Source organism: Miscanthus floridulus, chromosome 15, assembly GCF_019320115.1.
Source record: "Miscanthus floridulus cultivar M001 chromosome 15, ASM1932011v1, whole genome shotgun sequence".
NCBI lineage: Eukaryota > Viridiplantae > Streptophyta > Magnoliopsida > Poales > Poaceae > Miscanthus > Miscanthus floridulus.
In genome coordinates this window covers 74,267,851-74,334,299 of record NC_089594.1, presented here as the reverse complement: position 1 = coordinate 74,334,299, position 66,449 = coordinate 74,267,851, and the positions used below count along the sequence as shown (strand labels likewise).

At 45.8% G+C, this 66,449-nt stretch overlaps 4 protein-coding genes across 15 annotated transcripts; all 4 read left to right on the top strand.

The window, feature by feature from the left end:
• Nucleotides 1–13,705: 13,705 nt before the first annotated feature.
• LOC136509102 (putative wall-associated receptor kinase-like 16) lies at nt 13,706–29,072 on the top strand. 9 transcript variants are annotated; one of them, XM_066503908.1, is made up of 6 exons: nt 13,706–13,747; nt 13,884–13,960; nt 14,166–14,242; nt 14,336–14,407; nt 26,642–28,147; nt 28,382–29,072. In XM_066503908.1, exons 5-6 carry the CDS (start codon nt 26,716–26,718, stop codon nt 28,870–28,872), a joined length of 1,923 nt encoding a protein of 640 aa, XP_066360005.1. In that variant the 5' UTR covers nt 13,706–13,747; nt 13,884–13,960; nt 14,166–14,242; nt 14,336–14,407; nt 26,642–26,715; the 3' UTR covers nt 28,873–29,072. The 9 variants fall into 9 exon arrangements, with proteins under 9 accessions (XP_066360005.1, XP_066360001.1, XP_066359998.1 ...); XM_066503904.1 differs by having other exon boundaries at nt 14,057–14,242; XM_066503907.1 differs by lacking the exon at nt 13,706–13,747 and adding an exon at nt 13,759–13,803.
• On the top strand, nt 20,147–20,596 carry LOC136507666 (uncharacterized). The gene has a single exon (XM_066502324.1). It carries the CDS (start codon nt 20,147–20,149, stop codon nt 20,594–20,596), a length of 450 nt encoding a protein of 149 aa, XP_066358421.1.
• LOC136507665 (uncharacterized) lies at nt 20,600–20,926 on the top strand. The gene has a single exon (XM_066502323.1). The coding sequence runs from the start codon at nt 20,600–20,602 to the stop codon at nt 20,924–20,926; it is 327 nt and encodes a 108-aa protein (XP_066358420.1).
• Nucleotides 29,073–29,656: 584 nt separating the features above from the next.
• Nucleotides 29,657–36,930, top strand: LOC136508039 (putative disease resistance protein RGA3). Of its 4 annotated transcripts, XM_066502643.1 has the most exons (7): nt 29,657–30,032; nt 30,380–30,451; nt 31,146–31,310; nt 31,439–31,522; nt 31,615–31,688; nt 31,942–35,802; nt 36,239–36,930. In XM_066502643.1, the coding sequence occupies exon 6, from the start codon at nt 31,981–31,983 to the stop codon at nt 35,752–35,754; it is 3,774 nt and encodes a 1,257-aa protein (XP_066358740.1). In that variant the 5' UTR covers nt 29,657–30,032; nt 30,380–30,451; nt 31,146–31,310; nt 31,439–31,522; nt 31,615–31,688; nt 31,942–31,980; the 3' UTR covers nt 35,755–35,802; nt 36,239–36,930. The 4 variants fall into 4 exon arrangements, with proteins under 4 accessions (XP_066358740.1, XP_066358741.1, XP_066358742.1 ...); XM_066502644.1 differs by lacking the exon at nt 30,380–30,451 and having other exon boundaries at nt 29,657–30,057; XM_066502645.1 differs by lacking the exons at nt 29,657–30,032; nt 30,380–30,451 and having other exon boundaries at nt 30,668–31,310; nt 31,456–31,522.
• The last annotated feature ends 29,519 nt before the right edge of the window (nt 36,931–66,449 follow it).

The following is a 66,449-nucleotide window of genomic DNA, read 5'->3' as shown; positions in this document are numbered from 1 at the left end:
TTCATGCATATGCAATACTTGAAAGTAATTCTAGTTGCTTGTCAAGTTTGATCCAAGGTTAAGCTTCTTCACTCGCTTTTCGACGGTTATCTTAACCATGTTAGACAAGCCCTAAGTGCATTACCATAAAGTAAACATGTTGTATATTACAATGCAATGCAAGAGACAACACAAGCTCATTTTCTAGTGCAGTTGCTAAAATCAAGAACATTGAGCTTATTCCGCAATCGACAAAAAGTCACCTCATCTAGCGGTTTAGTGAAGATATCCGCCAATTGATCCTCGGTCCTTACACCTTCTAATGATATATCATTTTTAGCAACATGATCTCTAAGAAAGTGATGACAGATATCTATGTGCTTGGTGCAAGAGTGTTGAACTGGATTATTAGCAAGTTTTACCGCACTTTTATTGTCGCATAAAAGATGTACTTTTTCTAGAACTACACCATAGTCTAGCAAAGTTTGTTTCATATAAAGTATTTGTGCACAACAAGCACCCGCGGCAATGTATTCCGCTTCAGCGGTGGACAAAGCTACACTATTTTGTTTCTTGGAGGACCAAGACACAAGTGATCTACCAAGCAAATGGCACCCTCCTGATGTGCTTTTCCTATCAACTTTGTATCCGGCATAATCCGAATCGGAATAGCCAATTAATTCAAATCTAGCTCCTTTGGGATACCAAAGGCCAATGCTTGGTGTATGCTTAAGATACCTAAGGATTCTTTTAACGGCACTTAAATGAGTTTCCTTAGGATTAGCTTGAAATCTAGCACACATACACACACTAAACATGATGTCAGGCCTAGATGCGGTTAAATACAACAAGCTACCAATCATAGAGCGGTAGAGAGTTTGATCAACCGTTACCTCTCTCATCTAGGTCGAGATGTCTATTAGTTGGCATTGGTGTCTTAATTGGCTTACATTCATCCATCTTGAATCTCTTGAGAAGATCATTTGTATATTTCTTTTGAGAGATGAAAATCCCTTTTCTCATTTGCTTAACTTGAAAACCAAGAAAGAATGTAAGCTCTCCAATCATTGACATCTCGAACTCCTTCGACATCAATTCACCAAATTTTTTGCATGAATCTTTATTTGATGATCCAAAGATGATATCATCAATATATACTTGACAAATGAAGATATGTCCATCAACCTTCTTGGTGAATAGTATGGTGTCGACCTTCCCAATGGTGAAGCCCTTCTCAATGAGGAAGTCCCAAAGGCGCTCATACCAAGCTCTTGGGGCTTGCTTAAGCCCATATAACACCTTGGACAACCTATAAACATGATTAGGATATCTAGGGTCTTCAAACCCAGGAGGTTGATCAACATAGACTAGTTCAATAATAAAGCCATTTAAAATGTATTTTTCACATCCATTTGATATAGTTTCATTTCATGATATGATGCATATGCAAGGAGAATACAAATGGCTTCTAGTCTTGCAACCGGTGCAAAGATCTCTCCAAAATCCAAACCTTCAACTTAAGAGAACCCCTTTGCAACTAGTCTTGCCTTGTTCCTCACAACAACACCTTGATCATCTTGCTTGTTGCAGAACACCCACTTTATTTTAATGACTCTTGCACCTTATGGTCGCTCTTCAAGAGTCCAAACTTCATTGCGGGTGAAGTTGTTCAACTCTTCATGCATGGCATTTATCCAATCCAGATCTTGAAGAGCTTCTTCTATCTTTGTAGGCTCAAAACAAGAGACAAAAGAGTGATGTTCAATAAATGAAGCAAGTTTTTGTGAGCGAGTCATTTCACCCCTTGATGGACTCCCTATGATGAGATCTTGTAGATGAGCTTATAGTAGAGGTGTATTTCTTTTATCAACCACTTGAGGGGGAGGTTGTGGAGCATCAACATTTTGTGCTTATACCACCATTTGATCATGGGAGACATGCGTGTCTTCATTTTCAACTCTCCCATCTTTATCACCATCTTGTGGCATACTTGATGAAGAAGGTGGATCAATCACTTGTACATCATCTTCATCATCTTTAGGCTTGATGTCTCCAACCAAAATGTTCTTCATAGCATCCATCAATGGTTCATCACCTACATCATCAAGATTCTCATGTGCTCCTTGGGAGCTGTTAGATTCATCAAATTCCACATCATATGTTTCTTCAACCAAGCCAATGGCATGATTAAATACTCTATATGCTTTAGACTTTGATGAGTAACCAACAAGAAAACCAATATCAGAATGCCTTTGAAACTTCCTTAGGTGTTGTCGTTTTTTGTAGATGTAGCATTTGCAACCAAACACCCTAAAGAAATAGACGTCCGGCTTCTTCCCATTGAGCAACTCATAAGGTGTCTTGCCAAGAAACTTTTGAAAGAATAGGCGGTTGGATGCATAGCATGCAGTGTTGATAGCTTCCGCCCATAGAGCTTCAAGGGTGTTGTACTCATCAGGCATTGTTCTTGCTAGAGTGGTCAATGTCCAATTCTTTCTCTCAACTACACCATTTTGTTGAGGAGTATATATTGCGGAGACCTCATGCTTGATTCCAACTTCATCACAATAGGCTTCTATGTTTGTGTTGTCAAATTCTTTCTCATTGTCACTTCTAATCTTCTTAAGCTTCTCTTCAAACTCATTTTGTGCTCTCTTGGCAAACTTTTTGAAGCATGATGCAACTTTGGATTTGTCATGAAGGAAGAATACCCATGTGTATCTTGAATAGTCATCAACAATCACAAGACAATAAAGATTTTCTCCCAAACTCTTGTATGTTGTTGGTCCAAATAAATCCATGTATAGGAGTTCTAGCACTCTTGTGGTTGACATGAAAGCTTTTGTAGGATGAGTATTTGCAACTTGTTTGCCGGCTGGACATGCACTACAAAGCTTGTCCTTTTCAAACTTCACATCCTTCAACCCTCTCACCAAATCATTCTTCATTAGTTTCTTGAGTGAGCTCATCCCAACATGAGTAAGTCTTCTATGCCATAGCCACCCAAGAGTTGTTTTGGTGAATAGGCATATCTTCAAGTTAGCATCTTCGGAGGTGAAGTCCATTAGATATAGGTTGTTGTATCTAAATCCTTTGAATATCACTTGATCATCATCTTTCTTGGATACAACAACTTTCTTCTCGGTAAATAGGTATTGGAAGCCAAGATCACACAATTGTCCAATGGATACCAAGTTAAAGCTCAATGAAGCAACATATAGCACATTTGAGATTAAATGATCATTTGATATTGCCACTTTGCCCAATCCTTTGACCTTGCCCTTTGAATTATCTCCAAATGTGATTCTTTCTTGTCCATCTACTTCTTCATCTAGTGAGGTGAACATACGAGGATCACCGGTCATATGTTATGTGCAACCACTATCAATTACCCAATGACTTCCACCGGTCTTGTAGTTCACCTACACACAAGAGATCAAGCTTTAGAAACCCAAACTTGTTGAGGGCCCTTGACTTTCTCAACAAGTGACTTTGCAATCCAAATCTTCTTAGGCCTATTCTTGTTGGGAGGTTCTAAGAACATGACTTTTATTTTACCACTAGAATTCTTTCTAAGCATGTAATGAGCATTGAAAGCAAAAGGTCTAGCATGCTTGGGCAAGGGTTGTGGTGGTAGAGTTTGGCACTCATGGGCAAAGTGGCCTTCTTGTCCACACTAAAAATACTTCTTTCGCTTTGGCTTTTGTTGTTGTTGTTGAGCTTGAGCCTTCTTCTCTTTATTTGCCATGTACCCAATGCCACTTCTATTCATCTTCATGACAGTGTTCATTAGTAGCTCACTTTGAAGATGCTTGTCTCTTGTGAACTTGCTCAATCCAATCTTGAGATGCTCTTTTTCTAACTTGAGCTTCTTGTTCTCTTTCTTGAGTGCATCATTGTTTTTCTCTTCCTTGAGTTTCTTATTTTCTTCTTTTAGCTTCTCATTCTCAAGAATCAAGTCACCATCATGATCAAGAGTTTCTAGCACAATAGTGTTGTGGGTTTTGAATTCTTCAAAATCTTTCTTGAGCTTTTCATTATCATGCTTGAGCTTGAGATACTTATCATAGTCATTGTACTCAACCACTTGCTTGCCTTTGCTACTAGAACTTTGCTCAATGCTCTCAATGATCAAATCATCACATGATGTAGCTATATCAATCTTAACAACATGGTTAGTAGCATCATATGGCTCATTGGATAAATATTCTTGAGCAATAACAAGATTATCATGATTGATCTTTAGAGTTGTATATTCTTCTTTTAGCATGTTATGGCTAGTGATGAGCTCATTATGCATCCTCTCAAGTTTATCATGTTTATCTTTAAGCTCTTTCTTAGAAGATTTGAGCTCCTTGAGTTTGGATGACATATCATCATTTGCTTCTCTAAGCTCAACACTAGACTTTTCGGCTATGTCACATTTAGCTAAGAGAGAATCATTTTTAGCTTCTAGCTTATCATTCTTAGCTCTAGTCTTTCTAATGATCTTAGTGTATTGATTTAGCAATTTAACAAGATCATCATAAGAAGGTGATTCATATTCATCATCATCACTATTACTATCTTCATTGCTAGCATTTTCATCACCATTACTATCATCATCATTAGATACCTTTCGTTGACCCTTGGCCATAAGGCATAGGTGTGTAGAGGATGATGGCGGTGGTGTCGGTGAAGATGATGAAGAGTCAATCACAATGGCGGCCACCTTCTCATTTTCACTATCATCATCGGATGAGCAACTAGATGAGTCAATGTCCATGAGCCAATCACCGACGATGTATGCCTTCCCACTTTTCTTCTTCTTGTGGAAGTCTCTTTTCTTGCCATCTTTCTTCTTGTATGGCTTATTTTTCTTCTTCTCATCTTCTTCTTCATTACTTGAATCATCTTTCTTGCCCTTGTACTTGTTCTTGAACTTGTCTTTCTTGGGCTTTGTGCATTGGTGTGCTAGATGACCAAGTTCTCCACAATTGTAGCAATCCATCTTCGAGATTGGCTTTCTTCTAGAGCTAGTGAAGAACTTCTTTTTCTTACCATCAAACTTGATGCCACTCTTGTTAAGCTTCTTTAGCTTCTTGGTGGTTCTTCTCACCATGAGAGCAAGACTTACATCATCATTTTTATCATCACTTGAACTCTCATACTCCAGCCTTGCTTTGCCCTTCTCTTGGCTAGCTTTGAATGCTAAGTCCTTGTCTTTCTTCTTAGTAGAGGATGAGCCATCTTATGGTGTGATGTGCATATACATCTCATGAGCATTGATCTTTCTCAAGATTTGTGTTGGTGTAGCGGTGGAAAGATCACCTTGATAAAGCACGGTCACAATATGCCCATATTTATCAATGGGGAGGACACTCAAGATTTTTCTTACAACATCGGATAGTTGCATTTGAGTGAGTCCAAGCCTATTGACTTCCTCTATAAGAACATTCAAACGTGAGCACATCTCATTAGCATATTCTTTAGGAAGTATTTCAAAAGAGTTAAGCTTTTTTATGACGAGATGATAGCGTTCCTCATGCTCACTCTTTGTTCCCTCATGGAGCACACAAACGTCCGACCATAGTGCATGGGCGTCCTTGTGGTTCCTCACCCGGTTAAACACATCTTTACAAAGGCCTCTAAATATGGTGTTTCTAGCCAATGCATTCTATTTTTTGTAATTCACCTTATCGCCTTATAGGTGTGTGGCATCCCGAGGTTTTGGGAAACCTTGTGAGGTGGCTCTAAGTATTCCAACATCTAGAGCTTCTAAATACGCCTCCATGCGGATTTTCCAATATGGAAAATCATCCCCCTCAAAGATAGGAGGAGGTCCATCCCCGTGAGACATCTTTCTCTATGAGGTTAAGCCTAAATGCGTGAGCACGAGGCTTCGATACCAATTGAAATGATCAAGATGCCCAAGAGGAAGGGTGAATTGGGCTAATTCTAAAATTATTTGCAATAATTAAACCCTACGGTTAGCCCAATTAACCCCTTGTGCCTAGAAAGCGTTTTTATTGATCTACCGCACAAAAGTTTAGCAACCTATGTTCCAACCCTACTCTAGCATGGCAATTCTATGAATGTAAATGACAAGAATTGAATTGCTCAAAGTAAATGCTTAAAATAAAGAGAGAAGGAGGAACGCGGCGATATTTTGCCAAGGTATCGGAGAGTCACCACTCCTCACTAGTCCTCGTTGGAGCACCCGTACAAGGGTGTAGCTCCCCCTTGATCCACGCAAGGATCAAGTGCTCTCTACGGGTTGATTCTTCGACACTTCATCGTGGTGAATCACCCACAACCGCTCACAACTTGAGTTGGGTCATCCATAAGTTTCGCCGGATGATCACCAAGCTCCCAATCACCATCAAGCCATCTAGGTGATGGCGATCACCAAGAGTAACAAGCACGAACTCTCACTTGACCATGACAAGCCTAATGAGAAGGGTGGATGCACACTTTGCTACTCTTGCTTTCACTAATGAGGGCTCTCTTTGGGATTCTTAAATCTCAATCACCTCATTAGGACCTTGCTCTTCTTAACACTCTCAAAGGTGTTTCTCAGCTATTGGAATGAGCAAAAGTACCCCCTCACACGAATAGAGGAAGTATTTATACACACGTGTTCAAAACGAACCGTTATGTGCCTCTGCGGGGTGACCGGATGCTCCGATCAAGTTGACCGGATGCTCCGGTCAGTTCACCCCGAAACCCAGTGTTTAAGTAGTGACTGGATGTTGGACAACGTCCGGTCAGCACTGACCGGACGTGTCCGGTCATGATTTTCCCTCTCTAAAACCTTACTGGAGTCGACCGAACGCTGGCACCCAGCGTTTGATCGCACCAGACGAAATCACCTCGATCAAATAAACTGACCAGACTCTGCTTCAACGTCCGGTCACACCGAAACCAGCGTCCGGTCAACATTTGACCCTCCATTCACTTCCAACTCACGATCATATGTGAATGAAGTTTGCTCCAATTGATCTAAGGGCTATTTAAGAGTTACCTAGTGCTAGATTTGACAAGTGTGCACCACACCTAACCCACTAGACTTACCTAGGTCAAGCTACCCGTCCATACCCCCTTAATAGTACGGCCAAAAGAAAAACAAAGTCCTAAACTACTCTAAGTGTCTCTTCAACACCAAACGACACTTAGAACTAGTCCATCCTTAACCTTGTCGTCCATCCTTTGAAAACCGAAACAATTTCCATCATAGGGGCATGACAACTATGATTGCCCAATCAATCTCCATTACCATGATCTAACTTAATTACATCTGTAAAACACACGTTAGTCATAGTAATCTCGTATTGTCATTAATCACCAAAATCCAACTAGGGGCCTAGATGCTTTCACGTGGTATCGGGCATGGTCGCCTATGTAGATGGCCGACTGTGCTGGCACATACCAAATCGCATAGCCCGGAGGATCATTAGCGGGTTTCTATTGAGCTTCATCGAAAATAGGGGCAACAAATAGGTGGGCACGCCACAAAAGGCCTCGCCTTCTGTCTCCTACAAATAAGTCATGTGTATAAAAAATGTCACATCATGGACCATGGTAAATAGGCGTGCACGTCGTACAAAGAACAGATGTGTGGTAGTGCACATGACCGCCACTGCATAGAGCTATACACCACGCCGGGCGCACGTTTGGTGTACAGAAACACTGGGGGTAGTAATTCTGTAATTACTACTCCCTGGTTACATTTCATTGTCATGGAATGTGATAGCTAGCCGTGGCTATGAAAAACGCAAAATCTAATACGCGACGGGTCGTGCCATCGGGGAGCGCACGGCCCATCGCCCTCCTCGCGCTCGCCTCCTCCCCACGTGCTTCTCCTTCCTCCGCCGCCTCTCTCCCTCCCGCTTGCACCCGCCCTGCACCCATGCCCGCACTGGAGAGGGAGAAGAAGAAGCCGCCTACTAGGGTTCTAGAGAGGAGGAGGTTGCCAGAGAGGGACAAGAAGCCAACTTCGGTGGGCTTAGAAGGAAGGGGCCCTAAGGAGGCAGGGGTGGCCAGGTGGTGGGGAAGGACTCCGGGCGGTTCAGGGCCCTGGCGGGTGAAGGCGGCCGGGCCAGGTCAGGGAGGGGGCACCATGGCCATGGCGGAGCTCCGGTGAGAGGGAGGAAGGGAAGAAGGCGCCCACCGTGAGCGCTAGGGTTCACCGGGGCTCCAGTGTACCCTAGCGCCGAGTGAAAGGTCCTTGTTTGGTTTTGCTAATTGAGTGACAATCTTAGGTGGACTAATATTGTGTTTGAGTGAGAGACACATGTGATTAGTCTACGAGTACATCATGTGTGAGCAACCTATGCCATGGATGTGAAATGGTTTGGATATGTTGCAAGGCTCACACATGTGATGAAAAAGCTCATTGCATATGAGACATGACATGGAGTCATGTGACTAAGGTGGAGAAAATCAAGACAAGACTTGGCTTGATGGACCGGTTACAAGCGTGAAGGGCAAGTTGGAGGCTTTGGAGCGATGGACCGCATGGCGGTGAAGCTTGAGCAAGACTTGGCGCCGATGGACGAAGGCAACGGTGAAAAGCAAGTGAGGTCAAGATTGATGAACCAATAAGGCCATGTGGTGATATGAAGTGGATCATATCATTTGTTGATCAAGGTTGGTGCATGTGTTGCATCAACATGGGAGGAGATGGAATGGAATACGCAAGACAAAGGTATAACATATAGGGCATTTCATTTGACTGATCATAGGTGTGTAGAGAAGTTTATGATCGGGTTTATTATAGATGGCCGTACTATCAAGAGGGGCAAACTTGTTTGCATATTGGTCATCTAGTGCCACTCGAGTGATCTAACTTTGCATTGTTGCTAGGATCGAGTGGCGTGGTGATTTGAGCGACTAATCCTTTAAAAATGATTGTGAAAATGCTAACACACTTGCACATGATGTTGTTCGCTTGGTGGTGTTGGCATATTTGCAAAGGAGCAGTTGTTGGAGTTGATTTGGATCAACTTGGTGAAGTTGGAGAAGAAAAGAGCAAGTTTGGGTTGTCCGAGGGTCAAAAAAACGCAGCCAAACTTGTACCCAATATGCAACCCTTCTTGGGCTTGGCACCGCCCTTTTTGGTGTGCACCGGACACCCTAGGGCGGTGGCACTGCCACCCCTTGCACGGTGCACCGCCACCCCCTGCAACGTGCCCATTTCAGCAGCACCACCCTTTCGTATTTTGGACATAACTCTTAGCTCTGAACTCCGATTTCGATGATCTAGGACTTTTCGGAAAGCTAATGAAATGCTCTACAAGTTTGAAGTGGTGAAAATTGATTTGGAGAAAGTTTTGGTCACCGTACTGTCCGGTGACCATGGCGGTGCGGCACCGCCCCTTTTTCTAGAGAGGGAGGAAACTCGTCGGGGGGCACCGCCCCTCTATGTCTGGTGACAGGGTCCCAACGGCTAGTTTGAAATAGTTATTGCAATTCGACCATTGGGCACCGCCACCCTATGTCCGTTGCCTGCATGTTGCTGTCTGGTGACATGCAGAAATGTGCTACTTGGCTCCAACGGCTCTATTTGGCTTGGGGGCTATAAATAGAGGTGGAGCTCGAGCTTAGCTGAGGTTGAGCACCTTGGGGATGTGTTGCCCTTGTGTGTGCTTGGTTTGAGAAGCCTCTAACTCACTTGTGCGTGTGAGAATTGCGAATCCATTGCGAGTGGGTGATTCTAGTGTGTTGTATTATGAGATTACATCGAATGGCACTAGGTGATCGAGTTGCAAGCCGGTGGTGCTTGTTACTCTTAGAGGTTACCACCTACTAGATGGCTTGGTGGTGGTATTCGTCGAAGCATGCAAAAAAGATTGTGCAGTGCTCTAGAGAAGTGATTGTGAGGGGGATTGTGCTTACCCCACGGGAGCCACGAAGAACAACTCTAGTAGAGCGTGCCATTGAGCTACCCTCACTTGTGGGTAGGTTCTTGTGGTGCCCAACGTGTGGGCTTGGCGGGTGATGCCAATTAGCCGCCGAACTACCAAGTGAGCGGTCGACACAACGGGGACTAGCGTGTTGACAAACACGTAAACCTTGGGATAAAATCATCGTGTCATCCTTGTCTTTCTGTTGGTTTGCATCCCTTTTACACAAGCTTGTATTTACTTTCTTATATATAGTGCTTGTATAGTTGCTCTTGTAATTAGTTAGTTTGTGTAGCTTGCTAGTTATCTTCTTGCTTGTGTAACATAGCTTGTGTAATTAGTTAGCTTGTGTAGCTTGCTAGTTACCTTCTTGCTTGTGTAGCATAGAAATAGCTCCCTTGTGTGAGTAATTTAGTTTTGATAACCTTGTTAGTCACATTGCTTAGTTTGTGTAGCTAAGTATTTTGCGCTCTATAATTTGGCTTGTGTAGCCTTGTTATTGAGCATTGCTAGTGAGCTTATATGGCTTTGTGCTTTTGCTTACTAGATTGTGTAGGAGCTCCATCGGTTGTGTGAAGTACTAGTTGCATAGGTTTGTGTGACCTTACAAGCTAGATTGGTTAGGTGAGCTCTAGCTAGCCCGGCACCTTAGTTGCTTAATTAGTATCTTTGTAAGGTGCTAGAGAACTTAGATAGAGGGGTGTAGTCTTGGCTAGACCATTTGTTTTAATTTCATATTTGTTTTGGTTAGCTGACGTGATTAATTTTAGAAAGAACTATTTAACCCCCTCTAGTCTGCCATCTCGACCCTATAGCGAGGGCGACGAGGAGCAGGAACGGCGGTGGGGGCGGGGTCTAGGACGAGCGTGGGAACGAAGATGAGGTCCGGTGGTGGAGGGCACGAGGAGATGACGATGGAGGAGGGGCGCGGTGGGAGGTCGCGCAATAACTGTCTCCTATGAAAAACGTTCCAAGCATTGAACAAATGTATATTATAATCAATAGCTACCAATCAATTTGATAGATTATATCACTATTGATAATAATAACCCTCGATCTATTCTGATTTTAAAAAACCGCCCTACAATTGTAATTATTAAAGATAACAGAGAGTAACATCTCGATTTGCATCTAAATTAACCACATATGACATTATAAAATATGATTTATTATAACCCTCAAATTTACATCTACCATGTATGCCATAAAACATATTGTAAAGTAACCCCACATATCGAACTGATCATAGATTAGTTGGTTGGGTTTTTTTGTGGAACCTGCACACCCGGGTTCAAGTCCTCGACTTGGTACGGGTGCTTGTATTTTTTTGGATTTATTTTCAGGATTTAACAGCGCTATGCTTTCAGTGGTAGGCGATCGATAGCGAGGCACCCGTGATGACTCCGTGAATCTCGAGAACTGCCAGTACGTGTGTTCATAGGGGTGACTATGCATACATGTTGGTGACTTGGTGAATCTCCATATTCATAGGGGTGTCAGGATGGCAACGGGTCAGGTTCGGATCGGGTGGAGTCTCCGTGCACCCAAAACCGAAACCCGAAATCGAAACCCGAATCCGCCCCGAAAACCGATTCGGGTGGAAATCCATCACCAAAACCAAACCCGCGGATACCCGAAACCCGAACGGATACCCGAAACCCGCGGATATATATACACATATTCACATGTATAAACAAAAGGCAACAAATAATAAATATTTTCATGAGTCAACTTTAAATAAATTTAATAATCTATGTAAACAAATTATTATTAGTATATTATAAAACATGAGTTTTAATTTCAAATGATTTATTTCGGATATCCATTGGATATCCACGGGTGGAAAACCAAACCCGAAACCGAACCCGATTGGTTTCGGGGCCCTGAACCCAAAAACCGTGGGTGAAAAACCATCCCCAAACCCAAACCCGCAGAACCCGAAACCCGCGGATATCCGCCCCAAACCCGATCCGTTGCCATCCTTATAGGGGTGACTATAGGTGCGTATTGTGGACGTTTGTGTAATTCTAAAAAGAAAGTAACCCTCATAACTTTATATTAAATTACTCACTCTTGCGCTCCAAACCTTAAATTTGCAACTAAATAGGGGTGACTATGCGTGCGTGTTGTTGACGTCTACGTTGTGTAATTCTAAAAAAAAATTAAGCCTCCATAACTTTATATTAAATTACTCACTCTGCCGCTCCAAACCTTAAATTTGCAATTAAATTACCACTTATGGATTATTAAAAATAAACTAAAATGTCCCCTTAATTGTACATTTAAATTACCAGCATATGCTACCACGCATGCACTGAATTGAAATATCTTCTAAAAAATACATTTATTCAATTGCTTATATATGTAAACTATGGGTATGTGAGCTTATTGGCCCCGTTTGGCTTACCTTAAAGCTGGCTTGTTCGACTTCTTTTTTTAGCCAGAACAGTATTTTTCTCTCATAACAATTCAGCCAGAACAGTATTTTTCGACTGATTTCAGCTAAGTTTCAACAAGCCGAACAGAACTTGTTTAGGCATCTAAATAGCTAGTGGCACTATGCACGTCACTGTATGAGCCGGTGCAGTTTGTGAATCCAAAATTCTAGTCGGATGGGTGTGGAGAACTATAGGCACGTGGACGCGTAGTGCGGCGAGACTCCCAAGTCATGATCGGTCATTTCCACAGTCGTCTCAACAGCTCGTGTGCTAGGCTCTCGTATCTTATTCTATTTAGACCGTGTGCTTTCGTACAGAGGTCAAAAGTAAATTCATGATTATTATACCAACTTAATAAAATCGTTTCTTTAATTTATAAGAAAAGGTGAAGCACACGAGTATGAAAGAATGTTCCATGTCTTCTGCCAGCCACGACCACGATTCTCAATAGTGTTTTCAATAAGCTAGTCTTTTTCTGCAGCGATTTATCTGGGTGGCGACCGTTGTCGAGTTGCCGTCGAAGAGCCATAAAGGAGAAAAGGTGGGTGTGTGGGTTAGCCCTTGTTTAGTTGGATCCCAAAATCCAAAAAGTTGCTGAAGTACCTGTCACATCGAATGTTTGCGGCCTGTGTATGGAGCATTAAATGTAGACGGAAAGAAAAACTAATTACACAGTTTGGTGGGAAATTGCGAGACGAACGTTTTAAGCCTAATTAGTCAATGTTTGGACATTATTTGTCAAATAAAAACGAAGGTACTAAGTAACCCCAAAATCTAAATTTCACGAACTAAACAAGGGCTTATACGAATGATACGGGAAAGGCCCAGGGTTTGGGACTTAATGGGGTGGGTAGGATTGTTGGAAGAAGCACGGCCTGGCTAATACAGTAAGACTGGCCAGAGACTAAGCCTCCCGACCAAACAATCACTGTGGCTCCGTTCGTTTAGCTGAAAAAACAAGTTAAAGCACTGTTCTGACTGATTTATTGTGAGAGAAAAATATTATTTTAACTAAAAAAACAAACTAAAAAGATGAATTATTAGAGAAGGGAACGTGACCAAAAATACACTAATCGCCTGCTTGCTACCATGACAACGAAACGTAACCATATATGGCTTTACTTTTCGCAGTGTGAATGTAGTACAGCAGCAGGGACATGCGCATGGTGTGGTGCGGCAAGAAGTGCTGTCCAACGCTGCATTCAACAGGCAGGTGCTAGTAGGTGCGCACTACTGCCACTCTTTGCTGTTGAGACGACTGTGGAAATGACCGATCATGACTTGGGAGTCTCGCCGCACCACGGGTCCACGCGCCTATAGTTCTCCACACCCATCGGACTAGAATTTTGGATTCACAAACTGCACCGGCTCATACAGTGGCGTGCATAGTGCCACTAGCTATTTAGATGTCTGGAGATTGCAGGGTACACAGCTGCTGATGAGGAGGTATCTACCGCCTTTTAGACCAGATTATCCTCTTCATTTATTTGGTTTTTGCTCAGGTCATGCGCGTCTGTTCTTTCTCTGGCATCAGCCTTTTCCTTCAGCAAGTAAATTTACATTCGTTTTGCCTCTTCTCTAGGAGGACTTTACGACGTACGGAAGACCCAATCAGTAAAAAATAACATAGATTTTTATCCTTCTGTTCTAGAGGCTTTGGTATGTCAGTTTCTCTATCTTTAGAAAGTACATTTTCATGTAACTGTCACAGCTTTCCTTTCCTCTCACATGCATATTGCTTCCTGTTGATGTTAGAAACAACAAGAATAGAGGAGTTTGCTTGGAAAGAAGCACTTTAGGAGCCCAAAAGTTTGTCCTGTCTATTTTTCTGCCTCTTCTAAGTGGGACTCTATATGTACTGAAGGTTGAACACACGACCAGTAGAAGAAGGACATCACTTCTTTTTCTTCATTCTTTCCTGTCAGTCTGTCAGAGGCTTTGGTATGTTCCTAACCTTCAAATAGCTCATTTGCATGTATATAGCATATCCTGTGTTTCCTCGATCTCACGCACGTTGCTCACTGGTCATGTTAGAAACAAGAAGTATATAAGAGTTGCTTGCAGAGAAATACTTCAGGATCACAAAACAAGCCCAACCTTTCCAAGGTCAGATGCTGTGAATACTACCTCCTACCAATCTTGCACATCCATATCCATGCCATGAGATTGTTGTCGGCATGAATCATACATGATAGCAAGTTAGCATCAACAGGATAATTAAATAAATAATCCATGAAATCACCGTGTTTCTTACTATTACTAATTAGAGACTTCATTTGGAGCCTCCACGCTAAAGCTTATGAGACAAGCTAGAAAAAGAGATAAATCTTAGAAATTCTTGCAAAAGAATAGAAACATCCAGCCATGAGCCATCTATTCGATAGCCATTGAATCTATTATGTATTCTATCTAAAAAGTTATCCACCTCTATCACTATGAAAAATACTCTAGAGTAACCCCCCTAAATTAGAAACACCTTCCTTTGATTTACTACCACTGTCCCAAAAAGAATGCAAATTCTAGATATGGTCTGAGTCAAACTATTCAAGTTTTACTAAGTTTATAGAAAATAGTTTCAACAGTTACGATTCCAAATAAGTATACTAGGAAAATATATTCCATTCCAATTAGATATACTAGGAAAATATATTTCGTGATGAATCTAATGATACTTATTTGATATCATAATTTTTTTGTACAAAGTTTGTCAAATTGAAGATGGTTTGACTTAGTACTGTAGCTAGAATTGCATTTTTTGCTGGGACAAAGGGAGTAGCAAGTTTAATTCCACCCACATTATATTCCTCCATAGAACAACCAAGGAGAGTTCAGTTCTGTAGTAGAACTCTCTTGATACGGAAAGCATTCTTGAAGCTCAAATATTGCATTTAAGCTAGTTTTATTAATGTCTAGTGCTTGAATCCTAGGATTCAACTCTACAGAGTTGTTTCGACTTGAGGCCCACTTTGGATCCTTCCATTGGTGAAGCCCAATTTTTTCTCTTCAAACTGACTCATTCTGTCATACTATTATACTGGTTATGCTTTATTTCCTACCATTTTACAATGTCAAGTGCTCTTGATTGTAACTGGAAATTGACATCTTAATTCTACTAGAAAATAACCTGTTTGATAATTATCCAATATTTTATTCAATCGTCAAACATCTTAGCAATTGAGGACTATGTAAAATTTGAAATCTCTGCAAGTGTATCCTTAGAGTCCTGTGGGGGTATGACCCCGGATACCCACGGCAGACTACGTGGGCTAGGCCGCCAGGGGTGGTCCAGCCCACAAGACGAAGACTTACGGTGCACGGTACTGCTCGGCGTGTACCGCAGGACATCAATGGCGATATCCTGAAGATGCTACGAGATATGTTAGGATATGCTCGATCCCGTGATTCCTGTAATCTGTTATTACTTACCGGTTATCTCCTAGATCTAACCGACCTATAACCCTACCATCCGGCTATATAAGACAGGTAGGGGACCCCCTCAAAACACACGCAATATCATACGATAGCCAATACAAACCAACAGACCACAGGAGTAGGGTATTACGTCGTGCAGACGGCCCGAACATGTCTAACTCTTGTGCCTATGTTGTCTTCTTGTTCTTGATTACGCGCACCTCTGCCGATCAATCTACCTTCGTGGGATACCCCTCGGAGGATTGCTGACGATATTCCGTCGACAGTTGGCGCGCAAGGTAGGGGTATGCGTGCTGTTTCCATGACGAACAAGATGGTACACTTTTTGGGCTCTTCGTCCTCCTCAAAGCTCGGCCATATCTTTACGGTCGGATCGATCTCCTAGGTCATCAATGCTGACGGATACGGAGAGATCATCGAGCCGGTGCAGATCGTTTCTGCACCAACCACACCAACACCTGCAACGGTAGATCCGATCTCGGAACCGCTTCCGAGGTCGTCTTCACCAACAACTCGTCGCCTGCTGCCCCGCTACTCGAGGAAGCAGGTCGACAACGACGATCTGATCGCCTCCATCGATCAGGTCGGCCAGAAGCTCGCCGACTGCCTCTCGCTCACGGAATCGGCTCTGAACACTCTGGTTCGACGCCGACCACCCTCCAGTTCCGATCTATCGAAGGCCGATCCGAAAACTCCAGGGGTTACGGCCACCGTCCATCAGGATGCCCTAAGGGACAAATTCACCGACCAAATTCGAGACATCTATCCTCTCGCCGACCTAATTGCCGATCAGCTCTCGCCGACTATCAACATGCTACAAATCGGCCAACATCCCGAAGAATCCCTCCACACCATCCAGGAGGAAAATCCAGACTCTAAGCCCCAGGGCTCTACGGAGATTATCGCCGAAACCACCGCCGTCCACCCTCCCTTTCCACCCTTCCGTGGAGGTGGGATTTTTAATGTCAGCATCGACAGCCCTCCGTGGGATGGAGAAACCGATGAGGACCGTGCAGCTCGTGTCAACAGAAACACCAACCGTGAGCAATGCCGAGCGAATGAGGCCGCCATTGTGCTAGCCGAGGCTGCTCACAACGGAGAACAACTTGACTCGCAAGGGAGGCCACTCCCGCTCCGCCGCAACCTCGACGACGAATTCGTCTATGTCGACGACCACGATGTCTACAAGACCCCAAGCGCCAACTTGGTCGTGGCTGTTAACGAGCTTGCTCGGCTTGAACAAACGCCAGAGGTTGCCATGGTCGCCGCAATGCTTAAAGTTGCGCACTGCCAGGTCAACGAGATCCGCCAGGATCAGGGACCTTCCTACTCGACAAGCTCGAATCGCCGATCCGCCGCGCCAAGATCCAATCGCTGCCCCGGCAGAAGCCGTTTCGCCGACCAACATCATGATGATGGACAACCCCTCCAGGGGGAACTAGGGGGAACCGTATCAACAACCCTCGCCAACACGACCAAGAAGTCGATCAAGATGTCCAAGCACACATCAACAACCTTCGGGATGCACGACGTCATATCGATGGGCGCCGTTTCTCTCGGCATGAGGAGGAAGTACGCCGGCGTCAAGAGTACGGGCAACAATTCGGTAATCCGAATGCAGCCCTCCAGCCACTTAACGTCGGCAATGCCGTTGATCCCGACGGTGATGACCCCGAAGGGCCCCGAGCATTCACGAGAGCACTCCGAATACTCTAGTGGCCCCGTGGTTTCAAAATCACTAGAGTCAAGCCCTACGAGGGGCGGATGAACCCCACACAGTGGCTACAAGCTTATGCCACCGCTGTGCGTGCCACTGGGGGAGATACCACTGTCATGGCGAACTATCTTCCCGTCATGCTCACGCCGACCGCAATGAACTGGCTCACGAGCCTCGCCCCAGATTCCATCGAATCTTGGGAACAGTTGAAGAAGGTCTTCACCGACAATTACATGGCTACGTATACTCGGCCGGGCACCAAGCACGATTTGAATCGCATTTATCAGAAACGGTATGAGCTCCGTCGTAGTTACATCAGACGATTTTCCGAGATAAGGAATTCTATTCCCAACATCATGGAAGCAGAAGTCATCATCGCTTTTGTCAGAGGACTCCATCACCGTGACCTTCGCTCCAAATTCAATCATAAGCCACCAGAGGGGATTGGCGAGATGATCACGACCACCGATCAATACGCCGACACTGAAGAGGCTGAAGTTCACTTCAACGAGGATGCGGGCACTCACCGCCCAACTCACTGTAGCGACGAGCGCCACGATGAACGACGCCACAGTGACCACCGCTACGACGATCGCGGCCACCATCAGGACAGTGGCCGTGACTGGCCGGAAGGGTCTAAAGCTAGTCAGTATCGCCGTCGCCGACCAGACAACATCGTCGCCACCATTGACGAACCTCGCGCCAAACGTAACTACGACGAGCAGTACAGGAAAATCTTCGAAGGCACGTGCCCCCTCCACAAGAATAGCAAGCACAAGATGAAGGACTGCCTCAGCTTGGCTAAGCAGTTCCAAGCCAAAAAGAAGGATGACGACAACAATGACGGAGCCAGAGGTCGTCGACCACCTGGGAACAATAATAACGCCTTCCAGGATCATGACAAAGTGGTCGCCACTATCTTCGGGGGCATTGTCATCGCCGAGAATAGAAGAGATAAAAAACTTACCGCCTGCTTGGTGCTCACTGTCAACGCAGAAGACACTATCGCCTACCCCAGCTATCGCCCCTGGTCTGAGGTCCCCATCACCTTCAGTAGGGCCGACCAGTGGGCGGACATCCCTTACACAGGGCGTTTCCCCCTCGTTCTCGATGCAACTATCAAGAAAGTACTCTTTAGGAAAGGAAGTGCCCTAAATCTCCTCTTCGCCGGAGCCCTAAAGGAGCTGGGCCTTAGAGTAGAAGACCTCACCCCCTCCGACTCCTCCATCTAGGGTGTGGTACCTGGCAGGGCATCCAAACCGTTTGAAGAGATCACCCTCCCAGTACAAGTCCGCACGGCTAGCAACTTCCGTGTCGAGCACATCAGCTTCTACGTCGCCGACTTCAACACCGCCTACCACGCCATACTTGGTCGTCTAGCTCTGGCCAAATTCATGGCCATACCGCACTATGCCTATCTGGTATTGAAGATGCCCGCGCCTGCAGGAGTTCTGACTCTGCGGGCCAACCTCTCCATCGCTTACGCCTGCAAAACAGAGAGTCTCTCACTCGCCAAAGCCACCGACCTCTCCATCTAGATGGCCAGTATGGTCGCCGACGCCAAGACGATGCCCACCGATGACCTAGAAATCCTAGCGTTGGAGCCTCCTTGTGCCTCCGCCAAGTCTAAGGAAACAAAGGAGGTCAGCCTCGGCCTCGACGACCCCACCAAGATTGCCAAGATTAGGGCTCATCTCAACCCTAAATAGGAAAGCACGCTCGTCTCCTTCCTATGTGCCAACGCCGACGTGTTTGCTTGGAAACCTGTAGACATGCCGGGGGTACCATGGGAGAAGATCGAGCACTCCTTGAATGTCTCGCCGACCGTCAAGCCAATCAAGCAGAAGCTCTGACGATTCGCGCCAGATAAGAAGGATGCTATTAGGATAGAAATAAAATGGCTCCTAGCAGCCAGATTTATTAAAGAAGTGTACCATCCTGAGTGGTTGGCAAACTCAGTTCTTGTTCAAAAAAAGAATAAAGAATGGAGAATGTGCGTTGATTACACTGATCTCAACAAACACTGCCCTAAAGACCCCTTCGGTCTGCCTCGGATAGACGAGGTTGTAGACTCCACCGCCGGCTACGAACTCCTCTCCTTCCTCGACTGTTACTCCAGCTATCACTAGATATCTCTCAAAGAGGATGACTAGATCAAAACGTCGTTTATCACGCCTTTCGGTGCGTATTGCTATACCACCATGTCTTTTGGACTCAAAAACGTTGGGGCAACCTACCAAAGGGCCATCCAGATGTGCCATGATCAACAGATAGGCCGCAACGTCGAAGCTTACATCGACGATGTGGTCGTCAAATCCAAACCCGCCGACAGTCTCATCGCCGACCTTGAACAAACGTTCGCCAACCTGAAAAGATACAGATAGAAGTTGAACCCTCCAAAGTGTATCTTTGGAGTTCTATCCGACATACTCCTAGACTACATCGTCAGCGCCCGTGGTATCGAACCCAACTCCGACAAGGTCTTTGCCATTAGCTATATGAAACGGCCAACCTACGTAAAGGATATACAGAAGCTCACAGCGTGCATGGCTGCTCTTAGCCGCTTTATATCACGCCTTGGCGAAAAGGGACTATTGTTCTTCAAATTGCTCAGGGCTTTCGAGCGCTTCTCCTAGTCGGAGGAGGCTGACACGGCCTTCGAGCAGCTCAAGTTGTTTTTAACGAAGCCCTAGATCATGACGGTGCCTCAACCAGATAAAACCCTATTGATCTACATCGCCGCTACCCCTCGCGTCGTTAGCACAGCTATCGTCGCCGAGCGCGAGGAGGTCGGACACGCCTATAAGGTGCAACGCCCGATCTACTTCATCTGTGAGGTTCTTAATGAGTCTAAAACTCATTACCCTAAGGTTCAGAAGCTGTTATACGCCATTCTGGTCACGTTGCGCAAGCTCCGTCATTACTTCGAGTACTACAAGATCGTCGTGGTCACCGAGTTCCCTCTAGGTGACATCCTCCGTAACAAAGAGGCCAATGGCCGCATCATCAAGTGGGCAGTCGAGCTCGGCACTTATTCCATAGAATTCAGATGCAGACCGACCATTAAGTCGCAGGCGCTGGCTAACTTCGTCACTGAGTGGACCGAGATCCAAGAGCCCATCCCCGCTACTTGTCCCGAGCACTAGATAATGTATTTTGACGGCGCCCTCAACATCAACGGTGCTGGCGCCGACATTTTGTTTATTACTCTGATCAAGGACAAGCTCCGATACGTCCTCCGAATTCATTTTCTAGCTTCCAACAACGCCGTGAAATATGAAGCATGTCTCCACGGACTTCGTATAGCCGTCGAGCTCGACGTCAAACGCCTCATGGTATATGGAGACTCCGCGTTGGTCATCAACCAAGTCAACAAAGATTGGTCCTGTTCCAGTGAGAAGATGAACGCATACTGCGCCGAGATCAGGAAACTCGAAGGAAAGTTTTATGGTATCGAGTACCACCACGTGGTATGAGACCAAAATCAGCTCGCCGACCACCTATCTAAGATATGCTCTTCTCACGCCACAATTCTACCTAGGGTCTTTGTTCAAGACCTCTTTATGCCGTCTGTTAAGGAAGAGAAGGAAGTTCAAGAAATCCCCCCCCCCCGCCGAGCAGTTAGTACTTGCAGTACTTTCGCCGGTCGTAGATTGGAGGGAACAGTTCATCAAGTACTTAACCAGCACCGACGTACCCGCTGACAAGACCGAAATTGAATGTCTCATCTGTCGCAGCAAGCATTACATGCTGGTAGATGGAAAGTTGATGAAGAAAAGCGCTAAGGAAGGGATACTACAGAAATGCATCATACAAGAAGAGAGAGTGAAATTACTTCTTGAAATTCACTCTGGCTTCTGTGGCAATCACGCGGCCTCCAGAAACCTGGTCGGCAAAGCTTTCTGAGCTGGTTTTTACTGGCCAATGGCCATCTTCGACACAGAAGACCCCGTCTGACGTTATGAAGGATGTCAGTTTTTCACCAAGCAAATACACGTGCCAGCGCAGGAACTGCAGACCATCCCAGCTTCTTGGCCTTTTGCATGCTGGGGACTCAACATGATCGGGCCTTTCAAGCCTGCGCTAGGCGGTTTTCGGTACGTATACGTCGCCATTGACAAGTTCTCCAAGTGGATCAAATACAAGCCGCTTGTTTCGGCTACTACAAAGAAGGCAGTCGAGCTCTTCGAAGATATCATCCATAGATTCGGTCTACCGAACATCATCATAACCGACCTCGGAAGTACATTCATTGGTCACCATTTTTGGGAATTCTGCGAAGACCGATGCATCTTACGTCTCTGTTGCCCATCCTAGAGCCAATGGCCAGGTCGAACGGGCGAATGGCATGATCCTCGATGCCCTAAAAAAGATACTATACCAGAAAGAGGAAAAGCATCTAGGCAGATGGCTCAAAGAGCTTCCAGCTATGGTCTAGGGGTTATGAACTCAAGCTAGTCGCAACACCGGCGTATCTCCATATTTTTTGGTCTACGGCTCAAAAGCCATACTTCCTGCGGACATTGCCTTTCGAGCACCTAGGGTGGAGCATTATAATGAAAAGCAAGCCGCAGCTGTTCGGACAGAGGACGTCGACAGAGCCGAAGAAGAACGCCTGATCACTTGCATCCGCACAGCCAAATACCTAGAAGGCCTGCGAAGATACTACAATCGCAATATCAAAGGTCGTTCATTTGCGGTCGGTGACCTCGTTCTCCGTATAAAGCAGAAAATCGAAGGGATGCACAAGCTCTTTTCCCCTGGGAAGGGCCTTACGTGGTCAAAGAGGTTACCCGACCAGGGTCCTACCGGCTATATGACATGGAGGGAATCGATATCCCCAATTCATGGCACATCGAGCACCTTATACGTTTCTATCCTTGAAACACTGCAGATATGTACCGTTCACTCCATAATGAATGAAGTTTTCATCACCATAATTTGTCTCCATTATTTCTCCACTCCAGTCTAATCTCCATTTGCGATTACCAGCTCCAAGCTACTCCTTAACAAACTCCGACAATTATACGTGATCTCCATAAATGCTTTGTCCCGTTTCTCCATACTAAAATATCTTTAAGATATTCCGCCAACCATCGAGCAGCAAACGTTTCGCTTTGTGTTCTTTGGAGAAAACTCTGTCTCCGGTCTCTCCCTATACGTGCTACAGGCTCCAGCGCTCTGCGTTATGGGTGGTCGGCTGTGGTTCCTCGGTCACATCTGTTCCTCCTACACGTGCACGGGCTCTAGCGCTCGACGTTATGGAATACGGGCTAGCCAAGGCCAAAAGCCCAGTAACGAACTAACTGCTCGAACGCTACTTATACCACGCATAAACGCGTTAGGGTTAACAACACGTCTCTTTTTCACCGCAAACGCTAGCAAGCCGCCTAAACACGCATACGGCGTCTACTTACAACATTTATACAAATACACAAATGTTTGCTTAGGCCCTCGTGCACTTAACCCCCCTTTCCAGTTGTTCCATACATGTTCCTCTCCACTCAGGCTATTGAGCTTAGCCGTCACCGTCTCCCTCGCTGAATAGATCGACATCGCCGGCCAACTTCTTCGCTGCGTCCTCCACCTCATTTTTTAGCTGCTCCTCCTTCGTCGCACTCGTCCCTCTGGCGAATCTGGCCCCTATCTCTCGAAGATTGATTGCAGGGTAGTGAGACCGGACCACCGCCAGGGCATGCATCGCGACGGAGACAACTACGTCTCGGTTGAAGCCTTTGAAGTTCTCCCACACCGCCTTGCACCTATCAATGATGGCGTCCAGATGTGGCGACCTATAGTCGGGCTAAGGAGCTACCTCCATATCGATACAGTCGAGCACCGGCCTGACTCCGACTGCCACAGCGTCAAATTTTCCCCTCTGGATTCTTGCCTCCAGCTCCAGCGCGTCGAGCTGCGCCTTGTTTTTTCGACGGTATTCTGCAGACACCAAAAGGGTTTGTCAAATGAAGAAATCATATCAGCAACACCCCCAACCATGAACGACTCACCTTCCAGATCCTCGGCCAGTTTCTCTGCTCGCCCAGACGTTTTTTCCTTCTCCTCTTGGAGTTGACCGATGACTTGACGCAATCGGCCAAGCTCCGCATCTTGCTCTACAAACGTAACGGTCGACAGCAACATCAAGACTGTTTGGCAATGCAGAACAAATTCACCGGTCCACAATACCTTTCTTCTGGTCAGAGGTGCGCTTCAGCTGCTCGGAGACGCTTTTCAGTTGCTCGAAGTTGCGTAGTGTGGTATGTCTATGAATTTGGCCAGAGCTGGCCGACCAAGTATGGTGTGGTAGGCGGTGTTGAAGTCGGCGATGTAGAAGCTGATGTGCTCGACACGAAAGTTGCTAGCCGTGCTGAATTGTACTGGGAGGGTGATCTCTTCAAACGGTTTGGATGCCCTGCCAGGTACCACACCCTAGAAGGAGGAGTCGGAGGGGGTGAGGTCTTCTACTCCAAGGCCTAGCTCCTTTAGGGCTTCGGCAAAGAGGAGATTTAGGGCACTTTCGCCGTCGACGAGTACTTTCCTGAAGAGTACTTTCTTGACGGTTGCATCGAGAACGAGGGGGAAGCGCCCTGTGTAAGGGATGTCCGCCCACTGGTCGGCCCTGCTGAAGGTGATGGGGACCTTAGACCAGGGGCGATCGCTAGGGTCGGCGATAGCGTCTTCTGCGTTGATGGCGAGCACCCGGCGGGCGGTGAGTTTTTGATCTCTTCTGTTCTCGGCGGTGGTGAGGCCCCCGAAGATAGTGGCGATCACTTTGTCGTGATCCTGGAAGGCGTTATTGCAGTTCCCATGTGGTCGGCGACCTTTGGCTCTGTCGTTGTCCTTCTTTTTGGCCTGGAACTCCTTAGCCAAGCCGAGGCAGTCCTTCATCTTGTGCTTGCTGTTCTAGTGGAGGGGCACGGGCCTTTGAGGATTTTCTTGTACTGCTCATCGTAGTTACGTTTGGCACGAGGTTCGTCAATGGTGGCGACGATGTTGTCTGGTCGGCGGCGGCGATACTGACCAGCATCAGACCCTTCCGGCCGGTCGCGGCCACTGTCCTGATGGTGGCCGCGGTCGTCGTAGCGGCGGTCACTGTGGCGTCATTCATCGGGGCGCTCGTTGCTGCGGCGAGTTGGGCGGTGAGTGCCCGCATCCTCGTTGAAGCGAACTTTGGCCTCTTCAGCGTCGACGTATTGATCAGCGGTCGTGATCATCTCGCCAATCCGCTTTGGCGGCTTATGATTGAATTTGGAGGGGAGGTCATGGTGATGGAGTCCTATGACAAAGGCGGTGATAACTTCTGCTTCCGTGATGTTGGGAATAGAATTCCTCATCTCGGAAAATCATCTGATGTAACTACGATGGAGCTCGGACGGTTTCTGATAAATGTGATTCAGATCGTGCTTGGTGCCCGGCCGAGTACACATAGCCATGTAATTGTCGGTGAAGACCTTCTTCAACTATTCCCAAGATTCGATGGAATCTGGGGCGAGGCTCGTGAGCCAGTTCATTGCGGTCGGCGTGAGCATGACGGGAAGATAGTTCGCCATGACACTGGTATCTCCCCCGGCGGTACGCATAGCGGTGGCATAAGCTTGTAGCCACTGTGTGGGGTTCATCCGCCCCTCATAGGGTTCAACCCCGGTGATTTTGAAACAACGGGGCAACTAGAGTTTTTGGAGTGCTCTCGTGAATGCTCGGGGCCCTTCGGAATTGTCGCCGTTGGGATCGGCGGCATTGCCGGCGTTAAGTGGTTGGAGGGCTGCATCCGAATTACCAAATTTTTGCTCATATTCTTGATGTCGGCGTACTTCCTCCTCATGCCGAGAGAAATGGCGCCCATCGATATGACATCGTGCATCCCGGAGGTTGTTGATGTGTGCTCGGACATCTTGATCGACTTCTTGGTCGTGTTGGCGAGGGTTGTTGATACGGTTCCCCCTAGCCCCCCCCCCGGAGGGGTTGTCCATCATCATGATGTTGGTCGGCGAAACAGCTTCTGCCGAGGCGGCGATTGGATCTTGGCGCGGCGGATCGGCTATTCGAGCTTGTCGAGTAGAAGGTCCCTGATCCTGGTGGATCTCGTTGACCTAGCAGTGCGCAACTTTAAACATTGCGGCGACCTTGGCAACCTCTGGCGTTTGTTCGAGCCGAGCGAGCTCGCTAGCAACAACGGCCAAGTTGGCGCTTGGGGTCTTGTAGACATCATGGCCGTCGACACGGATGAATTCGTCGTTGAGGTTGCGGCTGAGCGGGCATGGCCTCCCTTGCGAGTCGAGTTGTTCTCCGTTGCGAGCAGCCTCGGCTAGCACAATAGCGGCCTCATTCGCTCGGCGATGCGCACGGTTGGCGTTTCTATTGACACGAGCTGCGCGGTCCTCATTGGTTTCTCCATCCCGCAGAGGGCTGTCGATGCTGACATTAAAAATCCCACCTCCACGGAAGGGTGGAAAGGGAGGTTGGACGGTGGCGGTTTCGGCGACAATCTCCGTAGAGCCCTGGGGCTCAGAGTCTGGATTTTCCTCTATGATGGTGTGGAGGGATTCTTCGGGATGTTGGCCGATTTGCAGCATGTTGATAGTCGGCGAGAGTTGATCGGCGATCGGGTCAGCAAGAGGATAGATGTCTCCAATCTGGTCGGTGAATTTGTCCCTTAGGGCATCCTGATGGACGGTGGGCGTAACCCCTGGAGTTTCCCGATCGGCCTCCGATAGATCGGAACCGGAGGGTGGTCGGCGCCGAACCAGAGTGTTCAGAGCCGATTCCACTAGGGAGAGGCAGTCGGCGAGCTTCTGGCCGACTTGATCGATGGAGGCGATCAGATCGTCGTTGTCGACCTGCTTCCTCGAGTAGCGGGGCAGCAGGCATCGAGTTGTTGGTGAAGACGACCTCAGAGGCGGTTCCGAGATCGGATCTGCCGTTGCAGGTGTGGTGTGGTTGGCGCAGAAACGATCTGCACCGGCTCGATGATCTCTCCGTCTCCGTCAGCATTGATGACCCAGGAGATCGATCCGACTGTAAAAATCTGGCCAGGCTTTGGGGAGGACTGCCGACGATATTCCGTCGACAAGTCCCCTAGAAAAATACATTATGAAGTTTATTTAAGATGTTTCATGGGTGCAAGTACTATATCAATTTGTTTCCTTTGAAGTACTGGTCTGTAACTCTTTCCTGCATTATGTGCCTTTCAGGTGATAATTATCATCTCTTCTGTATCAGATGTTATCAAGATTTCTATAGTCGGTGTTTTTACTACTGGAATAACATGGATCTGCCTGAAAATGAGCTACGAGGATACATTGAGGATAATGGCAAACCAATGTGGACAGCACATAACAATCACAACATAAGGTATTTCAAAGAAGAAGAAATAAGAATAATCACTAACAACTATGACACTCTCCTTGGGAAAGGGGGATTTGGAGAAGTTTATAAAGGGGTTCTTGATGATAACAGTTCAGTTGCTGTAAAGAGGTACATCCATAATGTAAAGGAGAACTTTGCCAAAGAAGTGATTGTCCATTCCGAAATCAATCACCGGAATGTAGTTAGACTCATTGGCCGTTGTATCGGTGAAGACGCACTAATGATAGTGACTGAATATGTCTCTAGAGGAAACCTCAGTGACATTCTTCACTGCAGTGAAATTTCCATATCTTTGGAAACACGATTGGATATTGCTATAGGGTGTGCAGAAGCTTTAAGCTATATGCATTCGCAAATGTATGGGCAAGTCATCCATGGAGACATTAAGCCTGCCAACATACTTCTCGATGACAACCTCAATGCAAAAATATCAGACTTTGGGATATCAAAGTTACTTTCAACGGATAATACCTTATACGCCTCACATGTAATAGGGAGTATTGGGTATATGGATCCTTTGTTTGCTCGAAACGGGCGTCTCGCCTCAAAGAGTGATGTTTATAGTTTTGGAGTTGTTCTCTTGGAACTGATTACTAGAAGAAAGGCTGTCGATGATGGTAAAATTAACCTTATTGAAAACTTTACTCAAGCTCAAGCAAAACGAAAGAAGATACGGGAATTTTATGATGTAAAAGTTGCAGATGAGAACAATTTGAGGATTCTTGATGGAATTGGGAAGCTAGCAGCAAAATGCTTAGCAATGGACCTAGAGAAACGTCCAGAAATGAAAGATGTTGCAGAAAGCCTTCGGATGTTTAGAAAAGCTCAATATCAGTCACAAGAGAAAATACTTTTGTTTGGCTGGGTACGGAGAAGCAAACGACCACCCCAAAATATGGTTCCTACTGACAAACACTTACATGGAAATCAAGTTCTCAAAGCAGAGGTACAAGCGCAGAAAGCCAGTGAAGTAGATAGAGATGTGCACAATGTTACAGTGGTGAGAGAAGGGAGTCCAAGACTTTACAGCTTTGGTTCATCGCAAGGGATAGAATTACAAAAGCTGTTGGAAGCATCTGCCGAGGTTCTTGGGAGAGGCAAATATGCATCGACTTACAAGGTTGTACTGGATGATGGTTTCACGTTAACTGTAAAGAGACTGAAGAACACTATAGATGTGCCAGAGGCAGTGTTCAAGGAACGAATAGCAGCAATAGGAACAATTGAGCATGAGCTTGTAGTCCCACTACGACAGTACTACTACATGAAGGATGAGAAGATACTGGTGTATGATTATTTTCCCAATATTAGCCTAGCTTCAATTCTTCATGGTAATATACTGTTCATGAGTTGAATCCACAAAAATAGGCTTTGGTTTTTATAACTATGCAGTAGGTCATGTCAAGATTCATAATAAAAATCATCAAGAAAATTTGCGTCTATTACATAATGAATTTGTTTTCAGCAAAAGGTTCTGTTGCAAAATATTGTCTATCTAGTTTATGTTATGCCACGATTGTACTTTGAAGATTATGCTTTATTCACACTGGAATAACTTTTTCCAGGAAAAGATATGGTGCCGGTAGGCTGGGAGACTCGGTCAGCCATTGCACTATCTGTAGCTCGTGCTGTTACCTTCATCCACTCAACCAATGCTGCTGCAGCGTCCCATGGCGACCTCAACTCCTCCATCATTCTTCTTACAGGGAGCTATGAGGCACGGGTCTCAGAACACGGCCTCAAAACTCTTGTCAGTGACCCAACACTACTTATCGACAACAACATTACACAAAAGGATGATGTGTACAGCTTTGGTGTCATACTGCTTGAGTTGCTCACAGGCCCAGAACTCAAGCCAGATTTGAAAGGATACGAGGAGTTTCGCAAACTTGCAATTCATTGCTGTAACAAGAACCCCACATTGAGACCAACAATGTCAGAAGTTGCTCAACAGATTGAGGCCTTAAGGGAATACAACGTTTCTACAGCTGGGAATAGGCAGCTTACGGGGAGCAATGCAGGGCGAGAGGAACAAACTTTCAGCCTAGGAACATGAGGAAACAAATTGTATTGTGAGCACGCACTACTGTACAAGCATTTTTCGTCGTCTGAAAAAGATATTCACGTTCCATCACTTGGGTTGTTTCCGATACCATTTGAAATCCGGAGCTCTATTTTTACCATCTTTTTATTTGTTCATAGCACACATGCTGTATATTGAGGATGCTATTTTGCTGCAATTACCGTCTGCTGTTAAATTGGTGCATTTTGGTTGCCTTCTGAATGTTGTTAGAGAATGTAACTCAATGTATTCCAAAGCCCCAAAGAGGAAGTAGTATGTAAAAACTTCAGAGAGCACCCTATAATGTAGGTAAATACACATACATGTATATACATCTAACAAAAGTAAGCAGTCTTCTTTAGAGAAACTATTGCTGTCAGCTCTGCAGTCTGCATACCACTTAACCTTCAGAGGTTCATTGTAGAATGGCATACCTTTTAGTGGCCATCAAAATTCTGATTTCAGTTCTTGTGTCATGAAGATTGTGCCTCTTTTATCACAGTAACTGTAGATGAAATATTGGCTTGGAAATATTCAGTGGTAAGCTCTCTGCAAAAAATTGCCTAGGCACAGGGAGTCTGTACACTTAGCCCATGTAATAGAAGGAACCACCATCCAGCCCATGATCTGCACAGTGGGAGTCTGTCCATTACCACTTAGCCCATGAGCGGCATGTGGATTTCTAGTAAATGGGCCATGACCCGAATCCATTTGAGTCCACGCAGCTGGACCATGTAATAATGCATTCACTGTCCTGACTCCTGGGGAGAGGCAACGATTATCGAAGCTGTTCTTCTTTCCCAAGCCGTCGCTGCCGCCTGCCAGCGACGCAAAACTCTGTCCGAAGCTCGCCGGTGCCGCCAGCGTAGTTAGGACTGCTACAGTGAGGTGCTTGTAGTTGTCGACATGCTCTTAGTTACCAGAGCCACGGCGAGGTGGCCGGGACACGCCACGGCGCGTGCCCACCAACTGTTTGCGACAATGTCTCCAACAACATTTTAAGGAGAGGGGCGGCCGAGGTGTTCGACGCAGAGCTGGTGGGGCTCTAGCACTTCTTGGCGCTGATGCAGGAGAACCAGGCGCATCAATTTGCTGACGGGCGGCAGCTAGTCCACCTCCCCCTCCGCAAGGTTGGGCACGAGCATGGCCGCAGGGTACGTTTGGGTTGCAGTCAAACAAGTATGTCGTTCAGACTTACTCCCTCATTTACGGATGCTAGCGGGCTTGTACTCGAACTTGCAATCAGAGAAAAAGTCATATTTTCCCCAAAGTTTAACCAACAATTAGTCAATTTTTGCATGTTTATATGGTCTATAAAAGTTGCATCAATATGTTTGTGCATAAAGTGCCTATGAGATAATATTGACATATTATAAGAGAAGTTAGGGGTCAAAGTCTAATTTATATGATTTTTCCTCTCGTAAAATATCTTTATCATTTCTGGACAGAGGGAGTAATATAGAGAGGAGGCACAATTTTGATGCTCTTCTTTTCTTTACAGGAATGGATAATATCATTGTGTCCAGTACTGAAGTGTCAACGAGGGAGCCTAGTTTTTATGGAGCAGTCCAAGGTCCAGGTCCAGCAAATGGGGAAATTTCAGGAATTGCCCTACTACCAAACAGCCATCACCCATTTAACACCCTCCCAAAAGATTTCACAAAATTGCCACCCTCTCAACACTTTAGTGCCATGTCACCCAGTTTTTGGGTCAAAATCACCCAGCTTTTGTACTAAAGCTGGGTGATTTAGCACTTACTTTATCCTAAAAGCTGGGTGACATGACACTAAAGTGTTTGGAGGGTGGCAATTTTGTCAAGTTTTTTGAGAGGGTGTCAAATGGGTGGTAACTATTTCATAGCAGACGTCCCCACAACTTTCCACCTAGTTCTAAATCCTTGCTATTGTCCCTATTGCGCATACCCTGAAGATGGCTTCAAAACCGTGACATTTTTCAGCTAGGCATTCAGTAATGGCAGTATTCAAATTCCAAGTGGTACTTATAGTATGCTTTGAGTATGGGTTTCCAACTCAGCTTGTGGTACCTTAAAGGTTTTTAAGTCACTAGTGGTGGCAATCCTTTTCAATGCAAGTAATTCAACTGGCAACCGCATTGCAACGAAGGAACATTAGTGTCATTTTTTTTTGTACAAGTCTCTGTTCGATGGGGACATTTGGCCGTCCAGTTTTTACTTTTTTAACAGTAGACCTGGCAATTTTAAGTGCACATCTCTTTCTCGATAGGTGATAATATTTCTTATTGACAGTGACAAGCCATTGAAGCACCAAAAATTACGGAAAGTTCTCTGCAGACCTGCAATCTGAGTTGCATTCCTTGAAAGTTTCGGCAACCCAAGCCTCGCATGCTCCGATCTGCATGGACAAAAACATTTGGAGATTGCACAGCACACGTCATCTGATCAGATCCCAAGGTATCTAGTATCCTCAAAACCAGAATAATTTCATTTCCTTGTTGCTCTTTTCATGCTTATCAATTTCTTCCTTGGCATGTGCTATTTTCTTTGGTGGATAAATTTAATTTCCTTCTGCCTCTTCTCAGGGGAACTCTATTTACAGGAGGCTGGCAATCAGTCTGTACAAGAACGACACAGTTAATCTATTCTTCTCTGATGCCAGCGCTTCGGTATATTAACCTCTATCTTATACAGCTGACTTTCATGTATGTGTCATACCCTGTGTTTCGTCTCATTCATGTTAATTTCCTGGTGATGTTAGAAACAAGAAGAACATAGGAGTTTGCTTGCAAAGAAACATCTCAAGAGCGTGAAGTCTAAAGGGTGTTTTCCCAGGTCAGTTGTCTATCACTATTAGCACCCACTAATTCATGCACACCATTTCTATGACACCAGAACATTGTCTGCACGAATCATACATAACAGAGAGTGCAAACAGAGAAAATAAATAAATAATCAGGCATTCAGGTGCATACGCACTGTGTGTAGCAACGAATTACAGTGGTTATAAGTTCTAACGCAAAGATTATTGTAGCTCATTTATACAAAAAAATTTAAGGTTGCAGCTCTTGGCAAATTTAATTTGCAGGGTACACGCAAGGGAGACACTTCGATAAATACGGGTGGGATGGAAGTTGCCTTGGTATCAGCTGTATTGAAGATTGTGGGGACGAAGTTAGCTCCTCTTGCAATCAAAGAGTTCAGATCTAAAGCAGATGTAGCCAAAGATATTCAGGAACTCCAGGATCTAGTTGAGGAGATCAACGATTGGTTGCATACAGTAGGTGATAAAGCAATACGAAATGGCCGATCATCTAAATGGCTCAAAAGATTGAAAGAAGCTGCTTATGATGCTGAAGATGTAGTCCATGAGTTCCACATCGAGGCTGAAAAACAAGACATAAAAGTTACTGGTGGCAAGAATACCATGGTCAAATACTTGTTGACAAAACCTAAATCAGCTGTGTCTGAATTTAAGATAGCTCACAAGATCAAGGCAATAAAGAGCAGATTTGATGCAATTGTGAAAGGAAGGAGTGACTATAGCACAATAGCAAATAGCATGCCAGTGGATCATCCTGTTCATCATACAAGAAAGACAATTGGAGAGGTGCCATTCTATACCATTGTGGATGAGACATCAGTATTTGGCAGGGACCAAGAGAAGAATCAGATTACATCTGAGCTGATAGAGACTAATAGCCAACAAAGAATAAAGATAGTTTCAGTCATTGGGCTAGGTGGATCTGGTAAAACTACTCTCGCAAAACTAGTGTTTAATGATGGTAACATTGTAAACCATTTTGAAGTTCTATTGTGGGTTCATGTGTCAAGAGAATTTGTTGTTGAAAAGCTTGTGGAGAAGTTGTTTGAAGCTATTGCTGGTGACATGCCTGAGCACCTCCCATTGCAGCATGTGAGCAGAACTATCTCAGACAAGTTAGCTGGAAAGAGGTTCCTAGCTGTCTTGGATGACGTTTGGACAGAGGATCGTGTTGACTGGGAGCGATTCATGGTACATTTAAAGAGTGGTGCACCTGGCAGTAGTATTTTACTCACTACTCGTAGTAGAAAAGTTGCAGAAGCCGTGGATTCTAGTTATGCATACGACCTACCATTCTTGTCTAAAGAAGATAGCCGGAAAGTGTTCCAGCAATGTTTTGGAATTGCCATGAAAGCTCTAGACACTGAATTCCTACAGGTCGGGATAGAGATTGTGAACAAATGTGGTGGGGTGCCCCTTGCAATTAAAGTTATTGCAGGAATCCTCCATGGAATGAAAGGAATTGAAGAATGGCAGTCCATAAGCAATAGTAATTTATTAGATGTTCAGGATGACGAACATAGAGTATCTGCGTGCTTATGGCTAAGTTTTGTTCATTTACCGGATCATCTAAAGCCTTGTTTTGTATATTGCTCTATCTTTCCAAGAGGCTATGTAATCAACAGGCGTCATTTGATTTCTCAATGGATAGCTCATGGCTTTGTTCCGACAAACCAAGCTCGACAACCAGAAGATGTTGGAATTGGCTACTTTGATTCTCTTCTTAAAGTGGGGTTCCTTCAAGATCAGGATCCAGACCAAGATTGGTCCACAAGTGATGAAGTAAGATGCAAAATGCATGACCTGATTCATGATCTCGCTAGACAAATTCTACAGGATGAATTTGTGTCTGAGATAGAAACAAACGATCAAATAAACAGATGCAGATACCTATCTTTGACTTCATGCACTGGGAAGCTTGACAACAAATTATATGGCAAGGTCCGTGCACTCTATGTTTCTGGCCGTGACCTCACATTCGACAAGACAATGGACAAGCAGTGTTGTGTCCGTACTATTATATTGAAGTATATAACTGCTGACTCATTGCCTCAGTTTATTTCAAAGTTTGAATACATGGGACATCTTGAAATATCCAATGTTAACTGTGAGGCACTCCCAGAAGCTCTTTCGCATTGTTGGAACTTGCAGGCCATTCATGTGTTAAAATGCACAAGACTTGCAGTTGTACCTGAAACTATCGGTAAGCTTAAGAAGCTTAGAACTCTAGAATTGAATGGTGTTTGGAGTATCAAGAGTTTACCACAATCTATTGGCGATTGTGATAATCTTCGAAGTTTATACCTAGAAGATTGTGGTGGAATCAAAGATATACCAAATTCCTTGGAAAAGGTGAAAAATTTAAGGATCCTTAGTATTGTTAAATGCAGTAATTTGCAAAAACTTCCGCCATCAGAATCGTTTGGGAAGCTTTGGAACTTACAAACGCTCACCTTAAAATGCTGCAGGAGTCTCCGAAACCTACCTCAGTGCATGACTTCTTTGAGTCATCTAGAATCATTGGACCTTGGATATTGTTTCGACCTTGTTGAATTGCCTGAAGGTATTGGGAATTTAAGAAACCTTAAAGTTTTGAATCTGAAGAGATGCAAAAAATTGTGTGGACTACCAGCTGGTTGTGGGCAACTAACTCGTTTACAACAGTTGAGCTTGTTTGTTATTGGAGACAGTACTAAGCATGCAAGGATCTCTGAGCTTGAAAGTCTTGATAAGTTAAATGGAGAACTGCGAATTAAAAACATTAAATATGTGAAAGATCCAGGTGAAACAGACAAGGTTCATTTGAAGGAAAAGAATGGCATACAGAAATTGTCATTGGATTGGTATTCAAGATGGGAGGTTCAGCCTAATGATGTGGAAGAAGAGTTATCATTAAATATGGAGAAGGACCTGCATTTGCTCAACAGTCTTGAACCACCAAAAAAAATTGAGAAGCTGGGAATTTGTGGTTATCGGGGTTCGCAATTGCCACGTTGGATGACAAAGCAAAGTGATTCTTGTGGTCTAGCCGACGATAGGCATATCGTAATGCAAAGAAATCCACCTGAATTCTCCCATCTAACCAAACTAGTATTGGACAACTTACCAAACTTGGAGCATCTGGGGGAACTTGTGGAATTGCCACTGATAAAGATCCTTAAGCTCAGAGGAATGCCTAAGTTGGTGGAGCTGCTTACGACCACACGTGGTTTCGCAACTGGGGAGGAAGGAGTGGAATGTCGTTTCCCTCACCTATCCACTCTAGTAATAAGCGACTGCCCGAAATTGGTTGTGAAGCCGTACTTTCCGCTGTCTTTGCAGAGTTTAGAACTAGAAGGAAGCAATGGGCAGTTGGTTTCTTCAGGATGCTTCTTCCATGCACATCATCGTCATGCAGCTCATGCTCATGGTGATGAGTCTTCATCTTCCTCCTGTATTGTGGATGTGACGGGTACTCCCCTCAAGAGACTAAACCTTGGTCGATTGATAGGATCATCATCTGGTTGGGAGGTGCTGCAGCACCTCACTGGGCTTCATAACCTGTGCATATACATGTGCACAGACCTTACTCATTTACCTGAGAGCATCCAATGCATCACCAGCCTCCGTAGACTGGGGATATCACATTGTGCTAATCTTCGTGTGCTGCCTGACTGGCTTGTGGAACTGAAATCTCTACAGAGTCTGATCTTACAGTCATGTAATGCTCTCCAGCAGCTGCCTGAACAAATAGGAGAACTCTGCTCACTCCAGCACCTCAACATAATTTCTTTGCCTTCCCTGACTTGTCTTCCCGAGAGCATGCAGCGCCTCACCTCACTTCAATCTCTCAACTTGTGTATGTGTGGCGCGCTGACCCAGCTTCCAGAGTGGCTAGGCGAACTCTCTGCGCTTCAAACACTCTGGCTCCATAGCTGCGGTGGCCTTACATCCTTGCCCTGCTCCATACAACGCCTTACTGCTCTTGAGGAATTATTTATAAGCAACAACCTTGAGCTGCTTAGGCGTTGCAGGGAAGGGGTGGGGGAGGATTGGCACCTTGTCTCACATATTAAAAATTTAAGGCTATTGGACTAGGGGCTTCAGATCATTGCATCATATTATAAGGCAGACAATGATGGCCAGGTGAGACATTTCTGTTCCTCTCTGGCGTGTGAGCACACGTTCGTTTTTGAAGGAACCCACACTTATTTTCTTCTGCTTGCGAAAATTGCACAGCTTAGATATTGGTACATGATTATATGCTGCCTTTTTTTTTCTCGGAAAATCGTATTACATGTTGTCGTGTGCTCGTGTTATATCACCACTATTTACTATATTGGTTCACAAGACCTACACTTTTCCTTTTTCTTCTCCTCATCAGTCATCTCTATTTGTTCTCAGCTCGGTATACATATATGCATTTTGCATTCTCTCAGCATACATACTTGTACAATAAAATAGCTTACTAGATAGAAATGTGGAACAGATGCACAGTCCCAAAAGGCTTGATACTAGTAATGTTTGTTGCACCGCTTCCCTGTGAGTCCTCTCGAAACTAATTGTTTCTCTTCTTTTTCAGACTCTGCAGTGGTTACATATATATGCATCAACTTTGGAAAACAGCCGCTTGCAGAGCTAAAGAACTTCAACAACGTATGCGCCCACTCTCTGTCTTCGAGTTAATGGAAACTTGTCTTTTGCCATTGCGGAGCTAACCAGACAATATGAAGGCAGATGCCACGGCTGATGTGCTACTGAAGAATGACAAGGCTGTCAGTTGGGTGGCATGCGCTGGGAGCTCAAGGCGAAGCGCTTACAAGAGGAAATTACAGTTGTTGGAGCAGTTCGGGGCTTAAGGCTGAAGCCATGCTAGCAAGAAGACAATGATCAAGGAGAACATTCAGAGAGGGGGATTGGTGTCTGAACTCTGAACCGGTTTTCAGTTTCTCTGTAAGTGCAGGTTAGCTGACTCCATTTCAGTTTCAGTCTCCCGTGTTAGTGTGAGGCAGAGCTGCTGTGTTTTGAATCATGTTATTACTCGTATAGAAGCTTGATCCTTTTGTAAATATCGATTTCTGCTTGCAACACACAAAGGTAGAGCTGGGATTATCGACCAGCTATGGATTCTGCGTGTATGTAATGCACTTGATCAGTTGATCTTAATTCTTCTTTTCATTTGTAATGCGAATAGGAATAGCTAGCTACAGTCACAGCATCCCCTGTTTGAAGATGCTGGTACTAATATTCCTTGTATGATTGCGTTTACCATGGACAGCATCAGCATCAGGATGAAGTGTGTGTTTTTAATGCTGCTACACCTTTCTGTGGATCACGCTGGGTAGCTTTGGATCACGGTCATGATCTGATGAAACCTGTACCAGCTCTGAACTTTGAGCTTCGAGTTGAGTCAACAGATTGCACGGCAGCAGCGACAGAGTAAGCAGAAGCAGCTAGACATAAACAGAAGAGATCGCAGAAGATTCTTGGCTCTGAAGTCCTGGTGCATTCTGCCATTGGCAGTGCACCCTAGATGGTTTCAGCGTGCAGTCTTAGCTCCGTTGAACAGGCAGGGAGAGAAGGCGAGCCTGCAGCCGGTTTTCCCAGCTTCTGTCCGGTGCCAGGCTTGTGTCGCATACAGCTCACTGTTCTGTGTGATCTGGGACAAGCTGCCGACATTTTGGGCCCAGTTAGTCGCGTATCCCGTCGGCCCGTGACGAGCTCAGGCCAGTATTCTCAGTTGTTGGGCCAAGATATTCATAATGGGCCACAACCTAACATGTGGTCCATGTTCAGAAAGAACTGTGCCCCGAGGTCCTCTATCTGGAGAAAAAAAAAAACTGGGCCCGAGGCCGGGTGCAGCCGTGTCGATCTGCAGCTATTGCGAAGGAGCAGTGAATCACGCTAACAAAAGAGGGCCAGGCAGCGTGGCCACGTCGCTCGCTTTTTTCGGCCATCGGATCGGCCGCGCGGACGGCCCATATCGTGCGAGCCCCGGTTTTTTACAAAACAAACCTCGAACTTTAGTCGAATTAACCCGCAGTCCAGGCCTCCTCTCAGTTTTTTTTTAAAAAAGCCCTCAAACTTTACCGAAATCAACCCTCAATCTATGACTTTACCGGAGCCATCATGAAGCTTCGTGGGCGACGCTCGTCCCCTCTCCCCTCCGCCTCCTTCGCCGGACCGCCGCCCCCACCCCTGCTCTCCACTCCACCCTTCGCTTGCAGGGTCACTAGAGCAGGCTTGAATCGCGGTCGCCGATGAGCTGGCCCCTCGCGACGCACTGGCACGACGGTGAGCTGGCCCCTCGCGACAGGCGGCGAGGCGGGGATTTGGCGGCGGCTCCCAGCCCGTGGGTGCGGCTGTCCGCGGGTCGCAGGCAAGCGGGGACGCGCAAGCCACCAGTGCGGGTCCCTACCACCGACGAGCTGGCGAGGCAGCGGGCTCCAGACGCCACGGGGGCTCCCGGCGCGGCAGCGGGCTCCAGGTGCGGCGAGACTGGGCTCGCGACGACGGAGCCGCATGCGTCTGGGGCCGGCCGCCCACGCGTCGTGGAACCGGCCTCATCCTGCGTCGAGGAGCCGGTCGCGCCCACGCTGGGTACCAGCCGCGTAGGTGCCACCTCGCCTCGGCACCGGTAGTCGAGGCCGCCTCGCCCAGCTGACATGGCCGGCGGCCTAGTTGCTGGGCTGGTGCCACTAGCACCTCGCCCCACTGCGCCCCGCCATGGCTGCCTCTTGCACTGCCCTAGCGTGCTGCAAGCCTGCAACTGCCACCTCCTGCTTCATGTGATCTTACGACTGCAATTCTTGCAGTTCAGGGTAAAAATTCTTTTCCTCTCTAATGTTATGAGGATTATACAACATGCTATATATCCATTACTAAGAACCTTGCTATTCCCTTTCTTTGTGTGCTGTAATCTAATATAGTCAGAATCTTCCTAGCCCTTCTGCTTCTCAATTTGATTAGCAAATGCAAATAGGATTAGGAAACAAGATGAGATACCCTAGCTAATTTTCACTCGATATACAAGTATATAGACTTTCTTGCTGCTGAATTTATCATGTTTTTTCGCAGGCTAGAAATTGTACAGTCAAATTGTTTTCAAATTACAAATTCAAAGAGCTGTACAAGTATAGACAATCAAATTGTTTTCATGTACTATTAAATAAACTAATAGTTTACTGCATTTTAACATGCTATTACGTCTCCGATTACTATATTTCATCCTTCAAAAAATACCCACACTTCTACATGTTGATTAGTTATACGTTTGTTTCCAGATAGCTTACGGGTCGTGACAAATTTTTTAGTCTAAAATAGTTCCATATCTCTTTAGGTGCGAGCTACTATTGAAGTCAAGGCATCAGACATCATTCACTTCACCTCTCATGGACGACCTACAAGATAAGAAATATATATGTCCATGTCTGTTTTTTCTGTTATTGAACTCAATACTGTTTAGTTCCAATGATGTTGGAATCAAAGCTTACCATAGCTGTTTGTTGTAGCTATGTATGCATACCTATTTGGTAAGCTTACAATGGCTCCAATTTATATAATGACTATAAATTTTCATTGAGCTATGACATTTGGGAATATGCAGTGATGATTACCATCCATCTGTCTATTTTCTTTTCTGGACTAAGGTATATGGGAATATGCAATGATGGTTATCACTCTTTTATGATCTTTCTATTGTACTTTTTTTTGAATTGAGGCATTTGGCACATGCAGTGATGAGAACCATTAGATGCATATGGTCCATTCTTCTATTCTGAATGAACTGAGGCCTGGCATATGCAATAATAACCATTGCAGTCCTATTGTTACTTTTATATGTAAGTTTCATTTAAAATAGCTATTAATTACGTTGGATATTAACAACATCACAATGGTTAACGTGGTAAACAACATACTCATAGACATGTTCATTCAATTCCTTTTTTTTTGGTACCTATTTCAGCTCAGAATTATAAACTGTTGCTGCCTCGATTCAGTTTGAAGGAAGGAGTGAAGTGCTTATTCAGAAATAGACATGATCCTTACCATCAGCTAGGTGAAAATCGAAATGTTCTTTGATTTTGATGCTAATTCATTAGGGCAGCATAGCTTCAGTGCTTCACAAAATTCATCTCTCATAATGATCGGTGTTCCTGTAGCCAATTTTATTTCTGCAAGATCGAAACATGCATATTTCAGCAAAGCATCAAATTCGAAATAGAAAATATCAATTTAGGTTGTGCCATGACCTGAGCAGATCACTTATTAGCGATTATCGATTCTATTTCACTACATAATCTAAAAAGGGACAAAACCAAATGAATAAGTACTCCCTCCATTCCAAATTATAAGTCATTCAAATTTTTTTGGAGAGCTAAAGCATCTGAAGTTTGATAAAAAAATATATAGAAAATTAAACATCAAGCAATTTGGCTCCCGAACGATCAAGCATGAACTGTTGGTCTCTTTGCAGCACGATCGGCAATCCACCCTTTCAGTCGGCATTTGGCTCTCGAACGGTGACTTATCAATCGGAGATAAGGCCACTACCAATAAGTCATATGTTATATTTTCCATCTCGATACATGGCCACTGCCAACACTACTCGCAGGTTCTCTACTGGAACAGCGCTAGCTAGCGCGGCAACGCCGCACCTATGGTTTTCTAGTGTACATGAATGAACCATCACACCAACCAACCACAACCAGTACGGCCAGAATAAACTTGATTTAGGGGCTGTTTTGTTGTCCGCCCACATACGCCACGCCACACGTGCGGCTGCCACGGAGAGCTAGGCTGATGTTTGGTTCTCTGCCACCCCAAGCCAGCCACGCCACAAATTGCAGCGGCCACCGGTTCCGCAGCTGCTGCTTGGTTCCTGTTATGCTGCCACCAGTGGCGGATCCCGGGGGGGGGGGGGGGGGGGGGGGGCTGGGGGGCTAGGGGCTGTAGCCCCCCCCCCCCCCCCTCTCGTGAGAGTGATTTTGCTTTGTATTTACTGTAGAAAAAACGTGATTTTACCATTAATCTTCGATATTTGTTCTAAATCTCTATTGATTAGCCCCCCCCTCCCCCCCGAGGTGCTCATCTTGGCTCCGCCACTGGCTGCCACTACTACTCCCAGTAGGAAATCACGCCACACCTGTGGTGCCAAAATTCGTCGCCTAACCTTTGGCGCTGCCGTGGTTGCGGCGTGGCGAGCCATGGCCAGAAACCAAAAGGCTTCGGCGGCGCCACATCTGGTGGCGTGGTAGGCTTTGGTGGGCAACCAAACAGCCTCTTAGAACACAAGCAGCTAAACACATGTACTAGGAGTTTTTAGATAGTGATTGATCGGAGGAAATTGCTTAACTGGCTGAACAATAGCATGAAGCAACTAAAACATGATGCCAGTTATCTATCCAACAAGTGCACCAGTACTGTAGGTGGCGATGCATCGCAGCCTAGCTATAGCTAGCCGCCCCCCGGGTTAGTGGCTCAGACGCTCAGTGCAGCTGCATGCAGCCAGCAGATAGGGACTGGCCACTCAGGCACTGAGCATGTTGTACTCCCTCGCGTACCAATAAAGCAGACATGTACTGTACTAAACACGCCAAGCTCACATGATTTTCCAATTCTCATGGTTTTTTTTTTCGAAAGGCGGCAAAAAGCTTTTGCTGGATTTTTATTAGACGATAGAAAGGAAAAAAAAGGGGTGTTACAATGTTTTTACAACCTCAACAACAAACTCAACTCTACTAAGGCGTACAGACCAAACCATTCTACTGAGGAAAGAAAACAAAACCTGTAGAAACTCTTAAAGGGAAAGGGAACAGAGGAAAAAATAAACGCTACCGATGAGCTTCTGCATTTGGTCTTGTGGCCAACCGGAATTGATCGATCTCCTCCTTGCATAAGAATGCCACATCCCTTGGCTGCCAGCTTTTTGTTTTGGAAAGTTCTTCTATTTCTCTCTTTCCATATGTTCCACCCAAAAATAGATCATGAGGCCATCAAAGTTTCTCTTGTGAGGTTTATCTATCCGTAGCCTGCATCTGCGCCATTAGCCATGGAGCGACCCATTGTCTCCCACCGTGTCTATTGCTGAGAGCCCAAACCAAGTATTTGCCAGGGAAGTTGCAAATTTTGCCAGGGAAGTTTTGAAGTAATTGCACGACTGTGTTTGTGTCTAATCTGATCGGGTAGATTTCTGTTTTAGAGATGTTGATTTTGAGTCCCGAGCATTCTCCAAAGAAACTAAGGATTCTATGTAAATGATCGATTTCCAGGTTACTGGGGGAAGCAAAAATTGCCGCATCATCCGCATATAGTGAACATCGAAGGTTTGCTGCCCTTGGTAAAACTGGATTCAGAATGCCCCTATTCGCAGCGACCTCGATGATGCGCTGTAATGGATCAATAGATAAGATGAACAACAGTGGTGAAAGGGGGTCCCCCTGCCTGAGCCCCCTCTCATGTCTTATCTCCTTCGTCGGCTGACCATTGATCAGAATTCTTGAGGTTGCCGAACCAAGTAAAGCCGCGATCCAATCTCTCCATTTTGTGCTAAACCCCAAGTTTTCAAGTACCTCTAGCAGGAAGCTCCATCCAATGGAATCGAATGCTTTGGGTATGTCTAATTTTATGAAGAGGGCCGACTTCCTTCTCTTATGTAGTAGTAGGATCACCCGTTGCGCATAGATAAAATTATCATGGATGCACCTCTTCTTTATGAATGCATTCTGAGCGTTAGACACAAGGTCGTTCATGTGAGGCGCCAGTCTGTTTGCGAGTAATTTCGTAATGATTTTCACAAAGCTGTTGATTAGGCTTATAGGTCTGTAGTCCGATAGCGCGGCTGCATACTGGGTTTTAGGCAACAGAACAATGATTGCAGTGTTGATCGGGTGTAGTTTTGATGTTTGGTTATTGAAGAAACTCATGATCGCCTGTATCACATCGTCTTTGATGACTGGCCAACATTTCTTGTCGAAGCATCCTATAAATCCGTCAGGACCGGGCACCTTTTCAGATGGCATATCTTTGATTACAGCCTCAATTTCTTGCGTGGTGAAGGGTGCGTCGAGATCCTCCAGATCATGGTGTTCATAGCCTAAATCCTCCCAATTAATTGCTCTGGTTCTTATACTCGGAGAGTCCATCAGGTTTGAGAAATGATTGAAAGCCAGAGCCGATTTGTTTTCCTGCAAGATGACCGATCCCGAGTCTCCATTCGGGGTGGCAATGAATGATTTCTTTTTCCTCATGTTTGCATGCAGTTGGAAGAAACGCGTGTTGGTGTCTCCCTTCGGAATCCAAGTTAGCCTTGAGTGTTGGCGAGCTCGTGATTTCTATATAGTTGCGATCCCATGGATTTTGTTTTGAGATACTTCTTGAACTCCCATTCTTCCTGTGTGAGGGATCTTGCTTCTTGTGCCTTTTCCAGGTTTGCCAGGGTTAGAGTTAGAATGGCCCAACTCAATTTCCAACCACCGAGGGATTTTCGCCGCCAATTCTTTAGAGCTTTGGCTGTCCGAAATCTTCGACCACTGTCCCAACATCAATCCCCAAAAAGCATACACGAAAGACTTGATGACCACGACCCTAGAGAAGGGTGGATGCTCCCTCAGAACACAGCGGGTCACCACAGAGCAAACGGAACACAGATCAAAGCCCAAACGAGCAAACTCCCAAAAGAAAATAGCACTGCTCCTGCAAATATCGGACACGTCCGGTATTATATCGGACACGTCCGGTATTATATCGGACACGTCCGGTATTTTCCACAGCAAGCTGACCAAAAGAGAAAAATCCAAAACCCCATCAAACGGTGTCCAAAAATCATGAAATTTTAACCATAGCTCTTTAGACACCAAGGGAAGGTCTCCACAAAATTTCAGCTCAAAACTCCAAAGTGAGAAATATCGGACACGTCCGGTATGATATTGGACACGTCCGGTATGAACGAGCAGTTTCTCGGGAAAAATTAAATCAAGCCATAACTTGATCAAATCAACTCCAAATAACTTGAAATTTTGCACAAGAGTTCACAAGCGAGTAGAAAGGCAACCTCTAAAAGATCATAGCCCGAGACAAACTCTAACTCCGTGAATCGAAGGAATTGAAGAAAACCCCCAAGAAATAGGTCAAGAACTAAAATTGCCCGGATCTGCGATCTCGTGAGGAATTAGTGGATTTCCTTCGGTGGAAAGCTTCTACTCATGTCACTGATCGATCCAAGGCAACAAGAACGAACCAAAACCGTCCCAAATCGAAGAAACGAGAGGGAAAACAAGAAGGGACAAAAAGAGCTCGTGAAGAACACCAAAATCACATCAAGAACACAACTAAATCATGAATCCCGGAGGACATACGGTGGTTACGGCCACCGATTCCTTCAAAACCAAGTCACAATTTGAGTTGTGGACCTCTCTCATACATGGAAGCAAACTAGAGGAAGAAACCCTAAAGGAGAAAATGAAAACTGGAGGAGGTGAGGGAGATGGGGGCTCCCTCATCCTATTTAATAGGGCTATTACACAATCCCAGTTTTGCCCCTGGATACAAATGAGTTGAACCGCTAAGCCCAAGGGCGTTGTTGTCCAACCCGGTGTAATCTTGATCCGACGGCCACCGCGCCTTCTCACCGGTAGCTTCGCCTCGACGCGAACTCCCCGATGCCGCCACGTGCCGTCCGTCCCTCCTCGGAACCTCCGCCCGGGTTTTGAGGCCCAAACCCGTAAACCGTCCATCCGATGGTTTTGAGGCCCAAACCATCAAACCGTCCGCGAGTAGCGTACTCCATACGCGTCCCCCGCCATCCGACGCGTGTCACCGCCGTCCTCGACCGGCCGGCCCGCCAAGTCCTCCTGAGCCTCGCTCGACTCACGCGTCCGCCGTCTTGACCCGGTCAACACCGTCACTCCATGTCTTCTTGCACTTGTCGATGTCCTAAGTGTCAGCCACCATGGCTAGTCACCCGGCCTCTGGGTCCCTCGGTCCAAGCCTCACGTCCGTCCTTCACCGCTCCCGGTCTGTCGGCACGGCACGTCCTCCTTGACCTTCACCTCGCCGTCGACCACCACATCCGAGCTCCACACCTGCACAACACAAGCCAAAAGACATGTCGCACACATAGCTTTCGCCATGGTAGGGTTAGTCACCACTCAACCTACTTCGTGGATCACATTGACAATCACTCATCACAAAACGAACACACAAGGGTACTTGTCAACCTTGTGTTCGCAATCTCCCCCTTGATGAGTGCATTGTCAACACCAATACACGAACAGCTTGAGCAAAAGAAAAAGAAGAAGAAGAGAAAAGAAAGAACTCACCCAAATGACCAAAAGCCAAAGAAAAGCCAAAAACTGGGTCATTTGAAGGTGAGCAAAACTTGGTCCCCAAAGACATGGGCAACGGCTCGACGCAACCAAGTAAAACAAAACTAGCCCTCAAGAAGAGGCAACGGGCTCAACGCCACTAGCAAAGCTCGAAAAGCCGAAAAACTGCTAGACCCTCCAGAAGAGGCAAAGGCTCAACACATCTAGCAACACACCTCAAATGCAAAACTGCTAGACCCTCCAGAAGAGGCAAAAGCTCAACATATCTAGCAAAACACCTCAAATGCAACTCCCCCTGAACAAGTGCAATCTCTCTCAAATGAATGCATATCGCTCAACTTTAGGTGACATTGTGAGTGTGGAAACTTCTCCCCCTTGTTGACACATGCACTTATCAAGCTAGAGCCCAAAGATTGCATCTTCCCCTCAAATTATGCTATGAATGCAGAAATGCACGAATGCAGAAGCTTCAAGATTATAGTAAGTAGATTGAAAAGAGGCTCTAGTTGATGCTGTCATGTATATATAGCAACACATACAAGTGCTAGCAAATGCTCAAAGTGACCAAATGAGACGAAATATGGCATTTAAGCAATTTTGATCAAGTTTGAGCAATTTTAAAAGAGGGTTCACCACCAAAGGAGCACATAGCAAAAATAGACAGGAGATCGACCTTGTGCTACACATGTATGCAAAGTGAACTACCCCAAACAAAGTTCACACATCATGTCATGAGACAAACTTGTGGTTTGATCAAATTTTAGACACCAATTGAAATTTATCAGAGTTATGCAGCTTATTACCAAAGTTTGTCAGACAAGTGTGTGCGGGAGGTTATCTGTGCCACCAAAACCTGACTTAGCGACCATGTCAAGCCTATGCCAAAAGCAATCAGAAGCTTAAGACAATGATCTCGGTATCCATTACAGAGCTCAAGTTCACCAATAAGTGCAATTTGGAGCTGTCTCGATACTCTGACATAGGATAGTACAGACCCATCCCGATCTTTTCAATTCACTTAGTTTGATTTTCAAGTTTTAGCACAAATTCAAGTTTCTCAAGCAAGTGTGTAACTCAAAGTATGAGCCGTAGCAACTAAGCATATACATGAAGCAAGAAAAAAGATCTCAACACATTCTACACATGCTAGTGCCACAAGTAGTGGTGAACACATTTCATGTTTCAACAAGTTTTAATCAAGTTCACAGTTTGGAAAATAAGCTTAGCTCATAACATGCATCAATTGATCAAGAGGAGCCTAAGCCAAAAGCACATCATGTATATCCATAACATCCCTAACAAGAGCATAGTGTCAATCTAGCTACTATAAGGATGAAGCTCAGGATGCAATATGATACATGATGATATGATATGCAAGTATGATATAAAAACTAAAACAAAGACTAAACTACAAAGAAAAGCAAAACTAGAATACAACAACCAAAGTTCCCCTCCTCTAAAAAGGGAAACAAACTCCAAGCTCCCCTCGCAAGCGAGCAAACTGGGCTTGGTCAAGTGGTTTGGTGAAGATATCTGCGAGCTGGTTTTGGGTATTAATGTGGTGCAGATCAATATCACCTTTCTCATAGTGGTCACGCAAGAAGTGAAAGCGAACTTCTATGTGCTTTGTCTTTGAGTGAAGGACTGGGTTTTTGGCTACACTTATGGCGCTGGTGCTGTCACAATACAAAGGCACTCGCCTAAACTCTAACCCAAAGTCTCTCAGAGTAGCTATGATCCAAAGCAACTGGGAACAACAAGCAGCAGCAGCAACATACTCAGCTTCTGTGGTGGATTAGGCGACGCTAGACTGCTTGCGAGAAGACCAAGACACAAGAGAAGATCCAAGAAACTGACAAGTCCCCGAAGTGGACTTCCTCTCAACACGACAACCAGCATAATCCGCATCAAAATACCCACAAAGAGAAAGGGAGGAGGAAGCTGAAAACCAAAGACCAAACTCGGGTGTGAAACGAAGGTACCTGAGGATCCGCTTGATGGCTTGACGATGAGACGTGCGCGGAGAAGACTGAAAACGCGCGCACAAGCAGACTGCGAATTGGATGTCCGGTCTCGTCGCCGTTAGGTACAGCAGGGACCCGATCATGCTTCGGTATTCCTTCTGGTCCACTGCTTCTCCCTCCTTGTCCTCATCCAGGGCCGTCGTGGTTGACATGGGCGTTGAAAGAGGCTTGGCCTCACCCATATCAAATTTCTTAAGCACGTCCTTGGTGTACTTGCCTTGGTGCACGAACGTCCCCTCACGAGTTTGCTTGATTTGCAGCCCAAGGAAGAAAGTCAATTCGCCCATCATGCTCATCTCAAATTCCCTACTCATAGTATCTGAAAACTTGGCAACAAGAGTATGAGAAGAGCCACCAAAGATTATATCATCCACGTATATCTGAACCAAAAGGATGTCTGTGCCTTGCTTGAGGAGGAACAAAGTCTTATCTACGGAACCCATCCTAAAACCCTTATCAAGCAAGAAAGCTTTCAAACGCTCATACCAGGCTCTCGGGGCTTGTTTCAAACCATACAAGGCTTTGTGGAGTTTAAAAACATGGTTGGGGTACTTTGGATTTTCAAAGCCAGGGGGTTGCCTCACATAAACCTCTTCCTCTATGTACCCATTCAAGAAGGCACTCTTTACATCCATCTGATACAGCTTGAACCCTTTCGAAGCTGCAAATGCTAAAAGAATCCTAATGGCTTCTAGACGGGCAATAGGAGCAAAGGTTTCTTCATAGTCTATTCCCTCTTTTTGGCAAAAACCCTGAGCCACTAATCTCGCCTTGTTTCTCACCACCACCCCATCCTCACTCTGCTTGTTCTTGTAAACCCACTTTGTACCTATGGGGTGGCACTCTGGTGGAGGTGGAACTAAAACCCACACTTGGTTCTGCTCAAAGTTCTCTAACTCCTCGTGCATAGCATTAACCCAATCGGCATTAGATAGTGCGTGTCCAATATCTCGAGGCTCAAAAGAAGCTACGAAAGCAGAATGAGCGAAATGGGAAATATGATAAGACTTGGAACGCGTTACCCTTTCGTCGATGTCGCCGATCATGGTCTGAGGAGGATGGCGTCGCTGGATATGTCGAGGTGCACCCAAAGACGAAGTCACCTCCCCCTCATCCACAGCTGGGGCCTCCTCAGTCGATTGAGGAAGTGGCTCGCACGGACCCCATGAAGTAGAGGTGGAGGGCTCGGGGCCATGAGCCGAGGTGGTCGAAGCTGGCTCGATTGGGGCAGCCGGTTGAGATGGCTTGGGATCATCCCAATCGACGTCATCGTCATCCTCAACGAAAATGCTATCACCCATCTCTTCATCACCTGCACGTTCAAAGACCGAAATAGAAGAGGGCATGGTTTCGTCGAAGGTGACTTCACAAGTCTCCACGACACGGTTAGTCTCAAGATTAAGCACATGGTACGCATGTGAATGAGAAGCGTAACCGAGAAATATACCGTCCGAAGATCTAGATTCAAACTTGTCAAGATTACCTTGCTTAAGAATGAAGCACCTGCAACCGAAGACTCGAAAATGACTCACCTTGGGTGGACGCCCAAACCGCAACTCGTAGGATGTCTTCTTTAAGAAAGCACGAAGAAAAATGCGGTTTGAAACATGGCAGGCGGTGTTGATGGCTTCGGCCTAGTAACGCCTAGGAGTCCTATGCTCATCGAGCATCGTCCTGGCCATTTCAACCAAAGTCCGATTTTTGCGCTCAACAACACCATTCTGCTGAGGGACATAGGGCGAAGAAAACTGATGTTCAAGACCCAAGGAAGCACAAAAGGTGTCAAACTGAGAGTTTTTGAACTCAGTGCCATTGTCACTGCGGATAGCTCGTATGGCATTCTTTGGTAACTCAGTTTGCAACCTCAAGATCAAGTCACGAGCATGAGAAAACGCTTCGTCCTTGCCCTCCATGAAAAACACCCAAGAATAACGAGAAAAATCATCCACGATCACTAGAACGTACCACTTCCCTCCCTCTGACCGAACCCGAGCCGGACCAACAGTGTCCATATGGAGTAGCTCATCGGGTCTCGTGGTCATGACCTGAGTTACTGGAGGATGGGAAGCAGCCACCATCTTTCCGTGGCGACAGGGATGGCATACCAGATCCTTCTCAAACTTAAGTTTGGGCAATCCTCGGATCATGTCAAGAGAACTCAACCTCACTAGGAGATCGAAGCTCAAGTGACCAAGTCTCCTATGCCACTTCCACAAATCAGAAGAAGATCCGGCAACCAAACAGCGAGAAGAACCGAAAGACTGAGAGAAATCAGCTCTGAAAACTCGGCCAAAAGGAATGATCTGACACACTAGATGTCCCTGAGAATCGAGCACACGAGAAAGTCCAGTCTTAAAGCGCACCTCAAACCCATCTTGAAGGAGTTGCGAAACAGAGAGCAAATTAAAATGCAGGCTTGAAACCAAAGCAACGTCCTTCAAGATAAAAGACTCATTGACCCGAATGGTCCCACGAGACAGCACCTTACCTTTGCTATTGTCCCCAAATGTGATGTACTCCTTGTATTGCATGGGGTCGAGGCTGGAGAACCATTTGGAACTTTCGGTCATGTGGCGCGAACAGCCGGAATCAACAAGCCACGTGTTCTCCAGGCCTCCGCTCTGCATCAATAGAAAGACAGGGGGTGAGCAAATGGCACAACACTGGGGTTAGTGAAATGAGGAGAATACCAGTGTTGAGTCATTTGCCCTGGAAAAGTGTTAGGAAAAACACCATACATGCCATGTCCCATTAGAGAGAAGCGATCACCATGTGGGGGAAAACGTGGTCCGCTAGGAGTGTGGGACTGAAAGCCACGGTCGTGAGGTCCAGAGTCATATAGATCATGACTTGGGCCACGCCGGGCACGACCACCACGTGGTCTCGCCACCTGAGGCCTAGCACCTTGAGGCATTGCACCTCTAGGCCTAACACTATGCCTCTGAACAGGCGGTACATGTATGCCATGGGGAGGACGGTACATGTTCCGGTTGTTCAACTCGTACTCACGCCGCTCATCTCTCTTCCTCCTAAAGCAAAACTCAGCCAAATGACCATCTCTATGGCAATAGTCACAGTGGTACCTCACCTCTCTCTTGGATGGTGGTTGACTCACTCTCTTATGGATGTGGTTTACTCTCTGAGGCTTTTTGGCTTTAGGAAGGGGTGCACTAGAGATGTTGGGTAGAGTATCGAGTGAGTTCCGAAAGTGGTTCGGTTTGGGAACCCAAACTTGCTTGAATGGTGGAGCTTTTGGTGGTTCTTCAAACACACCATCTTTGATCATAGGCTTGGTAGACTCTGGTGGAGGGATCTTGATCAATTTGGGAGTGTTGGTGGGTTTCTCACTTGGGTTCAAACCGCTATGTTCACCAACCTTGCCATAGACATGCTCACCCTTCCCACCTATAGCAAAGCCTACTCCCGATGAGTCAGTTCCCCGCCTGAACTAGCTCACCATCATGCCCAACTGGGGCTCACTGCACGACACCCAGCTCAAGATGGATCGAAGTTGTGTGTTTTCTTCCTCGGTTCCCATCTTGTCGTGCCTGCAGGACTCAAGCTCCAACACCAAAGCTTCACATCGAACACATGTAGTGGTGATGCTATCTAAGTTGGCCTTCTCAAACTCAGCAAGTTTGGCAACCTTCTCTGCCAACTCAGATTGCAAGCCTGAGCAGGACTTGCACGCACCGAGCAACCCAGAACGAGACTTCAACTCATCACATTCATCAAGCAAAACAGCATACTTGGATTGCAAGTTAGAGAGGTTAGACATGTGTATAGCGCACTCATCGCACTCCTCCTCCTCTGACACCACTACACCACTCTTGGCAAGCTCCAACTCCTTCAAAGCAACCTCTAGCTGGTCCTTAAACTCTTTTCTCTCGCGGGCAGCACGCTTAAGCAACTTATCTTGACTCATCAATGTATCATTCATAGTATCAAGCTCAAGCATAAGTGAGTCAAGTGTGGGCGGTACCTCGTTTTCATCGTCGTCGACGTCGACGTCCTTTTTGAGCTTTGCTCCACCGTCAACCGCCATAGTGCAAAACCCACCACGGTTTGCACCGGCGACAAAGCAGAGACCGTTGAGCTTGTCCTCGCGCTTCTTCTCGGACTCATCGTCGGTCGAGGGACAAGAAGAGTGATCATCGTCGGAGTCGTCGTCGAGGTCGCTGAGGGAGGCGAGGAAGGCGCGTTCTTGAGCTTTGGCCTTCCTGCGGTACGCCTTCTTGATCGCCTCCTTGTCGAAACCGCCCTTGGCCTTGTGCTTGCCAGAGGTGTAGTCGCGCTTATCCTTGCGCTTGCCGGAGTCGTACTTGTTGATGAAGGGCTTCTTCTTGGGGCAGTGCGCGACGAAGTGGTCTGGATCTCCACATCCATAGCATCCCTCCTTTGGGCCACCACTGCGTCGGCGATTCAAACGGTTGTTGTGAAACCGAGAGAACCGACTGATGACGAGTGCCAACTCATCATCCCCAAGAGACTCCAGCTGCTCCTCTGTGACTGACATCAAGCACGACAAAGAGAAAGAAGCTTGTGAAGGGTTAGTCAATGAACTTGAACCACTACCTGAGACCAAAGCCATGGTTGGTGCAGAGGGATTCTTGAGCTTGGCTTGGGTTTGGTAGTCGATCTCTGTGGACTTGAGCTTGCTGAAAAGCTCGTCAACAGTGAGGGTGTCGTAGTTGGTGGACTCGATGATCGCCGACACCTTCACATCCCATACCTTTCGATCAAGGGCATAGAGAAGCTTGAGCGCCCTCTCATGATCACTATAAGGTAGGTTGGCCTTGTTCGCTTTCATTTTGTTGACGATAGTCTGAAAGCGGGAAAACATGGCATCGATGGACTCGCCATCAAGCTGAGAGAAGTTCTCATACTCGCGCTTGTACGTCTCGTAGAGTCTGGTCTTGACCTGTGCGGTCCCCTCGTGATAGCTCTGAAGCCTCACCCAGATCTCTCGAGCTGTAGTACAATCGGAGACACGCTCGAACTCAGAAAGCGAAAGACTCGAGAAAAGCACACTGCGAGCTTTGCTATTTGCGTTGTGCCGATCCTTGTGATCCTGGGTGGTACGGGCCGCGGTAGGGAGCACAACGTAAGTAGCATCCTCGCAAATTTCCCAGACGAGCCAATCAATCCCCTGGAGATGCGCAGACATGCGGATCTTCCGATAAGGATAGTTTGACCCATCGAAGTGCGGTGGTTTGCCAAAACCACGCTCCATGTCGCCTTCGTGGATCACGGACCGATTAAGGTGGAATGATCCTTAACCGGCTCTGATACCAATTGAAGGACCGGAAACGGCGACCAGAGGGGGGGGTGAATGGGAGCCTCAAATTTCTTTCGAAATCTTCGACCACTGTCCCAACATCAATCCCCAAAAAGCATACACGAAAGACTTGATGACCACGACCCTAGAGAAGGGTGGATGCTCCCTCAGAACACAGCGGGTCACCACAGAGCAAACGGAACACAGATCAAAGCCCAAACGAGCAAACTCCCAAAAGAAAATAGCACTGCTCCTGCAAATATCGGACACGTCCGGTATTATATCGGACACGTCCGGTATTTTCCGTAGCAAGCTGACCAAAAGAGAAAAATCCAAAACCCCATCAAACGGTGTCCAAAAATCATGAAATTTTAACCATAGCTCTTTAGACACCAAGGGAAGGTCTCCACAAAATTTCAGCTCAAAACTCCAAAGTGAGAAATATCGGACACGTCCGGTATGAACGAGCAGTTTCTCGGGAAAAATTAAATCAAGCCATAACTTGATCAAATCAACTCCAAATGACTTGAAATTTTGCACAAGAGTTCACAAGCGAGTAGAAAGGCAACCTCTAAAAGATCATAGCCCGAGACAAACTCTAACTCCGTGAATCGAAGGAATTGAAGAAAACCCCTAAGAAATAGGTCAAGAACTAAAATTGCCCGGATCTGCGATCTCGTAAGGAATTAGTGGATTTCCTTCGGTGGAAAGCTTCTACTCATGTCACTGATCGATCCAAGGCAACAAGAACGAACCAAAACCGTCCCAAATCGAAGAAACGAGAGGGGAAACAAGAAGGGACAAAAAGAGCTCGTGAAGAACACCAAAATCACATCAAGAACACAACTAAATCATGAATCCCGGAGGACATACGGTGGTTACGGCCACCGATTCCTTCAAAACCAAGTCACAATTTGAGTTGTGGACCTCTCTCATACATGGAAGCAAACTAGAGGAAGAAACCCTAAAGGAGAAAATGAAAACTGGAGGAGGTGAGGGAGATGGGGGCTCCCTCATCCTATTTAATAGGGCTATTACACAATCCCAGTTTTGCCCCTGGATACAAATGAGTTGAACCGCTAAGCCCAAGGGCGTTGTTGTCCAACCCGGTGTAATCTTGATCCGACGGCCACCGCGCCTTCTCACCGGTAGCTTCGCCTCGACGCGAACTCCCCGATGCCGCCACGTGCCGTCCGTCCCTCCTCGGAACCTCCGCCCGGGTTTTGAGGCCCAAACCCGTAAACCGTCCATCCGATGGTTTTGAGGCCCAAACCATCAAACCGTCCGCGAGTAGCGTACTCCATACGCGTCCCCCGCCATCCGACGCGTGTCACCGCCGTCCTCGACCGGCCGGCCCGCCAAGTCCTCCTGAGCCTCGCTCGACTCACGCGTCCGCCGTCTTGACCCGGTCAACACCGTCACTCCATGTCTTCTTGCACTTGTCGATGTCCCAAGTGTCAGCCACCATGGCTAGTTACTCGGCCTCTGGGTCCCTCGGTCCAAGCCTCACGTCCGTCCTTCACCGCTCCCGGTCTGTCGGCACGGCACGTCCTCCTTGACCTTCACCTCGCCGTCGACCACCACATCCGAGCTCCACACCTGCACAACACAAGCCAAAAGACATGTCGCACACATAGCTTTCGCCATGGTAGGGTTAGTCACCACTCAACCTACTTCGTGGATCACATTGACAATCACTCATCACAAAACGAACACACAAGGGTACTTGTCAACCTTGTGTTCGCAACCGGTTTGACCCATGATTCTTTAATTGTATCCAGGAAACTAGGTCTATGCGCTCAGTGAGACTCAAATCTAAAACCTCTGTAAAAATCCAGGCTAACACCCCCTTGTAAAAATAAAGCGCTATGGTCCGAGCCAAGTGAGGCCAACGCTCGGAGGTCGGTTCTTGGAAACAATTCAAGCCAATCCGCAGATGCAAAGAAATGGTCAATTCTTGTCATTGTCGGAGATTGCTGATCGTTGCACCAGGTATACTTCCTCCCCCTTAGATCAATCCTAGCGAGTTCTAGATTGTCTACTGTTGATCTGAATCTGTTGATCATTGGCAGGTTAAGACGTGCATTGTTTTTCTCTTGTGCATTTAGGATTAAGTTGAAGTCCCCCAGCACCATCTAGGCTGGTAGGCAAAGTGTGCGCAAATCCGTGATCTCCTGGAGAAACAAAAGTTTATCCGGTTATGGTCCAAGTTTTATTTTCTGCTGGTATTGTGTGGGCGGTGAGGTGCGGTTGGCTTACGTTGAAAAAACGATCGGATGCAGCAATAAGTATTCCTCCGCTGGCACCCACGGAAGGCAGGAACGCTACGTTGTTCGCCAATTCTGCCCCGATTGTCTCCACTAATAGACTATGTGTCCAGGTGCTGATTTTTGTTTCCTTGTAGACAAACAATTGTAGCACCAGTAGATAATACTTGGTTTCGAACAGATGCGCGCTTAGCCCCGTCGTTCAAACCTCTCACATTCCAACACAGCAAGTTACAATTCTTAGCCGACATAATGAATAATTCTTACTACTTGCTCATGACTAAGAGTGGCCGAGGGCAACAGAGCCAGCAGACCGCAGTTCTCTCCCGAGGTCCAAAGAGCGCAGATGGGGAGGGCCGAAGGCAACATTGCCAGCAAGTCCCAGTTCTCCCCCCAAGTCTTGATCATACATGTTTTTTGCGGAAGGCTCCAGGGCCGGCAGGCGCACAACCAGGATCACCGAAGGGACCATGGCCAGCAGGCGCACAACCAATACCGCCGAAGGCTCCATGGCCAGCAGCAGGGTTTACAATTTCGGCGAAATATCGCCTTTTTCGCTGAGGTCTGAAATTTTTTTTGTATCGGTCAAAATTTTTCGGTTAAATTCATCTTTCACTCTAAAATTACACCAAACCATACTAAAATGACCCTTCATATCATCTAGTCTTATCAAAGCCCTAAATTTCTTCAAATTTATTTAATTTTCTCATTCACACATTGGACAGCACTAGTATATGCAGCTCGTCCACCGTCAACGCACTGTATTACCGCGGCTCTACTTCTGTGATATACTAAGTTATTTCATCGATGTTATATAAATTTATGATGGATGATGGATTATAGAGTTTTTCTAGTGAAATGATGCCAAATTTGTTTAAAACTCAATTTAAATGTATTTAAATTTGAACCGATATTTCCGAAATTTCGTATTTATCGCCGGGGACCGAAATTTTTTTCTTACCGGTATTGTAAACCCTGGCCAGCAGGCGTGCAAACAACAGTAACCAAATCTTAAAAAGTTTAGGCCACATTTTGCACTAGCAACTACATGCATATAACGTGGGCGCGCCGCCCAAATCCCCCTACCGGTAGGGGCTAACATCGATCATTGACCACTGAAGTCTGGCGCCTAGGCCACCAGTCCTGGTGACACTGCAGCCTCACCTTGATTGCCGCTCTTCCTCTGGATCAAGGCGCCATGCTCGATGAGGCCCTGGATGGCGTCCATCGTGGTCTTCTCGATTGGCCTTGCGAAGTGCTGCGCATATAAGTCAAATTCATCAGGGATTGGAGGTTTGTTAGCACCTGTGTTATCAGTACCCACAAGGTCCCCCAATTTCTTAATTAACAAATCTTGTGCTATTTCAATCGTCCCCTTTCCCGAGTTGGCGATGGCCTTTTGCGCTAAGCGGGAACTTTGTCGTTTGATAGGTGGGCTGGCTCCATGGTTGATTAAATTCTGCCGTGGTCTTTGCGTTAACAAAGGTTGGGGGAGTGGTTTGGAGATGGATTCCAGAAAAGCATCTATGGGAGCCAGTTGTTGGTTATGTGAGGTGCAGTGATCACTTTCATCTCCTACCGGAAGTTCTTGCTCTATGGTTGGGTTTTGCATAGGTGATGAGTGATTGGCGTTTAGGGGTGGCATAGGTTGTTCTATGATTACAGACTCATCATGCAACTCAGGCGGGGGGGGGGGGGGGGGGGGGGGGGGGGGGGGGGGGGGGGGGGGGGGCACCAGGATGTCCTGAAGGTGTCCGAGTACCATCCCTAGATCGGCCAGTGCCTCCTCGCCTGTCTTGCCTGCCTCCTACTCTGTAGATGAAATAGGAGTTGTATTAGGCGTTGTAGTTGTGCCTGTACACGCGCAATTAGCAGTAACCTCAACACACAGAACTATCAGTAGCATTAGGAGTAATATTAGGAGGTGTTGTTTCCTCACTTGGAGTGATGCCACAGTAATCACTGCTTGCGGCCTTGCCCTGCATCCCCTCAGGTTCTGCCATCTTCGTGAAGGAGTTGTTGGCAGTGTGGCCATCCAGTCCCCCTTCCATCTCCTTGTTGCTGCTCAGGGTGGTGCTGTTAGCCACCTTGATAAGCATAATGTTGTCATCAGTGATAGAGCGTTTGGGGGGCTTCAACTCAGTTGCAATAGGGTCTGCAAAGGAGACCCTCTTTGCCTTCTTCTCCTTCTTGTGTTCCTTAACCTTCCAGACATGGGCTGGCGCCTGGTAGGCTCCACCTGACGGCCTGTTCCTTCGGGGTGGTGATTCACCCAGGCCGCGCCACCTGTTGAATTTAGGGTTTAGGGTTTAGGGCATGGTTCCTCCCATCCCATCTAACTATTTTATTACTGACTTGTTCACCATGCACATTCAGAGCTGTAATTTCCACATGGAACTTGTGATGTGAAAAACATTGGGGATTATGTTGTTCCTGTGATTCCGCGTTTTTTATAGTGACGTGATTTTTCTTTCTAAGATACCAGATTCACTAGATAAAGCAACTTTCTTGTTGCCATGCTGGTTGTTACTTTCAGGTATCACTTATAATATAGTGATGAGATGAGATCTGTTTTTGACCGCAATGAGATGAGATCTGTTGACGCAGTCCAAATTTATTCGTCAACAAGATCCACTTATTAACCACTTACCTCTGAACTTCTCTTTTTATGATCATTTTGTTTTGTTATAGTTTGAATCAAACTATATCTAGAGAGGTAGAGGCCAGTGCATCGTGGAGTCATAAGCCAAGCTAATAATGTGAGGAGAGGTAGAGGTAGACCGAAATTGATATGGGGGAGGCAATAAAAGATATTTGAAAGTTTGGGATATACCTAGAGATCTATGCTTGAATAGGAGTGTTTGGAAAGCAGCTATTGATGTGTCTGAACCGTGACTAGAGGCTCTTGGTGGGTTTCAACTCTAGCCTATCCTAACTTGCTTGGGACTGACATGCTTTGTTGTTATTGTTGTTGTTGTTGTATAGTTTGATTTTGAATCAGATTATTTAGTTTCAGTTTTATGGACATGAAGATTTTTTGTTTGGTTCGGGCGAATAGAAATAAAATTTTTCCCTACCTGCTCGACGGACCTGAGCAACAGTGAGCAGGCATTTGAGTCCCATCGCCTCCCCTCATCCCCTGTGTGCCTGTGCCAGCCCCGGTGGCGGCCTTAGCTGGAAAACTGGACAGCACCGGCCACTGAGGATTAAAATCGCCTCTGGATGGGGTTTCGAGAGGTGAATCCCTGTTTTCACATATTTTTCTAAGCTATATACTCAAAGAAAAATCTTCCTGTTAATCCAGGGTTAAAGGCGTCTTACGCAGTGTCTACATAGTACTTTATTATTCGTCGACTCAAAACAGAGTTGTTACGAATTTAGAGTATATATGTTGTACCCCAACGCCAAGACGTAAAACGTAACACACCTGATGATTCAACTAAAATAAAAAAAAGTGGACTCACAAGCCACGGCAAATTTGTCCTTGAAAAGATTATTAGGATGCTTGATGGCTGCCTCACAGGCGTGAATTATGTAAACCGGCGGATTATTGATTGGATATAAGTGAATCGGCTCTTCTCCTTCTGTTTCAGACAGAGGCTGCGGAGACCACCTCCTCAGTGACCTCATCCTCGTCCTCATCCTCATCCTCATCCTCATCCTGGAATTAATATGTATATTATTGTTATTGTACCGAAAAAGAGAGGAGCAGAAACCAATGACCTTTAATAATATATATAAAAATGAGAACCTGAAAGCTGAGTGCAGTTTTCAGTTCCTCCAGCATTTGAGCCAACCGTGGATATTCAACCGTAAGTATCTCAGAGCGCCCGTTCCATATCCTCAATCTCCTCCGTCTGTTGACAGCAGCATGCAAGCATTTGTGTTAAATAGATCTCGATGGATGGGCTAGTCAAGAATTGTATATATGGAACTAAGTTTGCGCAAATGATATATAAATAATGAGTAATTAACCAGCACAAAGTAATAATGTACATTGAATGAACATCATAATAATGTGAGAGGTGATTCTACATAGTCATAGCAATGGAGAACACATTACCACTCTTTTGAGATCAGGATTAGGTATATTTTCATACACCCGAAGTAGTTCATGTCGCACACGGACAACGATGGTATTGAAATGCTCATCAAATCGTTGCTTCTGCAAACAAGGTGGCCAACAACCACAAGGGTCAAAAAAGAAAAAAGAAAAAAAGAAGAGCAAGCACTGAAGTTTGAAAGGTGTACATCTACTTGATAGTATGATTATTTCCATTAACAATCCATGGGTTCAGAATTCATGGCCCTAATGATCATGTGGAGAGTACCTGATGTTCTGCATCACCGCTGAGATTCATGTCGGATTTCAGCTGAACCATCTCCAATGCCTCACGCCTCAGTAAGTTATGAAGTTGCTTCTGATGCTGAATATGTTTGAAGACTGTATAGCCCTGTTGTTAATTTTATTTAGATGGTATAAGGCAGAGGTTGAGCATTGATACCGTATAATGCAAAGCAGGCAGTAACGTACCCTCCATTTTTGTCGTTCAAACATCTGCGAATCTGAATCAGAGTTCACCATTTTATCTTCATCGTATCTTATGATCTCAAGCGTCGGAGGGTTGCTGGCGTGGTGGATGTCGATCGCCTGCCTCAACTCGGCTTCCACTTCCTCCACCTCCGTTGGGAAGCATGAGGAACAGATGACGTGGGCCTTGATTACCTGGAGTGACGAGATCTTTCCTACTAATCCAAGGTCGAGACAACGGTTGTCGAGCTTAATGTCAGGAGCACAGATGTTCAGGTTGATGACTTGAGGACTTGGCATAGCTCCCTGTACAGACATTTTTTTTTTAAAAAAAAAATAGAGGCCAAAACCAGGCAATGATGGATTATTCCCCGTGCACGTACGAGAGTACCTGCAGGCTGAACATGTATTTCAGATCGTCCAGCATTGCCACCAACACTGGATAGCCGAAGGTGGCTATCTTCAACGCCAGTTCCAAAGCCGCATTACCCTCCATCTGTTGTGAAAAGAGAATGCATTTCCGTAAAATACAAACTCATGCTGCTCTATATATGTGCATTAATGTGAAGAAGTGCATTGCAGCAGCGTGATGTGGGAGATAATTGTAACACGCACTGTAAGTAAGATAAATATATGGAAAATATAGTATCACCACTCTATTCAGGTCACGATTAACTTGCGCCTCATATTGTTTACCCCGCACGAGCTGATCTATGGCCTTGCATCGCTGATGAAATCCTTCCACCTGTTGCAAGCAAGAAGCCCAAGAACCATGGGGTTAACAAAATGGGTCCGAGTCCATTTAACATTGAAATGGATCCTCGATTGGGGTTCCTTAAGCATACATCGACACAGGAAGCCTGACTTTCTAGTTTTGGCTTCTCGCTTTTAGCTTTTTGCTATTGTTTTTTAATAATTTTTTATCTTCTCGGCACACCAGAAGCCAATAAAATCATCTCAGCGTGCTTTCAACTTAGTATATTTTCTCATCAGAAATCAACTTTTTAAAAGCCACCTCAATATCTAAGTGTTTGTTTTAATGTGGCTGGCCGATGCCAGAAAAAAAAAATGAACCAAACAATCGCCCTGTTCGCTTAGGCTTGTTTGACTGATAAGTCATGGTTGAAAGTACTGTTGGCTGATTTAGTGTGAGAAAAAAGTTATGTTCGTTAGCTAAAAAAGTACAGCTTATAAGCCAAACAAGCCCAAGCGAACAGGATGAATGTCTTTTCTTCTCCGAGACATCTAGCAAAATCTGACCGCCCACATCGATGGCCGGTTCTGCAGCTGCAGTGCTCATCTAGGTCACTTTCTACGCGCAATCCTAGGATGCCGTCCATGTGGAAACGATAACTAACAGTAACCGCAGTCGCAACCTCAAACTTCTCGGGTAATTTCCATAACCACTCTCTCCGTTTCAAATTATAAGTCATTCCAACTTGCTTAGAGAGTCAAAACTTCTGACTAAAATTACATAGAAAATTATAAAGATTTATGACATCAAATAGATATTACTATAAAAATTTAATTAATGAAGAATCTAATGATACTTATTTGATATTATAAATATTATTATTTTATTATATAAATTTGGTTTGAAATGTTTTGACTCTTCAAAAAATTATAATTTGGGACGGAGGGAGTACAAATTACAGTGTCCTCAGGAAACTAACTCGTTCGCAAGAGGGTTCTGCCGATGTATGTATATTTTTCCTATAAAAAACCTCGGCATGCTGTTATACTCACGTTACCATGGCAACTCTATTTTTACCACCTGGACTGGTGTGGCAACACACCTTTCCACCTTTAAAAAAATCTTTTTCATATGATTTGGATAGAGATAATTTTTATATGAAATTGGTAACTATCGAGGAGATCTATTGTAACACCCAGTGTTTTGCATCATGATAAAAAGCCACTAAAAATTTGAGCTTTTTAAAACTTTACAACAAATTAAAACCTTGACTATTTATTTTCTGCAAAACCATTTTTAAAATGTTTTCCGAAAACCCTACATCAAAACTCACCATATGCATTGTGTGTGAAATGATTGTTTGAGTGTTTGAGATATTTGAATGCTTGTTGATTGAATGCTTATGTTTGCCCTAGAATTTATTTTGGCACCAAATAAATCACCTTGGCAATTTCCCTCCAAATAATTCATTGATATTTCCCTTTCTAAATCCCCTTGACTATTCCCTTGATCTTCCCTTGAATTACCCCAACTCATCCACCAACAAGTTCCATTGAAATTCAGATTCAAATCAACTCTAATGTGCTTAGTTTATTTTTTTGGGAAAAAGAAAAGGAATTCATAAAAGGGAAATGGAACTCGGGCTCAATTCTCCCCTCTCCCCTCTCTAGCCCACGCCGCGGCCCGCTCCTCCTTCCGCAACGGGCCGTCCCTAGCCCAGCCGAGCGCACGCACCGTCGCCCTCTCCTCTCCTTTGGGCCGGCCCAGCAGCAGCACCGCACGCGCCCACTCCCGTTCCCCTCTCTTGCGCTCGCTGACACCTCGGGCCCGCTCGTCAGCATCATCTTCCTCTCGACGACGACGATGGGAATACCGAGTCGTCGTACGTCGCCTCGACCGCGCCACCACCGCCTCATCCCGGCGAAGTGGATAAGACCAAGGACGCTGCGGACCCCACCGAAGCTTCTCGGTGCCCTAGTCCTTTCCTCTCCTCGCCACGCGGCAGCTCCCAGGCGCTTGACCGTTGCCGCCGCCATAGCCGCGCTCCGGCTCTAGCTCACCCCCAGCCAGGCAGTGTATAAGATCACACTATTGCGCACCGCCTTAGGTTTGAACGCGTGCGCGGGAAGGAGTAAACTTGGAGCGTGCGGAACCGAGGTTCGACGAGGAAATATCTCGCCGGCGCGAACCGACTTCGCCACCTATAAATAGGCCCGACCCGAGTTCCCGGCTTCAACCAGCAGCACCATGAGCTACGCCTAGTCTAGGAACATACCATCTCCCCCTTGGTTACTCCTCTCCCTTCCTCTCCCGAGCGCTAGCTCGTTTCCCCCAATTCCGTCCACCGCGCTCCAAGCTCGCTCTCCCCAGTCCACCATAGATCAATAGGATTAGCAGGCGAGCTCCTAGGCCCCTCCTCTACCACACTCCACCGTTTGCTGGCTCTTCAGTCCCTCTGTGTGGTTCTGCCTCCGTGAGGAGCCGCCATTACCGGTGCTCGATGTCGGCAAGGCACGGACGAACCAAGACAGCCCCGCTACGCGCTCACTGGTGCACGGAGACCACACGACGCCTTTCCCCGTTCACTAGAACGCCCGGGAGGAGCACCTACTCGCCGCTGCCGCAGCCTCGGCAAGGCACCACCGCCGCCTCGAGCACCGGCCATCACCGTCGACTGCTTCAGGCGTTGCGGGATGGCCTTAGGAGCATCGTCCGTCCTGTTACATCGAGCTTTGGTCGGAGACACCGCTGGTAATGCCCACTCTGGCAAGGTCCCGCGCCCTTCCCCTGCTTCGCCGCCGTGTCAACGTCGTCGCCCATCGCCGTCCCTCCTCCGTCTTTCACTCTCCCTCTGATCCGTGGGCCCAAGCCATAACGGCGTCCACGCCAGTCAGATGAGTGGAAATGGAGATGGCCCACACGTTAGTGGCACAAGGCACCGACACACGGACCCCACGCATCAGCCAGGCAGCCGCCCTCTCCTTTCCCTCGATCTCCGTAGACTTTGTTCACGTGGACACAAAGAGATGGAGCGAGCGGTCTACAACACAGAGAACGCTCGGCGCATAGCACAGTGCCGTCAGGCTGACCCTGCCCGCACTAGCCCACACGTCAGCCTCTGGGCAGAAGAGAAAACACTAGGTACACCCGGGCAGTTTACACGGAGGAGTGCAAATCCATTTTCCATGCATAGAAAAATTCCAAGAAATTTTCTAAATAAACTAGGTACACCCTAAAACCTACCCAAGCTCTTTCATCCCATTTTTGTTATTCTAATTTTCAGAAATAATTTCCAAATTATATTCCACCTATTCTTTTCCTATTAAATCTTTGATAAATCATAACTCCTCCATCCTAAATCCAAATCACTTGATTCTACCACCAAAAATCTTCTAAAATCAAGCCCTAGAAATTCATACCCTTGTTCCTTTATTTGGTGCCCATTTAAATTCTAGTTTGATTGTTCTTCCTTCTTATATTTAATTTAGCGCTAGGCCGTAGTAGTAACTAACCTCGTATATTCGTGAATGTGTGTGCACCATGACACATACTCGAATATACCCACATCCGATCACCTAAAATAATAATGTATATACATACTTAGAGATACCCCGTGTATAAGACGCCTATACACCCGGGTATAGACATCCCGCCTTTCTCCATCCTAATTAATCTTAGGCACATACTTATGCATGTGCGTATGTGACACTAACCCTAGTGGACCTATAGAGATCAGATAGGTTATCTATGATGACTTGATCAGGCTTTCTCTTTTAGGTTCATATAATAGTGAAATATAATAATGTGGTAGAGTTTTCCACCAGATCACCATACCACTTTAGCCTAATCCCTATATCCAACCCTTACTTCAAATTGACATAATAGTGATAACCTTAGATAGCAACCCATTAATCCAATAGAACCAACCCATCTAGGGCCATTTCTTTCCCTTTGATTGATTATGCTTGTCTTGCATGCCTTATTTGATGTTTCCCTTGTTTGTGTCGATGCTAGATGGCGTAGGATAGAAGGCGTGAAGAAAACCCGAAGGAGTCCAGAAGATGGGAGCCAGAGACACAAGATCGGAGGAGGATATAATCGTCAGCAAGCGGAGGCAAGTCCTAACCCCCACCTATCCTTTTTCCTCCATAGTATATACCATCCCTTAACCACCCCCCTTCTACCACCACCACATCTTGCTAACCTCCACCATAAACCCTTCCCTCTCCATCTGCATTAATTAACCAATAAACCCAACGTACATTATTTAAATAATCCCTTTATGAATTAATGAATTATTATCCAAAATATGACCTCAGCAATTATGATGTGAATAATGATGAGTATGATAAATGGTGAATATGATAAATGGTTATCTTGATATGATATGAACTTGACTATGATAATGTGATTAATGATGATATGGTAAATCATTATCTGGATATGATATGAGCTCTATGAACATGAGGATAATAACTGTAACTTAAACTGGTAAACCTGAACTAAACAACGATATGGGGCGAGTGAGGGGTAACTTGTGTGGTACAAGTTACTTTGGTAGGATCGCCTAGTGAGGATTTCAGTTGGGATATACTCGCCTCGGTCACATAAGGACTAGTTCTGTAACACCCTAAAATTTGCATGTTTTTTTAAATAGCTTAAAATGATTTATTTATGCATTTTGTGAGCATGCAAACTTAGAAAAACAATAACTTTGTTAAAATTAAAATCAATTATAAGGTCTACCTACATGTTTCTGCATACATGCTGCTGCATATTATTTTTATTGTGTGGTTGAAACCAAACTTCAAAAGAATTCAAATGGTTTTGAAAATGGATTAAAAAACATTTGAAATGATAAAAAAAGAACTCATTCCCTCCCTCTCCTTCCCTGGTATTTGGCCCGCTGGCCTTTTTCCCCTTCCCTGCAGCCCAGCTAGCAGCCTTCTTTTCACCCGCAGGCCCAGCTCCACTCCCTCTCACCCGCCATGGGTCGGCCTAGCTTAGGGCAGGCGCGCCCCTTTCTCTCTTGTGCAGCCAACCGCTGGGATCTACCCTTTCTTTCACTGCTGCACCGGGCCCACTCAACAGCGGCGTCATCTCCTATCTCCAGCTCATCTCCTTCATGGACTCTACTCTAGCTCGGAGTCTGCCTCTACGCCGACTCACCGATGGGCGTGCTCCCTACGCCACTGGCTCCTTAAATATCGAGCCCCCGCACCCCGCCGCCCTCACTGAACCCTAAAACGCAAGCCACCGCCTCCAATTAAGCCTAAGCCACACAGCCGCAACCCTAGCTCATCGCCGTCCGTCATCCTGAGCCACGCACCACCTCCATCCGCTCCACGCCGCTGGAAGTTGCCTTGGTGAGTTTGCCTTCGTCTCTTCTTTGATCTGGTGCTCTCGGTTTGTCATACCATGGCCTCTAGGGCCCTAACCATGTGCATCGACAAGCTCCTTCGCCGCCGGTCATGGAAGCCGCCGTGCCTAGCACTATTTTGGCCGGTAGCCTCTCTCTCTCTCTCCCTCATCTAATCTGAGCCGTCCAGATTGGATCCAACGTTCATAACTCACCATACCCCTTCGTCTGTCACATTAGCTAAAGAGCCCCTCAGTTTTATCTAAATAGAATACGCAGTCCATAGCGTATTCCCATAATATGTTTTCTCTTTCTGAAAACATAGATCCCCTTTGTTAGATTCAAAATACGTTTCCTTTATTTATAGTTTTGCCACTAGTCTTATTTAAGCTATAACTTCTCCGTTTTAACTCCGTTTTGATCCGTTCAAGTTGCGTTAGATTCATAATTACGTAATCTACATTTTCATACTACTATTAGGTATGTTTTCAACTTTTAAAATTTGAGATTAGATTTAATCTATTGTTTTAATAGAGAAAATCTTGTTTAATTCATAACTTCTTTGTTTTAGCTCTGATTTTCGTGATCTTCGCGTCTGTGTGTTTGTAGCAACACGTAGATTTGTTTTACAAACTTCTCATCTTGATTTTATGCTGATTGATGTACTATTCTAATCTATAGCCTTTGTTTGCTATGCATGATTGCTTCTGGATGCTTCTATGTTGTTGTGATTATCGAGTATAGACGGTGAGCAATTCGTGGGTGATCAAGAGTACTATTTTGACGAGCAGGATTAGCAGGAACATTTTGTTCAAGGTAAGTATAACATGGGATTATCCTTGTTTCCTATCAACTTTAATACATTTAATCCATATTTACATGTGTCACCTTGATAGGGATTCCCTAGAATTGAACTTATACCTTGTCTCTTATGGGATATGCATTGGGTAGCTTTGCTAGTGCTCAACTAAACCATGATCTTGTAACTTGACTAATGGTATATGTAATAAACATTAAAATATGACTTTTTAGCAACTTGAAAATAGGGGGTTGGAGTATTTAGCTACTTTCTAAATGCTTCAGATTTCTCTCCCTAAGAACTTATCTGTAAGTGATCATCTGAGACTTACAGTACAACTATGAGGGTCACATGGCTCTGGCTTTAGCTCAGTAGGAGGACTTTTTCTAGCTTGTTAGTGGATACCTTTATGGCATAAGAATGGCTTGACGAATCGGGTATAGGACAGCCTCTACTCTTATGTGTATAGCCGTGATGGAATTATGTCATTCGACAGGGGGGATTCCTATATCTATT

Bases quoted from the DNA above. Each gene is read 5' to 3' on its own strand.
- LOC136507665 (XM_066502323.1), top strand. From the start codon at position 20,600: ATGTATTTTGACGGCGCCCTCAACATCAACGGTGCTGGCGCCGACATT.
- LOC136508039 (XM_066502643.1), top strand. From the start codon at position 31,981: ATGGAAGTTGCCTTGGTATCAGCTGTATTGAAGATTGTGGGGACGAAG.
- LOC136507666 (XM_066502324.1), top strand. From the start codon at position 20,147: ATGACGGTGCCTCAACCAGATAAAACCCTATTGATCTACATCGCCGCT.
- LOC136509102 (XM_066503900.1), top strand. From the start codon at position 26,629: ATGTGCCTTTCAGGTGATAATTATCATCTCTTCTGTATCAGATGTTAT. The intron at 28,148-28,381 runs GTAATATACTGT...AACTTTTTCCAG, and splicing joins CCTAGCTTCAATTCTTCATG to GAAAAGATATGGTGCCGGTA.